Source organism: Bidens hawaiensis, unplaced genomic scaffold, assembly GCF_021521415.1.
Source record: "Bidens hawaiensis isolate Kalapana, Puna unplaced genomic scaffold, B.hawaiensis_p1.1 tig00034232_1, whole genome shotgun sequence".
In the NCBI taxonomy this organism is placed as follows: domain Eukaryota; kingdom Viridiplantae; phylum Streptophyta; class Magnoliopsida; order Asterales; family Asteraceae; genus Bidens; species Bidens hawaiensis.
In genome coordinates this window covers 82,064-154,152 of record NW_027495914.1, presented here as the reverse complement: position 1 = coordinate 154,152, position 72,089 = coordinate 82,064, and the positions used below count along the sequence as shown (strand labels likewise).

General features: G+C 35.8%; 2 protein-coding genes and 1 pseudogene across 6 annotated transcripts; 2 read left to right on the top strand and 1 right to left on the bottom strand.

The window, feature by feature from the left end:
- The first annotated feature begins 15,605 nt into the window (after positions 1–15,605).
- LOC143585939 (uncharacterized) lies at positions 15,606–22,488 on the top strand. Of its 4 annotated transcripts, XR_013144622.1 has the most exons (7): positions 15,606–15,717; positions 15,836–15,888; positions 16,499–16,581; positions 17,256–17,422; positions 18,232–18,426; positions 19,175–20,719; positions 22,333–22,488. XR_013144622.1 is itself a non-coding variant. In XM_077067606.1 (5 exons), the coding sequence occupies exons 2-5, from the start codon at positions 16,510–16,512 to the stop codon at positions 20,601–20,603; spliced, it is 1,863 nt and encodes a 620-aa protein (XP_076923721.1). In that variant the 5' UTR covers positions 15,615–15,717; positions 15,836–16,509; the 3' UTR covers positions 20,604–21,790. The 4 variants fall into 4 exon arrangements, 1 of the variants encoding a protein (XP_076923721.1); XR_013144621.1 differs by having other exon boundaries at positions 15,615–15,717; positions 15,836–16,581; XM_077067606.1 differs by lacking the exon at positions 22,333–22,488 and having other exon boundaries at positions 15,615–15,717; positions 15,836–16,581; positions 19,175–21,790.
- A 28,467-nt stretch (positions 22,489–50,955) lies between these two features.
- LOC143585941 (GRAS family protein RAM1-like) lies at positions 50,956–53,293 on the top strand (annotated as a pseudogene). The gene is made up of 2 exons (XR_013144624.1): positions 50,956–52,003; positions 52,172–53,293. The product of XR_013144624.1 is annotated as a GRAS family protein RAM1-like (transcript).
- A 151-nt stretch (positions 53,294–53,444) lies between these two features.
- On the bottom strand, positions 53,445–57,389 carry LOC143585938 (putative metal-nicotianamine transporter YSL6). The gene is made up of 7 exons (XM_077067604.1): positions 56,830–57,389; positions 55,618–55,790; positions 55,449–55,546; positions 55,136–55,273; positions 54,860–55,049; positions 54,641–54,770; positions 53,445–54,551 (listed from the first exon to the last, which is right to left on the bottom strand). Exons 1-7 carry the CDS (start codon positions 57,197–57,199, stop codon positions 53,617–53,619), a joined length of 2,034 nt encoding a protein of 677 aa, XP_076923719.1. The 5' UTR covers positions 57,200–57,389; the 3' UTR covers positions 53,445–53,616.
- Between the last annotated feature and the right edge of the window lie 14,700 nt (positions 57,390–72,089).

The window sequence follows — 72,089 nt, the reverse complement described above, 5'->3', positions numbered from 1 at the left end:
AAGCTTCCAACAAGCGTTAGGCACAAATTTAAAGCTTAGCACTGCCTATCATCCACAAACTGATGGGCAAAGCGAAAGGACAATTCAAACGTTGGAAGATATGCTCCGTGTTTGTGTAATTGACTTAGGTAGAAGTTGGGATGACCACTTACCCCTAATGGAATTCTCGTATAACAATGGCTATCTCACAAGTATTCAAGCCGCACCGTTTGAGGCGTTGTATGGTCGAAAGTGTAGAACGCCCGTGTGCCGGTCTAAAACCGGAGATAATCAATTGTCTGGACCCGAGATAGTCCAAAACCACCGAAAAAATCTTACAAATCCGAGAACGACTTAAGATGGCACGTGATTGCCAAAAGAGTTGCGCCGATATCCGTCGTAAGCCGTTGGAATTCAATGTTGGTGACAAAGTTCTTTTGAAAGTCTCGCCATGGAAAGGCGTAGTTCGCTTCGGCAAGAAAGGAAAGCTGAGTCCTCAATTCGTTGGACCCTTCGAGGTACTTGAACGAATCGGTATTGTTGCATACCGCTTGCGACTACCCGAGGAAATGCAGGGGACACACGATGTATTCCACGTCTCGAATCTGCATAAATGCTTAGCCGATGAATCTATATCTATGCCATTAAAAGATGTAGAAGTAAATGAAAACTTAAAATTCGTAGAGTGACCAATTCAAATTGAAGATACAAAGACAAATAAATTAAAAAGACGAACATTAAAAATCGTGAAAGTAAAGTGGGACTCACGAAGAGGCCTCGAATATACTTGGGAACTTGAATCCGAAATGAAGAAGAAATACCCCCACTTATTCTAAAGAAGCAATCTCGAGGACGAGATTTATTTCAAGGTGGGGAGAAGGTAACATCTTGAAAGTTTCGGATCATAAATACCAAGTTTCAAAAGTTAAAGGACCAAAAATGTCAAATTCTAAACTCCAGGGTATAAAATGAAAATTCCATCGTCTTGCCCGATCGCGATACGCGACTGCCTTAGAGTCAAAGTCATCGCGTATCGCGATGACTCAATCTGACAAGCGTGACACGCGTCTCCACGTGTCAAACGATGGCAAGGTGTCTCGCCACGTGGCAACACGCCCGCCACGTGTTAACACGTGGAACAACGCCTGCCACGTGGCAGGTCTAATGGTGATTGCACAAAGCTACGTCGCGATACACGACGGGCTAGCCAAAAGACATCGCGTATCGCGATGAGGCTGCTGATTTCATCTATAAATAGCGGCCATGGGTTCTTTCATTTCTCACACCATTTCCACAACAACTTTCTCTCTTTAGAATACATTCCCTCTCTAGAAATTCCTCGTAAAACGTGTCACGACAAACCTCGATAATCGTGCCAAAATATCGACATTTCCTCGAAGTGCGTGCCACATACCAACAAAGTTCAAACAAATAAGGTGTTTCCATCCCGACGACCCGTCTCGTAAAGCATGCCGATGTGGCAAGAAGTGTCGGTGCCTCGATATACGTGCAAAGGATAAGGTGTTGAAAAGGTGTGAGGAAAAGGAAGCGGCGACGAAGTGCTACTCAATTTTCTAGGGTTATTATAAGCCAACAAAGGTAGGCATAATAAAATAATAATAAATTATGAAAAGGCTTAAAACCCTAAGTCGAGGAAATATTCGATACCTCGATAAAATAAAAGAAAACATAACAAAGAAATAAAATAAATATGAATATAATACATTGTGATTATTATTCTTTGTTATAAGTATTATTTAAGTTTAATATAATTACTCTTAGATAATAAAGAAAAGAAAAGAATACGTTTCTTGGAAAAGAAGAAACGTAGGGTTTAAAGAAAATAAGATTTAATTAAAGGTTTATCTTAAAAGAAAGACTTTTAATTTATAAAAGAAAGAAATAATACTTTTTAACTAAGGTTTTAAAGTGAAGAAAATATAATCGAGGTAAAGATTATAAAAAGACTAAAGGTCTTAAGACGGATTGAATATCCGACTAACAAAAATTTATACTCGTAATATAGGTGCGAGATAACGAGGGAAAGACCCTCGGACAGTGTTTGAAGCATATCTAAATCGAAAAAGGTGAATATGCCCCAAACTTTACAACCTTGTTTAAACGAGTCAAATGTGTTAATGAAAAGGTTTACATCAGACTACATGTCTCTAAAACATTTATAAACAAAAGTATAAGCGCTAGACCTCATGCTGTCGCGTATGCTTGTCTGGATCCTTACATATGTGGTAAACGCGGTGGGCACATCGCACCACACCTGGTCATATTACGCTTTCCTGCGGGGAGCATGACCATGTGTATACGAACACGTACTTAACTAAGTTGAACGTTGCGGTGTTTGCTGGGTATTTAGTGTAGAGACTTGAGTTTATAATTGTATTTGTATTAAACCTTGGTTATTCCTAAGCCACGTTGGGCCGGACATAACTATGTCTCGACGGGTAATCAAGTAAAAGAAAATATTTTAGCGTCAGCGTATTCACCAGCATGTGTTGCTGATGTATTTTCTATACATTTTGCAGGTAATCAAGATTAATGGCTTGGGATGACGAAGTGCCAAGATATCCGATGGCTCGGATCTTTTTGTTTAAACTTAAATTATAAATGGTGGTCTATTATAACAATTAATCTTTTGTATAAACAAGTAATAACTTAAAACAAGTATTTTATAATCCCGTCTTTTGTAACGTAAATATTATATTTAATTTCCACATAAAGACTTCCACTTTTAATACGAAACTCTGGTTTAATTACAAATGTGCTACCAACTGTTGGTCATACGCCCAACCCTAAGATGGGGGTGTGACAAGCTATCTCCTTGACTAAACATGGGGCCATGAGGCGATATATGAAATATATGATTGATGTGGTTTAATGTTGAGAAAACATTCTATGATTAATAAAGATGTGATTTAATGAGAATATTGGATAGTTGTGTAGATTTCTTATGAGTTATTGTGTAAAACGAACCTTGGATATGTTATGCTGATTTTTATTCATAACTTAAGGATAAGTTAGGATCTAAATCAATAATCAATATGTTATGCTCATTTACACTTGTTCATGGAATTGTAGATTTTTATGTACTTATATCAAACTGTGGAAGGTCACCAACTATTCATTTAGTTGACTATTTTATATATATGCTACATGCACAACGATTAGAAGATAATACGAGAAAAAGACATTAGTACTTAGGATATTTAACATAAATGGACAAGTTGCCTAGATGTGTATTCCTTTGTATTTCTTTTACTTCCAAACTTGTGTGATTGTTGTATAGATCAACTAATGATAATATTGCCACTTAATAGTCTCACATGTGTTTTGAGCAATCTGTATATCACACTCAGGCATTTCCGCTTTAGCCGGGGTGTTACATTATAATCCTCTCATATTGCCTGAAAAATGAGCACAATGACCAGTTGGTGAGCAGATGAGGGAAGGGTAGTGTTGTGATTTAACACTTTATTTTAATTATAGTTAAAAATGATTTTATGTTAATGTGTTTCGATACATATTTATTTTAACAAAAAAAAAGTTAATTTCATCTATTTCAAAGACTAAGGTGTTATGTTTATGCAACAAATGTTCTTAAACTGAAATGTTTTAAACTTGGGGACTAAAGTTGTAACATGGTTAAACTACAAGAACCATTAATATAATTACTTTTAATGAAAAATCACAATTTTGTTTAATAAAATATCATGTCTTTTCATCTTAAGCACATAAGATGACACAGATTGGGTCTCTACCATATGACATGCATGAAGTGCTCGAACCGTTTCGAATCGCTCCACCTTAGCTTGAGTAAGGAACATTTCCTTAAGCTGGGTGGTCATGTCATACGCCCCATGATTCTCGAAATCCTTTTGGATCTCAGGAATCATTGTTCCCAACATGAGGCAAGAGACTTGCACCGAATCCTCGGTGTATTTTAGCCAATCCGCATAGGCATCCAAGTTGTTGACATCGGGTTCATCGGGAATAGCATCGTCTAAAATATAGGACTTTTCTCTTGCTTGAGAACAATTCTCAAGTTTCGATACCAGTCTATAAAGTTGTTAAAGTTTAGACGACCCTTGTCCAGAATGGATCTAAGTGATAGATTATGCACATGAGGGTTAATTGCGTTAGGTGGATTGTTGATTGCGGCCATCTATAAAAGAATTTAACAAAGTTCAATTTAGTATTTTCGAAATCAATAAATTTTAATCGTTAATACCCTTTAATGTCTCCAAGACAATTAATGATTAAAATCTAGAATCCAACGTTTCATTCAAATAGTAGTTAGGTGACCTATATCCTACTATTCAAATTAACAAGGTAGTCAACGTTTGACAATTGCAACCCTTTGCAACTTCTAGTTTTATGGGATCGGTTAAACATCATATGTTTTGTTGGCATGTTTAATCCCATCAACACCTTTGAACGCCATGTGTCGGTGACCCTATTCACATGGTTTCCAAATCAAGTCGTCCTACTTACACACACATGTGAGTTTACACATACAAGTGGTTAGGTGACCCTCATCCCAAAAGTATTGTAAAACCACCTTAAGATCACAAGTTTTTTTAAATGTGGTTAGGTGACCCTTACCCCACATTAAGTCTACAAGTGACTTAAGTGTTGTATAAAAGGATGGTGTTCAACTCGTTTTAAAAGGGATATAAGTTTTCTAAATTCTAGATTGGAAAACTATGTACCTTGCATTTGAATGCATTCAAATGTATGGTACTTTATTTGAAAACCCATTTTCAAAGTTTCTTTTAATAAAACCCATTTTATTGTAAAATCATTATCGTTTAATAAAACCAATTTTATTACCTAATGAGTTCTAAGGAATCAATTTTATGCAAGTTGTTGATATTAAGTTTGTTAATTATCCTTATCCAAATAAGATAAAACAAAATATATAAATCAACCATGCAAGCATAAATAAACAACCACAAGTTCATAACCATAGCCACCTAAGATGACAACACTTGTTGACCGAAACAAGTGTGCCAAAAGGTCTCTCTTAAGGGACGAGAATGACACAAGGCATGTGTCGGTGAACTCCCACTTGATCCCGCATCTATATGCTTCAAGTGTCCACCTTGTGTTGTGAGTCTTCCACTTTATTTGGGCTTCCAATTGGGCTCTAACTTCAGCTCCTTGCTTCCATGGGCCTCCAAGTTTGGGCTTTGGCCTTTGGGCTAAAATCCCATCTTGGACTATAAGGTCCATTAAGGTCCAAAACCAAAACCGTAACCTTGTTGCTTCTTCTTTTACAAAAAATATATCCTAATACATTTTTCTCTAGTAAAAGAAACACAACTAATCTACTTATTATTACAAACCGATATGAAAGAATAAATAGATTACAAACCCAAATAAAATAATATTACAACCAAATTGAATATTGAATAAATCACAACACAAACACACATCCAAACACAAGGTCATGGCTAGGTTATGAATATCCAAATGTACATTCAAATATGCAAGTATTACATCTCTAAATGGTTCCCCTTGAGAACCTCAAACTTTCGGCCAAGGATAAGAAAAACCGAAAGTTTCGGGTTTTGTCCAAACAAAACAACCAATCATCCAAATGAATTAATTCTTCAAGATTATCACATGCATGTAAAGTATAACCTTGAAGAACTAAGGGGTAACCAAAAGCCCCAAAAATTTCGGCCATATGGTGAACCACACCATAAAACCCAAAAAATTTTAGATCAATTGATGCATGTATCCGTATAAGCAGCTCTTGATGCCATTGTTGGGTTTTAACAAGATTATCAAAGTCATATAAACCCATTTATATGAAAAACACAGCAGATTAATTTGTTTTAAATCTTGTTATATTGATTAATATAAAACTCATTTTATATGTAAAACCCAAGCCCCGGATCAATATACGAATTTGCATGCATACAAAAACAACATCCATAGGGGTTTTATGTAATACAACCTTTCAAGATGCAAGAAAGATGAAGGAGGTGACGGTTTGAATAACAAGCCTTCAATAGAGAAGTGCCTCAAGCTTGTATACCCTCCAAGCCTTCAACAAACACCTTGTATGCTAGGATTTGTACTTAGAAAACCCTTCTTCTTGTTCTTGTTCTTACTTGGCCGAAAATGGTGGAAGAGAAGAGAGAGAGAGTTTTGCTTCTTGTTCTTGTTCTTCCTTGGCCGAAAATGGTGGAAGAGAAAAGAGAGAGAGAGAAGGTGAAAGTGAATAATAACTCATCCACCAACAATAATCCTTGCATGTCCTAGTAAATAACAAACTAATAAAGACAAGAGAGAGAGGGGGAAAGTGGTGGCCCCACTTTTGGTTTCCCTCCAACAAATTCAAAATGTCAAGTATTATTATTTGTTACTTATGTAATATTGACTAGCAAGGTTTTGTAACATGTATTATATAACATGTCTTTTATGTTTGTTGTTTAACCAACTTAAACAACAACATAAAATACTTTTTCTCATAATATAAATTATCCATATAACTTATATATCACACAAGTGTAAATATCTAGAAACCCATTTCTAAATATTCTAAGTGTTTGATATTTTTTTAGATCATATCTTGAATAAATACCATGGTGTTTATCTAGCTTGTTATTGGGTATGACCCGACTTGGATCATAACGTACTAGCCACATCAACTCTAATATGTGTCTTGGGCAGACCGATTCCTACACTAATCTCTCCAATTCATTCCCGGGATGTAAAGTTTGTATTTTATTCAGTTTTTATTGTAACCAAGAACATACCACTTGTAATTATTGTTGATTGGTCTATGAGTATTGATATTTAGTATTGTTGTGCATTCAATCGGTTTAGGTTTACGTTGATCAGAACGATTAGTTTGTCGGTTGCTATAGTAATTGCTCATAGGGTTGATTTGACTAGATTGAATACAACAAAGCACACAATTGCCCTTAGTTGAGTCACACTGGCAGGGACCGTTTGATAACCAATGTCGTGTGTTAGCGATTGTTGGTGCCTAAGATTTAACTCATTAATCAGTGTTTAGTCAGTCTATGATAATTAATCGGTTAGGTTGCATGAGAAGTTGTTAAATTACATTCTTGAACCCCGGGGATGAGTCTTCTTTGTTAATTGCTTGAAATTTTTAATTTGCTTAATCAATATTTAAACCAATCTTATTTGCTTGTGTGATCAGCACTAAAACTTACTACTTCATAATACTAAAACTTGTTTACACGATTTGCATTGACCACATACTCCTTGTGTTCGACACCCTACTTACCCTAGCTTGCTTAGGTGATTAGGAACTGATTATAAGTGTTTTTGACTAGATAGCGACAGTCTAGCATCAAAATGGCGCCGCTGCCGGGGAGTTAGTGCGCTTAGTGTTTTTCGTGTTATTTGATTTTTGTGTTTATTTTTATTTTAGTTTTAGTTTTCAGTTTTTAGTTTAAATTTTAATTTTTTCCATTTTACACGGGGTGTGTTTTTTGTGCAGATAACACGTTTATGCACACCCGCCACTTGGGCAGACAGTCACCGCTAGTTTTCGAGCCAGAAATTAAGAGATTAGCTCGCAGAACCGAGCTCAGAACAGAACCTCAGAAATGGAAGATCAAGACCATAACCAAAACCAAAACCAGAATCAAGACCAGAATCAAAACCAAAAGCAGAACCAGAACCAGAATGGAAACCAGAACCAATACCCACCCCCATAAAACAACACGTTTCACCTAGATTACATGCCCCCACCACTAAATTTCGATCACAAAAACAACCAGAATAACTCAGTTCGTGCTTCTAGAACCCGAAACTGAAACCGAAACCTTGACCAGGGCGGAACAACAGCCCCAAATAACACCCATAACCGCTGAGTTCAGATTAATCTTAATGATGATCATCCTAGCATTCCGACAGAAGATGAAGAAGAGGGGGAAGAGAATGATGTGAACCGGGGTTTTGAGGTTGAGAACGAGGTAAACCGGTGGGTTAGAAGGAATCAGGCAGTTGAGCCCGAGAACGAGGTTTTTGATCCAGAGAACGAGGGGGATAATAATTGGGATGAGAAGGTGGAAGAGCCAGTGAATCAGAGACGGGTTGAAGCGGTTAACAGAAATGAGGGTAGAAACGGTATGGGTCTAAACAGGGTTAATCGGCAGAAAGGCCCGAAAGAGTTTGAAATATTCAGGTGAACAGGGGCGGTTTGGTAAATCCCGGGGGGCAAAGGAGGAATTTTGTTGCCCGGTTCAGGGTGTTAACAGTCGGTTCAGACAGGCTATCTCAGATGTAGCATCCCCGTTGATTCCACAGGTACGAGTGCCGGGACAGCAGACTTTTAAGTCTCGACCATCTTACATAAACATCATACCACAATTTCACGGGATGGCTTCCGATGACCCGTATTCTCATTTGTCCGATTTTTCGGCTATTTATGGGTAGATTGGTGATGGTACTTATGATCAGAGCGAGGTTCGGTTGCGGTTATTCCAGTTTTCGTTAAAGGATAAAGCAAAGCACTGGTTTAACTCGCTACCGATGCACAGTATTAGGAACTTGGCCGAAATGCAACAGGTGTTTCTAAATGAGTACTATTCGCAGTCGAAGACGAGCGAGGCCCGAATGAAAATTTGCCATTTTTCACAGTTATCGGGCAAATTATTTCACGAAGCGTTTACCAGATTTAAGGAGATGATTAGAAAATGCCCACACCACCAGATTGAATTGTGGGAATTGGTGAAATGCTTTGTAGACGGTTTGACTTACGAGGACCAAAAACATCTGAAAGCCTCGTGTAACGGACAACTGCTGAATCAACCCGAAGAGGATGATTGGGATTTTTTTGGAGTTTATGTGTGAAGATTCAAAGGCAGAAGTAGCAGCTGAAAGACGAAGACATGGTACTTCTTCCAGGTCAGTAAAGTCAGTCACGAGTGAGTCTGAAAGAATTACTAAGTTAGAACGTGAGTTGGCTGGGTACATAAAGGGTAAGAAGAAAGAAGTCGGGAAAGTTGGAGTGAAATTCTCGGTTTGTGAAGATTGTGGTGAACTCGGGCATAAGGCAGAAAGTTGCCCCGAGTTTTATGATGACGAGGAGGATGAACCCGATGAAGTTAATTATGCTTACGGGGATTCCAAGGGTCAAGGGTTAAATTCAAACACCTATCACCCGGGCTTGAGGAATCACCTGAATTTTCGTTACAGGAACGCGTCGACACATTTGAACCCGAACTTTCAGGGATCGAGCCAGAACAGATCGCAGGGTAATTACCACCAGGGCAGTTATCAACAGCAGCATGGTTCGTATGATCAGAATCGGGGGTATAACAGAGACGGTAACCGGGGTGGAAATTCATCGGGTAATCAGGACCAACAGAGGGGGTCCTCGGGAAATGCGGATGAGCCGGTGCACTTAAAGTTGGATGCATTGTTGAAAGTTATGACTGATCATAAGGCTGAAACGAAGCAACAGTTCGAGTTACGAGATAAATCGTCAGAGATAATGTTAAAGCAGATTGGTTAGCTCGTTGCAGTCGTGGAAAAGTTACAAAAGAGCGCATGTCAACTCCCGAGCGATACTACAGTCAACCCAAACCATTACTGCTCAAGCTCCAAGAAGGGAAACAATGTGCACATCAATGCTGTAAGTCTTTTACCTCATTTTGAAATTTCTGGTGTTGAAGTTGATTCACCACCACAGTTTGTTGAGGGGGTGGTGGAAGATGTTAGTGGTGAGAGTGAGTGCGTCGGTCAAAATGAATCAATTTTCCAAAATAAATCAAAACCAAAAACATATGAAATGTCGTGTTGTGAAAATTGCACATGTGAAAAATGTTTAAATGGTAAATTGACCACCATGAGAGATGAGGAAATGGAGAATAATACCACCTCAAGTAAACTCCAAGACCCAGGAGTGCCGCTTTTATCAATTCAAATTAGGAAATTTAAAACTGATCGGGCACTGCTAGATCTTGGAGCATGTGTTAGTATCATGCTCGTTAGTTTATATGATCATTATGAATATAGCCCGTTAGAAAGCGTAAACACCACCGTGGTGTTGGCAGACCAAACTCATACACTTCCTCGGGGCATGGTGACTAATGTAATGGTTCAGGTGGAGGAATTTTTCTACCCAGTTGACTTTTTTGTACTTGACTATGCTAATGTGTCAATAATACACAACCACAAGTTATATTGGGTAGGTCATTCCTTGCCACATCACATGCGGTAATTGACTGTGCTAGGGGGGTTTTGGGAATTAAGTGTGGAGACCATGATAAATGGTTATTATTGTTTGAAAATTCTATTAACCCTCTTGTTGACAAGTGTGTATCCTTGGGCAAGGATCACACAAAAGAGGAATGTTTTATGATTGACAGGATAGATAAGAAGGGATTTGAGAAACAACAGAGTGAGAAGATGGAAGAGAAAGGAGCCGACCAAGGAAGAAGAAAGTGAGACATCCACCCAACCAAAATGATCAAGAGTGGAGATTGAAGATGTTCGGGCCAGATCCTGGCCTATCGGAAGACTGGCAACAAATGATTGAAGAAAAGCGTGCTTATAATGAGAAGGTTGTACAGGAGCGGGCCAGACGCCCACCTTGAATGCCATACTAGTTTCAAAATGGTGGTAATTGTACATTTTGTATAGTTTTAGTTTGCATTTTGTTTTAGTTGTAGTTTTTATTTTAATTGTATTTTAAGCATACCATCATAGCAAAAGCTAAGTGTGGGGATACCACAGGAGAAAAGTTGGGATTTTGATGCGTTCGGTAAAGTTTTTTTTTTCCCGAAAATGAGGTTTCAGTTAAGCTACCCAGAGTGCTTCATGTTCATTTTGCTGTGGTTAATCCAAGTACGTGTATATTTTGTTGTATTTGGAACTTTGTGGGTGTAGCTCACTATAAACCCTCACGAGACCTCACTCGTCCACCAGGGCTACCGGGGGGTTTAAAGGGCTTATTGCATATGCTAAATGCAATCGTGATTCCTACGAAAGAGAGTTAGGTCTTTTAACGTTTTTAACTTGTTTAACAAAATTTATTATGAAACGACTTAATTCGGCTAGGTAATTGTTTTAATAAAATTAACAAAAAATCATTTTTATAACTCTTAAAAGACTTATGTCTTACACTTGTGAGAAGCTTGCTTCTATACGTCTCGAGATTTTGCAGGTTCGGTTGTCAGTTTTTGGTATTTGGTTGAGACGCGTGTGTACGAGTGTTTACGAGAGCTCGCGAGCCGATTGTTCCATTGCTGATGATATCAGGTGATTTCAAATTCATATTCTATTTTGTTTTTATTAGTTTAAATGTTAAAAGTGTAATTGTATAATTGCTAGTAGAACCATCACATTAGAGCCCCGGGTTTTAAAATTGTTAAACAGTCAATTTCAACCCCGTCCCTCAAATTTTCATTAATTGTTTAAATATTTTAACATTGAGGATAATGTAAACCTCAAGTGTGGGGATGGGGGAAATTTGAATTTAACCTGATAGTACTTCGAAGAGTGTTCGGAAACCAAAGTTGTTAACTATTAATTATTGTCATTAATGCCAAGTTATAGGTTTCTGGTCATGGTTGGTTTTTCAGCTTCTCGATAGTCTTACCCACAAATGTTTTCAAAAAGAGAAGTTGAAAATGGGGTCGTTTAGGCGGGGATAACGAGTCAAGGGGACGTGTATACATGTTTCATATCGGCAGCCCATTATTCTAGACATATTGTGAGATGGCCCCCATACTTAATACACATATTATATAATAGATATAAAACATGTCTTACATCATTCATCGAGGGAAACCGGTGTGTTTTACAAAGTTAGAACTTGCTTGTCACATGCTTATCGAGATCTTAATACCACCACCTGTATGGAGATTAGGACTTTAGAAAACCCTTACATACTATTTTCCTCACTAAATAAATTTCCTTACCCGGCATTATCCCCCCTAGGAGCCCGTTTGGACCTCATTCATGTTTATTTGCTAAACCAGACATAACACACCATTTCAGCCTTATCCTTCATTATATTTTAACCCTGTGTGATGAAATCCAGTTCGTTATCGAGTTGTATATAGTCAGTTATTTAATATAGTACACAATGTACATATGTATCGGTTGAGTTGTAAATATGTGTTTGTCAGAGTTGTATAGTTATTTGCTTCAGTGAAGTGTCTATCAATTAAAAAAATTGAAAAATTCATCAAAAATCCAAAAGAAGTTTGTTAATATTCAGTTATGTAATTAGCAGTTTGATTAGTTTTGTTTGTATTTGTTAAACTGGGTTTCATCCACCTTAGTCACTAAATATGCCTAATCCACACCCAAACCTAAGCCCCAACAAAACCCTAGTCCGAGTCTTTTTGCAACCGGTGGGTAATGGGTGGAGATAGGACTGGCCTGCAAGCTTATTAAGTTGTAACTCATACTTGGTATTTGAGGGCAGAGACATATATTGGCACATCTTTTGTCAGTCCAGATATTAAACCGAAAGGAGTGTTGATAGTGTGAGGGGTATGAACATGTATGCTCTAACCAGAAACAAAGTACACAATCGTCCGGGCGGCTCTATTGTTTTTATTATATCATTTAACCTTACTTGTGGGATGTCAATCTAGAAGTGTCAGTCTGGAAAACTAGGTATGACCTTAAACCTTACTAGTATTAATGGTGATAATTTACATACCTATGATGGAGGTTGATGTTTGCTTTAAAGTTTGCTTGAGGGCAAGCAAAAGATAAGTGTGGGGATGTGATGGTTGGTTAATTTGTATATAATTAAGTTCATTTATTTATTAGTTTTAACTATTTATTGTGGGAACATCGATACTTCATATGTGTTTATTGTATTTCAGGTCATAGATGTTAAAGTACCTAATTTGAACCTGTATGAGCACGAGATGAAGACCCGAGATGATGTGTTATAGTGTATGATCAAAACTGGAGGATCTGGGTAAAAGTTGGTTTAGCATATCATTTGTTGAAATAAGTGTATCTTATGCTATGTAGAGAAGCAACGCACATCAGGAAGTTTTAAAGTATGGTTTGCTGAATTAGAGTATCATACTCTAAAGTTAAAGTGTCATAGATGTTAAAGTACCTAATTTGGACCTGTACGAGCATGAGATGAAGACCCGAGATGATGTGTTATAGTGTATGATCAAAACTGGAGGATCTGGGTAAAAGTTGGTTTAGCATATCATTTGTTGAAATCAGTGTATCTTATGCTATGTTGAGAAGCAACGCACATCATGAAGTTTTAAAGTATGGTTTGCTGAATTAGAGTATCATACTCTAAAGTTAGAGTACCATTTGTTGAGCCAGAGTACCATTTGCTGAAACTGGAGTATCATACGCTGGACCAAATTAAACTACGGGAGTCGCTAATTTTAAAACCTATATAAGGATAAAATTAGGGTTTGGGCCATAACCACTTCTAGGCAGTTTCCAGAGCTACAAGAGGGCGATTATATCATTCTAGATCATACCGAGGCTATATTCATGTTCCATATCATCATAATTGAAGATTGCATGATATCGAGGCTCGACTAATCTCTCCGATTCATTCCCGAGATATAAAGTTTGTATTTTATTCAGTTTTTATTGTAACCAAGAACATACAACTTGTAATTATTGTTGATTGATCTATGAGTATTGATATTTAGTATTGTTGTGCATTCAATCGGTTTAGGTTTACGTTGATCAGAACGATATTAGTTTGTCGGTTGCTATAGTAATTGCTCATAGGGTTGATTTGACTAGATTGAATACAACAATGCACACGATTGCCCTTAGTTGAGTCACACTAGCAGGGACCATTTGATAACCAGTGCCGTGTGTTAGCGATTATTGATGCCTAAGGTTTAACTCGTTAATCAGTGTTTAGTCAGTCTGTGATAATTAATCAGTTAGGTTGCATGAGAAACTGTTAAATTACATTCTTGAACCCCGGGGATGAGTCTTCTTTGTTAATTGCTTGAAATTGTTAATTTGCTTAATCAATATTTAAACCAATCTTATTTGCTTGTGTGATCAACACTAAAACTTACTACTTCATAATACTGAAACTTGTTTACACGATTTGCATTGACCACATACTCCTTGTGTTCGACACCCTACTTACCCTAGCTTGCTTAGGTGATTAGTGACTGATTATAAATGTTTTTGACTTGATAGCGACAGTTTAGCATCACCAACACCCGAACTAATTCAACCCGTACCGGTACCGGTTTGAAGATCGTCGAAGATTTGGAAATATAAAAGCAAAGTGGTACGAAAACGGGTACTTTACCGAAATACCCGTACCAATACACGTACCCGTAACTTGTACCATACCGAAAATTTTGGTACGAGTATTGATACGTGTTTTATTGATTTTTGGTACGAGTACAATCGGGTACAGGTACGGGTACAAATACAGGTACTGTCCCAAGCTCATCCCTAGCTGGAGGTGGTGACTAAAAGGACGGAGCATTTGAGGTGGTCCCTGTGAGTTGTGGAGATGAGAGTAGAGATGCAAATTGAAAGCTTGAAAGTGGTGTATGTCTAAAAAGAAACTAGGGTTACATCTAATATCAGTGGCTATATTTTAAAATTAAAAAAATATTAAATTTAATATTTAGTTACATCTAATTAGTTGGTATATATTAAAATCTTTAAAAAAATATTTAATTTAATATTTATGACTCGTATCCTGATTCTTTTGAACACCCTACTTGCAACAAGCCATTAATATTGTATGACATCATAAATAAATTTCACTTCATCAAATTTCATAATTTCTCTTTGTTTTCATTATCAACACCACGCTTTTTTTTCACCCGTATCTAGTTTCGTTTTAAATCGTTACAAGAACAAGACTCACAATATAATAATAATAATAATAATAATAATAATAATAATAATTAAAAATAAATGTGTGCTAAAAAGTAGGGCAATCAATTTATGACATGGACCTGTTAACACGACACGACACCACACACGACACCACACAGGTTTTAGAGCATGTTTGGTCTTGCTTTTGCAAAAAACCAAATAAGTTAAATGGTGTTTGGCAATCATAAAAATTTCTTTTATTTCAACTTTTTGAAAAAGTTAAAAATCAGTTTTCTAAAAGCCCAAATCCTGGTTTTTTAAAATGAATTTTTGAAAAAGCCAATAAGGCAATAAGTTGTTTTCAAACTCAACCCAAACATGCTCTTAACATGTTTGGGTTTGAGCTTAACATGTTTTGGGTCTTAAACCTGTTTAAGACATGTTTAAATTCGTGTTTTAACAGGTTAAAGACATATTAACCTGTTAGTAACGTGTGTAGATTTTTATTTAAAAAAAATAAATATATATGCACTCCTAAATTCTTAAGCCAAAAGTCATTTTTACAAAAGACATTTCATTAATGTCCGTCAAAACCCGATATTATATTTTTTTATGTATGTTATGATTTGATTATATGGTTATTTGTTTCAAGTATGATACGTATTTGTCATCTTTGTTTCTAATATATTATGAATTTATGGTTTTTTGTTTCAAACATGTTATGGATTATTTACTAATTAAAACTTTTATTGTCCTTTTGAAAATTCTTTGAAAATAATGACATGACGATTAAAAAGATAAAAAATTCCCAAATTCTTTAACTTGTTGCCAATCAGATCGTCATCCCCACCGGCGCCGCCGTACACCGCCAGAATTCTTCCGCCGGCGAACAACTCTTCTTCTATCTTCATCATCATACAAACCAATGTAATAATTGCTTTTTTAATTCGTAATTTTATTCGAAACTTAATATACCATTTGGGATTTTATTTAATATGATTAGTATTATTATATACATGAAATAAATTGAATTGGTTGCTTGCAGGTTATTCAAGTCCTCTCTCATGTCTGTGTGAAGAATTGAAGCTTTATTAGCAGGTTATTTCTCTTACTTATATATGTTGCACACCAAGTGTTTGTGAAAATGCCTCTTAAGAAGAATTTCTCAAGTTTTTATATGTAGGGGTGAGCATAAACCAGGTAAGACCCGACCCGGTTTCGGTTCCCGGTTTCTAATAATATCATTAAATGGGGGTCTTACGGGTCTGACCATTTTTTCTTTACATAAACCAGGTAAGCCCAGTGAGGCCCGCAAGAGACCTGCTTATTTACAACAGAGTCAGCTCTCAGGTCCTGCGAATACCACAAAACTGGCCCAGGTCTGGTCTTGCGAGTCCTAAGAATATCATTAAACGGGTAAGAGCCGCTCCAGATCAGACCCAGTTATATAGAATAGGGTCGGTTTCCGGGTCCTAAGAATATCATTAAACAGGTCTGGGTCGGGTCTCAGGGGTTTGACCATTTTCTCTTTACATAAACCGGGTTAGACCGTGAGACCCGATCAGACCCGGTTATTTACAATAGGGTCGGGTTCCAGTCCTGAGAGTACCACTGAACGGATCTGGGTTGGGACTCGCAGGTCTGACCCGTTTGCACACACAGTTTTAGTTTGTACACTCTTAACAGTATTGTGCTCTGGTTTTTACAGGCTCTCTGGATATGTTGAAGTTAATGGTTTTGAAAGCTAATTCTTCACACAAAATCTTCAATCTTTCACAATACAATCAACAGGTACGTGCATTACACACTGCTTTCTTTAAAAATGCAGCATTTAACTTGTCACACACTTGGTTTTGAAATGCACGCATAAGGAGTGCATAATGCGCAATGTGCACAATACGCTGATAAGATCGATTGCATCAAGTCTGTGAATTCATGATGCGCTCTAAATCGCATAATACGTGATTCAGTCTGATGTGTGCATTTCTGAGTTAAAGTGAGTTCCCGCATAGATTACTTGTATGTTATGCATAGACTGCTTGTACACAAAGAGTTGAAGACTTATTATGGTTATATAAAAACCTTCTTTGTTACTATAGATTTTTCTTGAATATATTTATTTTAATATATGTATATTTTTGCATTTAATAGTTAACAAGTTAAAATATTATTTGCAAATAAATTTTTAGTTTTTTTTATGGAAACACCTCATTTAGCACACATCAAGCATTGCACATTGGTTTTTTGGATCAAGTCACATCAGAGTGCATCACACATTTTTTTACATAAAACCAAGGTCGCACAGTGTAATGAGAATGCAATATAACGCAATTGGAGTTTAATGCATACTCTTGTATGGTTTACTTAAATTGGAGGCATTTTTTAATTTGTAATAAATTAATCACTGCTTCAATTCGCACTTTAAATGATTGATAGTAGTATATAAACTTTGTTATCTTATACAGGAAATAACTACTGGTTTATTGTTTGCTACTGAAGATATACATCTTTTATTTCATCAGCTATTTAACAACAGTTTCCAAACCCTAGACTCCATCAAGAACTGTATATTTCAAACATGTAGATGTTTTTTTCACAGCAAACTCTCCTGCACGAATCTGATGTATATGAGGTAACTGACACAGCTTTTAGTACACCTGCATTTTGACTTTAATTTCATTTGAGTTCATATGTTGCTATCGAAAGTCAATGGATTACCCATAGTTATCAAATTCGCTAGGCGCACTTAAGGCCTCACCTAGGGCCTGGGCACAAGGCGCAAAAAACCAGGGTCTCAAGAAAAAAAAGCGCACTTGAATCAAAAATCTAAAATATATTATGTATATGAAAAATAATACCATTCTTCAAATAAAATAAGCAAAAGCTATTATATAACATTTAATATCATCTAATTAGTACCAAAAGTTCTAAAGTAGTCAAGATTCAAATGTAATTCCAGAACTTGAATAACAATTTGTATAATATAATGCCTTTGACCTCTCCTAGATCTAAGTTTTAATAGCACTCCTTGCGTTTCTTTTGCTCGGCTTTTATCTTCTCACGATCTTGGCATAGACAATGCTGAAGGCCTCTCCTAGGAACTAGAAGTGCATTTATTGAGCCTCGCCTGAAAAATGGGCCTAGGCGCAAGAAGCGAGAGCTTTTAATAACTATGGGTATACCTGATGCAATCTTAATGTTAAAACTGCAACATAGTCTGTAGGCCTGTAAACGAACACGAAAGAGGCCTTGTCATGCTCGTTCGTTAGATTAAATGAACAGAAAGTTGTGTTCATGTTCGTTCGTTTGTTAAATGAAAAAACATAAACGAACTTCCCATCGAACGGTCCACGAACGGTAAACTGAACGTTCTATTTGTATTAAGCTTTCTATTATTTTTCTTGTTTGCACTCATGATAATTGCAAACCGAACACGTACAGGATTTCTAGAGACGCCAAGTTATTCCCAGTTGCTTTTCAAGATTTTATTTCAACAGTTGGAAGTAAATATCAAAATAAAATACAAGATTGGTCGCCACCCGTCAAAAGTTCTGAGGATGGAGGCAATCCTGAAGTGGCATTAAATATACTGGATGCCGTCCTTAAGTCTAGTTTGGAGCGATTGAAAGTTATGAGGTCAGACTTACAAATTTTATTCTGCTGTGTAATTGTCGCTTGTGTTAAAGATCAAAGAAAACTTAAAAAGGGTTATCACATTCTTCTAAAGCATCCTTTACGATTTTCATTTTGGCTATGTGGAACTTGGTCCTTTTTTGCATGTGAAATACTGCCTGTTTTTAAGTTATGTATCGGTTTATAATAAAAATATAGGCCGTGCTTGGTATGCATGAATTGAGTAGACCATTCCGAGTGAATGAAAAAATGTGTTTGTTAACCATGTTGAATTGAATGGGACCATTCCATAAGAAATTTGATTCTTTTAAGTTCTAAAGGTTTTCATTCATTGAGGGGAGGCATGTGATTTTCCATACAAGGAATGGAAAGTTATTGAATTTACAATTTAATCCAACCTTTTATTCAGGAAGTTATAGTAACATTGTCTTTTAACAAGATGTCAAGATTAAACTCAATGAACATATTTTTTAAATTTTTTTCTCTAAAAATATGTTTTTTCCCCATTTTCCTGTTTTTTTTTATTTTTTAATTCTTTAATTTTCAAATATAATTTCTGATAATTATATTTTATCAAATTTGTAAAAAAAATAATATTTGGATTTAGATTCACATTGAAAATTGATTTGTTAGTTAATATTTGTTTAAACAAGTCGTGTTTAATAAAAAAAGTGCAATAAAAGTGCGTATTAAACAACATACTTGAATGACTCTTTCCATTCACTCATGTTTATTATGATGTAATTTTCAGGGAAAGCATGTCACTGGCACATAACATAGGCCATTACAACTACACTATGAAGGAAGGATACAATAAACATCTAAATACAATCAGGAATCTGAGTTTAGGAGGCAGGTTAGGTGCAGCGTGGTGGCTGCATAACAAAATGATACACAACAACTTTATTCCAGATGTAGTTACACATAATCACCTTATTAATGGATTTTGTAAAGTTGGGGCTTTTGAGAAAGCAGAGTGGCTTATAACACAAATGTCTTACCGGGGCCCGTCTCCAAATTGCGCTACCTACAACACTTTAATGAAGGGTTATTGTGCTTTCAATGATATTGAGAAAGCTTTGGATCTTTTGTCAACCATGAGTGATGATGACGCTGGTAACAAGGTGAAACCAAACATTGTCACTTTTAATATTCTAGTACATGCTTTATGTAAAAAGGGCTTGTCAGATGAAGCTAGAGTACTTTTTTCAAAATTAACAGATGAAAATCGTGAAAAGAACCTAATAGCATCAACAATATTAATGGATAATTATTTCAAGAACGGGAATACATCTCTTGCTCTCACATTTTGGGGAGAGATTTGCAAAAAGAGTAAAGAGTTGGATGTTGTTGCGTATAATGTTCTTGTCCATGGATATTATTTGAGCCTGGATTTGATTCTTGTGTATAAATATGTTAATGAAATGTTGAAAATCGGTTTGGATCCCGATAGTTTCACATTCAACACTCTGATTAGTGGGCTTTGTAAGGCGAAGAGGATAGATGATGCTTGTTATCTGTTCTACAATGTCATGCCGAGAATGGGTGTTTCTCGAGATATGGTTTCGTACAACACACTTATTCAAGGATTATGTAATGTTGGTAATGTGGTCAAAGCTCATGAGTTACTTAATTGTATGTTGGGAAAATCAATGGTTCCTAAACCTCAAATCTGGAACATTATTATTCATTGGTATGGTAAAAATGGAGACAAACGACACGCATTTCATGTAAGGGATCAGATGATAACACATGGCGTTTCACCTAATGTGTTTACTTTTAATGCTTTGATACACATGTTTATAAAAGCTGGAGAAATATTTGAGGCTCATTTATTAATGAAAGAGATGTTAACGGTTGGCCCGTTGCCTGATACTGTCTCTTATAATCTGCTGGTAGGTGCAGAGTCTGAATATGGACACCTGTACTCTGCTGAACAAGTGTATGATGACATGTTAAAACGAGGGTATTGTCCGGATGTCGTGACGTACACAAAACTTATAAAAGGTTATTGTTTGAGAGGGAAGGTAAATGAGGCCGAGAGATTGTTTTTCAGTTTATGTGAGTCTAATTTGGTTACTGATCATGTGCCATTTCAAATACTTATTAAAAAGTATTTTAAGATAAGGGATTTTGATCGTGCGTATGGTGTTTATCAAAAGTGGGTACGAATGGAATAATGGGAATGGGATGCATTGTTACTGAGAGCATCAAAATGAGGTTGTACAATGTTGTTTCTGCACTGTTAAGGTGATGGTTTTAACCGCATGCAGCTATCGTCTTATTTCTTCTTCAGGTATGTATATCCTTTAATCTGGATTTCCTATGTTCTTTTATTCACATTGGTGCCATGTGACATTTTTTAAGTAACGGGAGGTTTAGGAATTTTCTCCTTCTTTTGACCTTGCATGCTTAGCTATTTTACCTTCTTAAACAAGACACGGGCCACTTATGTTTGAGGATGGTTATGCACAGATCAGGGGTGTTCAGCGACTCGAATTTCGAATTATTCGAATTTTGTAAATTTGAAGCTGGATTTGAATTCGATTCGACAGTTTGAAATTCGAAACAATTTTATTCGAATTTGCTCAAGAAAAATACGATATTTTATTCTAGTTTCAAAGTGGTCACGTCCAATTACATGCTCGTAGCAGCTAACAAAAGTATTGGGCTGAGGGACTTTTTCGTGAAAAATGAGAAAGTATACTGGTTTTTATGATGCAAACTCTTTCCTTTTGTTCACACATTTTTTTCTTTATTTAATTTCAATTTCCAGACTTTCAGTACTTAAAACAATGATATTTCTGCAACACACAACATTGTGTACATGTGGTTGTAGTTTTCTCTCCATGGATATTTAAAGCCAGATTAGATTAAAATTCACCTGAGGCTACTTTAATTGATTGAAAATCACACGTATATGTAATTTTTGTCTACTGCTGTCTAGATTTTAATCAATTAACCATTTCTGCCCTACTGTTAGTGTATCACGTGTAATATATATTTTTAGATTTGATCATACGGTGTTTTTGTGCGATATGAAACTAGTACAGAAAAGTGGGGTTCGGGTAGTCGATAGGACTAGTTCGATATGATATTCCTCCAGTTCATTTCATTAAACTTGCAAGTATGCTGATTGTAGTATTAACTCCAAATTGTAAGTTGGTAATTCAATACACAATCATATTTATTATATAATTCTGTTCATTCTTTCATGTGTGTATCATCTCTCTGACACATGTTATGACTTCAAGATCAATACATTTTACTTGTTAACATTTCATAATTGATGTGAATTTTATCAAATATTTAGATTGAAGGGTGTTCACGGTCTGTTCTAGCTGATTTTAGTGAAAATTTGGGTCAAAGTGTCAAACTGCTAACTAGGGTTTAAAAACAACAAACCAAACTAGCCGTGTCAGGTGGGTTGGCTTGGCTGTTTGAACCATTTTTTTTCCAAAATTGTTCGGTTGCATTAAAATGTCGTTTTGACCGCCACCTTTTGTGTTAATAAATAATTTCTATTTATTGTGCTAATACATTAAATCTATTTTTTGTGTTAATAGATATAACTGTTAGGTTGCATTAAAATGTCTTTTTGACCGTCACCTTTTGTGTTAATAAATTATTTCTATTTGTTGTGTTAATACATTATATCTATTTTTGCTCTTTAGATTACATGTATTGCAACAAAGGATGCACCAAATTTTTGTCATAGACCGGCTGACCACCCACAGGATGGGATCGATACCTTTTGTGATGTCGATGATATACTGTCGGGTTTGAGTTGATACTTGTATAGGACTAAACTGATATGCCCTGTTTACTATTCATCACAAAATTTCAGATTTTGAGCTGTTCCTTAACTGTCAACTGAAATTACTGACCGAATCCGTGCATGAATTCTAGGGTCAATAATCGTTGTTTTCCAAGATCTTGTTGCAGCAACTGGAAGTAAAACCACAGAAAGCACAAGAAAGATTTATTGCAATTGAGACCAGACTTACAAGTTTTAACTTACCATGTATGTAATAGGAAACCATCCTCAATCCTATGATGTTGATGATGATAATGATGATTCAAGTTGATTAAAAATAGACCAATTGGGCTGGCGGTGCGGCTTGATAGTTGATACATAAAATAAAATTATTAGAAAATCTATATTTGATTATGAATATGCACAATTTAATTATCGGAAAATGCAAGCATTTGTGTTTGAGGGAGGTTATGCTTCAGTGCGAGGTGATCCTTGACTCCTATAAGTGGTGAAATTCGGATATTGAAAAATTCATATATGAGCTTGGATATTAAAATCTGAATATTTGAAACTCTATCTTAGGTTGCTATAAATAGGGCAATAAACGAACCGAACGTACATGAACAAGGCCTTGTTCGTGTTCGTTCGTTAAGAAAATAATGTGTTCATGAACGGTTCACGAACACTTACCGAACGAGATTTTATGTTTGTGTTCGTTCGTTAAGGAAATTAATGTAAGGCCTTGTTCGTGTTCGTTCGTTAAGAAAATAATGTGTTCATGAACGGTTCACGAACACTTACCGAACGAGATTTTATGTTTGTGTTCGTTCGTTAAGGAAATTAATGTGTTCACGAACACAAATAAAATCGGCAGGGCCCAGAGATTAAGACCGATGTATTCATCAATGTGAATAATGAAAGCATGTAAACGAATTGAACGAACATGAACAAGGGCATGTTCGTGTTCGTTCATTTAACTTTAAACAAACACGAACACTTAATCGAACACATATTTATGTTCATGTTCGTTTATTTAAAAAATGAACATTGTGTTCATTTAGGTTCGTTTGTTTAAAATCTAAACGAATATAACTGAACAACGATAAAGAAAATATATGAATACAAACAAACATAAACGAACACAAATTAACAAATATAAAACTTCAAGTAAATGACTCATCCAAATAATATTTAATTATTTTTTATTAATACATAAATAAACAGACACAAACGAACATAAATAAACGAACTGTAAGGTCCAAGACGGATCTTTTAATATGATATCAATTGATCTTGATGTTGGTGTGGAAATTCAACACAAGATGATTCAAGAACAAGACTAAAAATACGTAGAACACACGGTGGGATGCTTCAAAACATACGTTTATTACGTTAGATGCTTAAGCAAATACAAAACTCGTGTAACACACATACAATGGAACGGCCAAAACAACCAACTGAACAACCAACCTAAAACCCTATACAATGAGATCTATATATAGAGTAGCCAACAAACTAGCCCAACAAGATCCCAAAGCCCACCGAGATCCATAAGGATCTCGGTTTACATACAAAACCAATATCAAGCCTAACTAAGTACAAACCATCAAGTATAGACCCAACAATCTCCCCCTTGGTTTGTAGCTTCGTTCTTTAATCGTGCTCCATGTAGTCAATGTCAGCATCCTTCAAACCACCTGCCCAAAATATAGTTCTGATGATAGAAGCTATCATACTTGTGAATTCCTTTGCAGTAGCTTCAAAAATTGGGTCAGCTATTATTTGAAAAGTGCTAAGGGTCTTGATGTCTCTTTCCCCAAACTTAAGCAAGTCTCTTGGATCAACAAATCTGAACTGCCCCACCTTTCTGCAAACGTATAACAACGGTGGCAGTCTTACTGTCATATATCCAGAACCTCATATTATCCAAGGTACCATCTGGAATGGCGTCAGACACAGGAATATGAGTGGCTTTAGTTGTGGAAGGCCACATAACGTTTACCATAGTTTTTCCTGTCTGAGGATCCCTAACCCCCTTGGCCTTCTTCAAAAATGACTCAGTGGTCTTCATATTTGGAAATTCAATATCGACTTGACGACGTAGAAAATTCCAGAAGTTAGTCCCCCGCTTGTCATGAGTTGGATTGTGAAATGGAGCATTGATCAGGTCATTGAGATCTACTTTTGTCCAGGACCCGAAGTCCTTCATCTTCTTGTAGTATTTGGTATTCCCAGACCTTCGTTTAACCCACCACATATTCTTTCGACGTCAAAACCCCATGACATAACTCCTGAACGATCACCATATTTATCTAAGAATCCCTTAGGAAAGGTGACAATGAACCTGTCTGGATGATCGAACGATTGAACGTTTTGATTTGAATTCTTCATTACGAGGAGCTTTTTCTGAATGCGATCTGATTTCTCTTTTGTCATTGGAGGAGCAAATATATATCGTTCCAGCGTCTCTGATTCATCTACGTTGGCAGTTGGACGACCACTAGAGCTGCCACTTTGATTCACATCGGGTGTCTTTGAAGTTACATCATCACTGCTTTGAATTCATCTTCAAATTTCTGTACAAGTTTTTGTTGGAGGTCTAGATATATAGCAGTTAATTCTCCCATACCAGACTGAAGCTCCTTAATCTTGGAATCTTTATCAGTGTTGCTTACTTCAAGTTCTTGAATACGTATATCTTTGACAACTGAGTCTTGTTCGAGTTCAAAGACTCGACGTTGTAGACCTTGTACATAAACGGGAGCATCCTCAAGTACAAACCCTTTACCTTTGTTCTGCAAATATTTTTCTTGCATAGCAAGAATCTGAGCGATCTTCTCGGAAGCACCAGAGCTTGACTGACCCGGATTGATTGGGTCAGATGAACCAGATGGGGCGTCAGCATGTTGAAATTCAGCCTCAAAGTCAAACTCACGAGCAATATCATCAAAAATTTGATATTGAGTTTAAAGCTCAGCAGTGGATGGACTGGGATCAACATGAGTCTCAGGAACATTGGACTCAAGCTGATGTGGTTGTTGCTGTAGGCTTGTTGTTGTATCTTCGTTGACCAGCACGCCAGGTCTCGGATCTTTCTTCCTTCGTTTATGTGGAATGAGATCGGCGGCTAGTTCCTCGGGAATGTCTTCATCTAGATTTTCAGCAACTGTTTGAGGAGGCTTCAAAGTAGTTGACTGAAGTAATTCTTTGAATTTCTCAAAATCTTACTGTTTAGTAGTCGGAGCAGTCTCCGTATCAGGGTGTTCAGTTTCTGAATTTTGCACGTTTGTTTCCGCATCTTCTTCATCAGAGCTGATCTCAAATGTAGCAGCACGCCTTTTTGCCGGTGCCACATGCTCTTCAGCAACTTAAGCAATAACCGGTACAGTTTCTGTTTCAGCAAACCCGCCAAATTTAACCAGCTCGTGAAGACCCTGGTAGAAAACTTTAGCCCCTTTTCTTGACTATTTCATCAACCCAATGATGTTGGGTCCCATCGACTTCATACCCAATGTCTCAACAGATCTAACGAGATCAGTGTAATGTGAATCCAAAATCATCTGTAGAAACCGTGGATACATAAGAAACATCTCTTTCTTCTTTCCCTTCAGATTGCTCATCATCTCATCGAGAACGAACTTGGAATAGTTGTAATTCCAATCCATGATCAGAGCAACCACAGCCAACATCTGCGTGTTGCTAATCTCATCGGAACCTCCTTTTCGTCCCGACACACACGTAAAGAATGTATGTATCAGAAATCTCCAATACGGGTTGAACAACTTCTTGATCGCTGGAGGATAGGAACCCTCATAGCCCATTCTTGTAGGAACCTCGGAAACAACATCAGTCATGTATTCCGTTGGGTAATCAGGTTGATCCCCAAATAAAAGAACCTCCCGTATAATGGCCTCTATGATGACGACCAGCTTCTTTTGCACTTTGGAGTCTATAGACATAACTCCACCTGGTCCTTGCTGGTTGATCGAAGCATTTTTCCAGAAGTCCGTGATCATGTTCTTGCAAATGACAGGATTTTCTCTTAAGGCGTGAGAAATCCTGCAAGTATTGAGGCCAACGATCATTGTGTGCTGGAGGAGGATCAAATAAATATCCAGCTATATTGTGAGTGTCAACAAACTTTAACGGAGCCTGATCAGCCATTTCTGCAACAAACGAGTCAAGTTAGTAAGTATTCACATGACTTGAGTAATAGTTATAAGCATGAGGGCACAATTGTCAAATTATAAAACATGGAGGACCAATTATGATAAAACCACATGAGATGGACCATAAATGAAATTTAATAATGTGTTTTAGCGGTTTCGGTCCAAGACAGGTGTTTTCTGTCCACATATGGTCAAAAAGGAGAGTTCTCGGTTAATGGGGCATGTTCTCTGTCCAGGTACACCAAGAACAGGAGTTCTCGGTCAGAGACAGGAGATCTCGGTCAACAAAGTCAACCGAGAACCCTTGATTGACCATGGGTTTTCGGTCAAACAAGCTGAGAACAGAAAACCCTTGGATTCTCCCTTGAGATTCGTGTCGTCATCTCCAAGAGGTCCGAAATCGCCATTTGACCTGCAACAAACTCTTGATCCCCTAATATTCAACCCTAACATGTTCCCAATCGGTGTTTCAATCAAAGATCTAACACAATCCCACAATCATCTACGAGATCCATCTGTCCATCTATCCATGAGAACACAGATAAATAGGTCTCATAAAGGTTAATTAATCTGAGCTTGTGTTCATTACCTGTGAATCAATCAAAACGAACACCAACTGAAACTTAGTGAGATTAGTATAGCAACGAGAGGGGTTTTAGGCCAGATAGGTTTTTCTTTAGAGAGAGGGAGAGAGAGAGAGAGAGAGCAGATTTTGAAAGTAATAACAATAATTGAGTTAGAAAGACCTTTTATATCTCAATTTTATGGGCCGAGAACCCTCATGGCCAAGAGAGAACCAACCAGACTAGGCCCAAACATAAACCCTCTTATGTTCCCAACAGTTGGGCCGAGAACCCATAATGACTAGCCAGATGTGCCCAGATTTCCATTTTGGCCCAAAACCCAAGTAGTTTACCCATATCAGAAAAAAAAATTTAACATTTATTTCGAGGAGAGTATTTTCGAGATGAAAACAACAAGGGACAAACTAGTAAAAGTAAAAAATAAAATAAAAATAAACAAAATAAACACAAACACCAGCCCTCTTGAAATATAACATAATTTTGGGATCAAATTTCAGTTTCTGATAAAAACGTCGTCTTTCAAGAAAAAATCCGAACATGAAATCATGTCGTTTAAGATGTTGTCACAAGGATTCATATTTAACGTTATTATGACATAAAGAGACATGTTGATAGCAGGTATAAAAACATAGCATGATTTTCATTGCGTCAGTGATATTGATTACGTTCAGTTAGGCATAAAGCTTAGATGGACATCACTTATGGACCTGTGATGCCTCCTATCTCTTCTCAAAGCGTATTTGGCTTTCCCCAGATCACCCCAATTTGACTCCAACCCCCTAGTGCTTGATCAAAAATTTTTGGGAAGCGATAACACTTTGAACTTCAAGCTTATTGAAAGATAACCGCACATAATATATACGTACTTAACTACTCAACGCATGTTTTTGTTTTTTAATAACAATAACAAGCACCTATAAGTCCTGAATCTGGATCACTACAGTAAGATAGCACAATATTTTTGGTGATCAAGACGCTAACGGGTCCGTGTATGACTGGGTAATTGCTTTCCTGCCTATCATTCGGAGAGATGTATATGGAGACATGCACATTTCTTTAAAATGACTCTCCACAGTAAGTTCAGCATATTTAGTTTATATCACTTCTACTTTTACGCATCATGAAAAGCTACCATACAAATCAATGACTGTTCTAGAGCCTTTTAAGCTTAATAATTTCACCCGTTAGGCATACAAAAACAGTTTTTCTATCATTTTCCAAAGGTTTGATCAATTTTCATTTAGAAATATTTTGAAGCTTCAGAAAGTTGTTAACTGAATAGTCATATCATTTCCCAGAGAGTTACAGAAGACACACATGTTAAGAACTCAGTCACCCCGGCCACTCTTTAGCTTTCAGGTAAATGGCTATCCCGTATGACCACAAGTAGTTAATAGGACCAAACACATATGATAATACATGTCCCTCCAACTTAGAATTACCGACATAACTTTAAGTGAGAATTCAAAACACAAAACACATCACAATCGCCCCAGATGCTTTCAGTCTTTAGGTAAATGGCTATCCTGTGAACATACGAGTAGATTACCGGACCAAGCATATACAAGTATATGTCCTTCAAACTTGAGTAATCGACATAATTTTAAGAGAAAGTGAATCTTGAAAAACACAATCAAATATAATTTTTTTAATAATAAACACACACACAATCTTTTGGATTTTTTTTAATTTTAATAAGCGCGCGCACACACACACACACTTTTTGAATTTTTTTAATTTTCTCCCCCTAAATTTGTGCAAATTTAAAAATATGTACAAATTTATTCTCAAAAAGACTCAATCCTCGAAACGAAACATTTTAAGAAAACTTACAAGCACCTTAAATTTGGATGTTCCGACCGGTTTTGTTAATAAGTCCGCCCTATTATTATCAGTGTGAACTTGTTCAAGATGAATCAATTTTCGGTCGTAACAGTCGCGAATAAAATGAATTTTAATATCGATGTGCTTGGTTTTAGAGTGTTGAACCGGATTCTTAACAATTGCAATGACAACATCATTATCACAAAAAAATAAGAGTGTCAAGAAATTCCAAACCGTAATCCAGCAGTTGGTTTTGCATCAAGATAACCTGTGAGCAGCAAGCTGATGCAGCAACATATTCAGCCTCGGCAGTTGATGTGGATACTGTTTGTTGTTTCTTGCATTGCCATGAGATAAGACGATCGCCCAAAAACTAGCAACCAGCAGATGTGGATTTCCTGTCAATGTCATCTCCACCATAATCTGATTTTTTGGGATACCAAAGACCTAACTTTGGTTGTCCCTTCATATATCTAAAAATACGTTTAAAAGCAGTTAAATGAGAAAGTTTAGGGTTAGCCTAGAAGCGAGCACACTGGCAGACAACAAACATGATGTCAGGACGACTGGCGGTGAAATACATCAGGGACCCGATCATCGATCGATAGTACATTTGATCTACAGGACTCCCTTCCGGATCAGACGTTAGGAGTGGCCTTTCCGCCATAGGAGTGGTAGCACTCTTGGAATCATGAAACTCAAATTTTTCAAGCATATCTTCAACATATTTCCCTTGATGCAGCAAAATTCCCGTCGAGCTTTGACGAACTTGCAACCACATAAAATGTCATTTCTCCCAACGAGTTCATCTCATATCTTTTCTTCATTACTTCTTCAAATTATGTACACAACTTAGCACTAGTGGATCCAAATATAATGTCATCCACATAAATCTGAACTATGATCAAATCCTTCCCGAGAATTTTAAGGAACAGAGTTTGATCAATGGTTCCCCGTTTATAACCATGACCCAGAAAATGAGCTGTCAGCGTAGCATACCACGCTCGAGGAGCCTGATGAAGCCCATACAATGCTTTATCTAACTTGTAGACATGATTGGGATTCTTGGAGTCCACAAAACCCGGTGGCTGATCCACGTAAATCTCTTCTTTAACCTCCCCGTAAAGAAACGCGGTCTTAACATCCATCTGACATAATGTGAAACCCATGTATGACGCATAAGCCCGAAAAATCCTGATGGCTTCAAGTCTAGCTACGGGAGCATAGACTTCAGTGTAATCTAACCCTTCAACCTGACGAAAACCACGAACTACCATCCGTGCATTGTTTCTAACGATATCCCCTGTGTCATCTTGCTTGTTTCGGAAAACCCATCTCATATCAAGCGCTTTCTTTCCTTCTGGTAACTCAACCAGTCTCCAAACTTTTAACTTGTCAAATTGATTCAATTCTTCATGCGTAGCGTCTACCCATCTCGGTTCCTAAAGAGCCATTTCTACCGTTTTTGGCTCAATATGAGAAATGAAACAGGAGAACAAACAACTGTTTATGTGTCCTGTCTGACTTCTGGTGGACACACCTGTTTCAAGGGGACCTATGACATTCTCATTTGGATGATTTTTCTGAGTTCTTGATGGAACCAAATGTTCCGAGACATCACCAGTAGAATGCAAGTTTGACAAATTTTCATCAACTTCAGTGAGAGGATTCTTCCATCCAGAAGTCGTTGTACTATGTGAGTATGAGGTACTGGCGACGTATTCATTTGGAATGACATCGGGGAATAGAGTGCTCCCAAAAATGTGACGAATAGGACTCTCCCCCTTAACTGTTGAAGTATTTTGTGATGGAGTTGGTGAAGACACTGTTGTAGTAACCTTTTCTGGTTGATTGACTGGCATGACGGAGTAACATCGAGTGGTTCTGTCAGATCATCATCCAGAACTGGAGATATATAAGACACCGCATGTTGATCTTCTTTCTCAGTGTCTACGGTAGAATCACCCGAGATGTCTGAGTTGGTGACAGGAAGCACGTGGAACGGTTTGAAAAGTTCATTGTAATCGAATAACCAGTTAGTACCGACACGAGCATCGGTCTCGTTTTCTTCCAACCAACGAACATCATATGACTCCAGAATCCGCTTGGTTGATTTATTGTATACTCTATAGGCAGTACGACCAACATAACCGACGAATTAAAAGTCATCAGCTTTGGCCTCAAATTTTGGAGTTGACTCAAGAGTCAGTAGAGTACATGGGCAACCGAATGCTCTGAAATGTGCAACAGTGGGCTTATGACCATAGACAATCTCATATGGAGTTTTCATTTGAGACTTGTTGATATGGTCTAAAAAATACATATTGTTATATAAATATTTCATACACTTTTGAGTAGCTTTTGAGCTAGTTTTTATTTAATAATACTCCTAAGTGATCATATTTGAATTTTATGGGTTTAAAAGATTCCGAGCTAAAACGTAGTATTTTATTATATTTGAGATGCATGACTAAATTGACTCAACAATATAGTGACCAGTTTGTTTACGTTTGTTTTTAGAGTTCTTAATCATTAAATATTAAATGTGTATTAATGGTCATCAATCAATTAATGACCATGTTGTGGGGAACACTAGCTATTAATTAATTGTAACTTAATCGTATCTAATGACTGCTTGGTAGACTTTGATGCTTAAACTTAGGTGGATAAACACTACCCTTGATCGTCTTAACTGTTCATGAAAAAAAAAGAGAGCAATAAAAGTTTTAAATCCGCTAATTTTGAGGTTTAAGTCAAGTTGGGGTGGTCTGGTCCGGTAAAAGATGAAAATAAGCGGGTCTTAATTGTGTAAACCACTGAGTATTATAATTGTTGGATCTTATTTGTCCCGGTAAAGATTAAGGCATGGGTTTAAGTGGACAACAATACTGGTGATCGCAGTTTTTGCGTTTATCTGAACTTTAAAATAATTTATATGTTTTTAAGACTATATTTTCCGATTATGATTCCATCGCATAAATGTCATTTAGGGACGAAAAAAGAGTAAGTGAGGGGATATTTGATATGGTCTAAAAAATACATATTGTTATATAAATATTTCATACACTTTTGAGTAGCTTTTGAGCTAGTTTTTATTTAATAATACTCCTAAGTGATCATATTTGGATTTTATGGGTTTAAAAGATTCCGAGCTAAAACGTAGTATTTTATTATATTTGAGATGAATGACTAAATTGACTCAACAATATAGTTACCAGTTTGTTTACGTTTGTTTTTAGAGTTCATAATCATTAAATATTAAATGTGTATTAATGGTCATTAATCAATTAATTCTATTATTTGGGAGTGTCGTAGGAATTCAAGGAATGAATGTGTTATAAATGTCATTAATTAGTTTATTTAGCTTCATGATAATTAAACTTATTTATTTATTTATTTATTTATTATTCTTCATGGTAGTTCACGGAATGGAATAAAAAGAATAAATTGGGTCATGAAGATAGAATGGGCTAAAGATGGGTCACACATAATGAAGTCAGTGGACAGCAGGGAATAAAAAGAAACACACAACAATAATGAGGGAGAGACATATTTCCTATTCAGCTGCTAGTGGAGGTAGGGTCACGTGAAAAGAAAAAAACCCCACGTAAGAGAAAGAAAAAAAAACATTGGTTATTATTATTTTCTTTGAGTTGGTAGCGTGAACAGAAGAAAACAAAAGCAATATAATTGGGGTTTACTAATTCGAGAACCCTACACACGCAGAAGAGTTCAAACAGAAGGAGATCGCAAGAAGTTTCAAGAAAGAAGAGAAGAAAGGTTTTGTTTTGAGTGGAGATCGTTAGGGTTCAACACCTACTCAACCAAGCATCAACATAGTTCGGTTTGAATTTATTATTTTAATTATGAGCTTGGTTGTTGAACTTAATTATTTTAGTTTCTTTGATTTTAAGATGTTAGACTAAACTTATTAGACTGCCTAGGCTTGTGATGAACCTTTGTTTGGTTTGATTTTATTTGGGATTTCTTTTCGTTATAAATTTTATGTTCTAAGTAAACTGTTAAGTTTGAATTGATTGATACGTATGATTGCTTGGTTTTATTTACTTGGACTTATTGTTTCAAATTGCCCTTGTTGATTGTTTCATAGGATAGGGTTTTGTTAGGTCATTTACTGTGTGTTCTTGACTAGTTTATGATTGATATCGATTAAGATCATAGAAACAATAAAACTAAATAAAACTGGTGAGGAAGTTTAATTCATAAAACTGGTGAGTCTTAAAACTTGTTAGAAATCCATAGGCGTCTTCTTGAAGGTCAAGAGTCCTGTTCGAGTTTTCTGTCAAGGGTCTATTTTACAATCCCAATTCCATAACTTAAGTTTGTCAGTTATTTGATTACCGCAACATTGGGGATTTTATCCTAGGTAGTTATCTTCATCATCTGTTTTAATCTAAGTATTTTAATAGTTTATTATGTAAGGCCCCGTTACCGGTAGCCCTACTTTCGTGTTGGATTTACTCATAAACGTAGTTCTAATATCAGAGTTAATTAAAACATTCGCGGAACATTAAAAACCTTCATAAAACATTTCGTAACAATTCAAAACTTGTCTTAAACAACAACTTGTCTTTCAAAAACAAAGTAATTAAAACATATCACGTCTTGAGCCTTCTGATGCCAGTCTCTTATTCAACGCCACGTGTCCCCTCAAGCGAGCTGCCTCATCCTACTCACCTGCGTGCATACTAAAAGTCAGCTATGCTGAGTGAGTTCTAGTTAATCATACATTATACAATACACACAAACTCATATTCTTTCAATCATACTTTCATACTTTCATACTTTCTTACGTTCTTACTTTCTTTTATACTAACTTGCTTTTATATCTTACGTTATAAAGAGCATTACGCCCTACATTCCTCGAGTATTATTAGGGCTCGGTACCCTCCTTCCTCGAGTATTATTAGGGCTCGGTACCCTCCTTCCTCGAGTATTATTAGGGTTCGGTACCCTCTTTCCTCGAGTATTATTAGGGCTCGGTACCCTCTTTCCTCAAATATTAGTAGGGTTCGATTCCCTCTTCGTTACCATACAACCATACATCATACCTCGAGTATTATTAGGGCTCGGTACCCTTTTCGTAACCATACAACCATCCTTTCCTTCTTTTATTAACTTTATCACTTTCATACACATAAGCGTACATATCATACTTACCTTATACATAGCGTTACAACCTGACAGTACGTGCAATATCCGAAGATCGTTCACGTACCATCAAGCAATCATTCATACATTTCACATTATTCACATAAGGCATACACTTATCTCTTAGGATAAGCGTATTAACAAACATATTGAGTATGCAGATAGCCCCGAAAACATAACACATAAATGGGGCTAGAAACTCACCTGGATCCTGTTACGCTCTCCGTTAATCGTTATTCCCTTCTTGAGCTGTGCACGGCTAACTGTGTAATATTTACATGTATCAATTAACTACTACTACTCATGTAGTATTTCTACCTTTATATAACCCACAACGAACGGGGTCCGGGGCCAGCGCCCCTGGTAGCGGAGTCTAGGGGTGGCAGCCCCTAGCAGGGTCCAAGGGGCAGAGCCCCTGGCTGGGGTCGAGCTGCCAGGTCAGCTTGGAAAAATTTTATTTACATTAACTGCCTTAACACATTTTTCATTAGGTTTTTAATTTATTTTCTTATTTGCTAACTCCAGCGAACTTATCATTAAGCGAACTTAACAATAAGCGAACTTAATATTAAGCAAACTTATCATTAGCGAACTTAAGCATAGGCGAAGTTAGTGTTCGGCGAAGTTAACCCTAGGCGAACATATGCCAGGCGAAGTTGAGCATTAGCGAACTTAGCCTTAGGCGAAGTTATCATGGGCGAACTTATCACCATGCGAAGTTACAGTTTGGCGAACTTGGCCTTAGGCGAAGTTAACCTTGACAGCGAACTTATTGTGGCGAAATTGTCAGGGGCGAACTTGGCTGGCGAACTTGCTTGCAAGCGAACTTGCATGAAGGCGAAGTTGGCTTGCAGGCGAAGTTATTCAGCATTCGCCTCTGTTCAATCTTAATCATCAAAATCACCCTTATTTCATCGAGAATTTCTTGGATATTACGTTAACTAACTCCGCGATCATTCCCATGGCCTAGTTCGGGTAAAACTTAGCCCGGAAAGACATAAAGTTTGGACCTTTCGGCTTAAAACGTTTAATAACATAACTACGGTTTAGCGAGCCATTTATGTTTACGGGTCCATTAGCTGGTTTTATCATCAAGTTTAGATCTTTACGTTTCACTCATACCTGATCCATTCTCGTTCTAATGTTTCAAGGCTAAACGTTTATAAAAACGTAAACTTTAAGATCAAAACGTAGCTTTTCGTGTTTGTTTGGCTTAGTCACGGGCCATAGATCTTGTATTTATCTTGCGTATTGAAGGATCTATCAAGATTCTCGTTTACTTGGTCTTGGATCCCACTCTGGCTCTCGGCCGTATATAGGTGTAAGTGTATGTGTGTGTTTTGAGTGTGTAGAGATTAAGATGGAAATGAATGAGGGTTTAGGGTTTTAGGTTGGTTTAGGGGATATTTATATCCCTTAAAGCCCATGGACCTAAGGCCCATTCCCATTTAACCCACCTTAATTAATCTAAGTCCATGATCCGTTCTTTACTCGATATTAATTAATTAATAACGCGAAATCACTAAACGTAACTTTCTTTATTTAACATTATAATATTTAGGATGTTACATATTATCTTTTAAATTAATTAGGGTTAAGTTTATTAATATTATAATTAATTAGGTTAAGCAATCATTATACTTTATTATTATTTAATTAATTAGGTTTTAATTATAGTTTAATAATAATTAGTTTAAAAACCCCCTTAAAACATTATTAATAAATAGCCGTGTCTGTAGTTGAGTCTAGTCTAGTTAATTTACGTAATTTAAAGAGTCTCATGGGTTCGATATCCGGACTTACTTAGTTGTACTAGAGTCGACCGGTTCACTTGCCGGTTAGTAGTTTAAGTTAAGTTTAAGAGTCTAGAGTATTACTTAGTGTCTAGATTAGCATAATTTTAGTTAATAATTATTTGACTACTTTTAGCATATCACTTGTTGATTATCAATCGATTCTGAACATATCATGTCATACTGATAGCTTCAACTCAGAATCATGATGGCAATTTAGAGTCACACAACATGGTCCTTGCCGCCTCGATATGAGTTCTGTTTATCCTTTCAGCCACACCATTCTGTTGCGGTGTGCGAGCTGAGCTGTACTGACGAAGCACTCTTTCTGAGCAAAAATGATTCAATGAGGCATTCTTGAATTCCGTACCGTTGTCGCAGCGAATGCCCTTCAGCTTCAGGTTAAGCTAATTTTCCATAAGTACTACGAATCTCTTGATCAGTTTTGCAGTTTCACTCTTATTTGACAAGAAAAATACCCAAGTAAAACGTGAGTAATCATCAGTAATAACGAGACAATTGGAGATGAGAGAAACACTCAAAACATGAACCGGACCGAAAAGATCCATATGAAGCAATTGAAAAACTGATGAAATGGTATAAATCAATTTTGGCTTATGAGATTTTCGATGATGTTTTCCCAAAGCACAAGCCACACATTTTTCAATAGTAACAAAATCTTTAACGGGTAAACCACGCACCAAATCGTTTTTAGCAAGACGACTCAAGTTTTTCATATTAGCATGACCAAGACGCCGATGCCAAAGCATGGCATTATGTTCAAACACATTTGAAAACAAGCAGGTTATTTCATCAGGAACATTTTTGTTCATGTGGATCACATAAGCATTATCTTTTCTGTGTGATCGAACAAGAATCCTGTTTTCTGGTATGATGATACCAGGTTTCAAAATCAAACACTCTTTCTTAGTAAAATGAGTTGAAAACCCTTTATCACAGATTTGTGACACGCTCAACAAACTGTGCTTCAATTCTGGAACAAAATTAACGTTTTCGAATTTCAGAACACCGTTACTTACAGTACCCTTTTGTGTAATCTTCCCTTTTTCTCCTCCTGCAAAGGACACATACCCACCATTAAAGATTTGAATGTCATATAGCTGGGAAATGTCTCCTGTCATGTGCCTGGAACAACCATTATCAACATACCAAGGTCTGATGATATTTCTCCATAGCTGTTCCTGCATGATGTGCGAGATCAATTAGACTTTGGTACCCAGTCCATAGTTACACTGGGTGACTCTGACTCATCCAAAGTTGTCACAGGTTGCCATGACATGTCCTTTTGATAGTCTATTATTGAATTCAAACTCTTTTACCGGAGATTTAGGCAACCATTCATGTCTACCATTGTAAGATTTGGCATTATATGTACGAATGGATGACTTGATCTCCGGTTTTTAGGGTTAGAAACAAACGATTTTGTCTTTTTCACTTGCTTCGGTTTCGAATTCATGTTCGTTCTAGGAACCGAAGCTCCTTTTCTACCCTTTTTACGAAACATGTTGGGTTTGGTCTGATGAGGACTAAACCTGCCAGATTTGTTTTTGTTCCAATCACCGTCAGAGGGATTAGCCTGATTTTGCCTGTAAGCATTATGAGGCATATAGGCATATTCCTCTGATAAAATCCATAATAAGGAACATATGGACGATGTGGACAATTTCTGGCAATGTGACCAGGAGTGCCGCAGTTAAAACAAGTTTGACGTTTGACATAGAAATTATTTTGGGTAACTCCTTGTCTGGACCAATTGTGTGGACCAACTTGTTAAGCATAATGTTCACCATTTGTCACACTATTTAACTTACCACCTTGTTTGTCATTAGAGCATCCCTCTTTGACAAACTTAGATGGTGAATATGTCTTGGAATTTTTTGATTTTTTAAGTTTATTGGTAACCACATTATTAGAATTCAATGTCTTAACATAATCAACCACACAAGAATCCTTTCTCTTAAAATCAGAGCCCACACAAACAGTCGGAATAACAGAATTCAAAACAGGTAAATTTGAAGAAACATTAGAACTAATGTCTTTATTATTTGAAACACCCGGGTCATCATCCTCATCAGTCCAATCCTTAATGATTAGTTTATCTGCACATGAGGAAAACACATTAGAATCATTCATCCTTGAAGTGGGCGCAACGGTTTTTACTGAGTCAATCTTCTCAGTATTGTCAGGTTTACCATATTTCATATCTTTATCCTTTTCTTCCTGCTCTTTGGTAAGAGGAAGACCAGTGTAATTGTGATTGTATGGTGGGGGTACCTGACTATATCCTATACCCTCTCCCTCATTCTCCTTCCACCATAACTGATTTTCAATCATGGAGTTAACTACTTTACTGGAACCATCGAATTTTCTGAAATCGAGTTCAGCCCTTTTAAAATTTTCAGTTATATTTAGGATTTCTAACTTCGAGGCTTCCAGTTCAGCAGTTAATTCAACGATTTTCTCTTTAGCATCTAGATGGTGACAACAGTTTAGACTAAATTCAGATTTCAGTTTTGAAAAATCTTTCTTTTGAGCCTCAATTTTATCCAAATAAGCCTTTTCAGTTTTATTAAGCTTATGATTTACAGATTTTACCGTTTCCATTTCTCTAAGCAAATTACTGTTATGAGATTTGTAAAGTTCTATTTTATCAATACAAGCTTGAGAACATGGGGAAGAACTTACCTCAGACGAGCTAGGAGAAGTGAATGCCATAAATGCAAATTAGAGTTCCTTGACTTGTTCCTCAGCAGCATTTTCCTCTTCAATCTCTTCCACACGAGCGAAGTTGGTAGTTTGATTGTTTATGTTGAGAGCAGCCATCTGATCAGACCATGAGAGCTATTGAGCAACCATACCCCTTTCACTATCACTTGAGCTACCTCTAGTTTCTCCTCTAGCATTACCCACGGGAACTAGTGCCCTTTCCATGTTTCCTTCTTTGGTGGATTGGTGCACTCACGAGCAAAGTGACCCGACTCGTGACAGTTGTAGCACTTCAAAGTGTCTTTGTTAAAACCTACCTTTTGATTATTTGGCATGTTCCAATTATTTCTTCCTGTTATCTTAGTAAATTTTTTGGCCCGAAACACTGCCATGGCAATTTTCCAAGAGATATCCATTTCCTCTACATCATCAGGATGAATTTTATTGAGTTCGGAGGCCACAACGGATTGAACCAGATCTCCAGCAAGGAAAGCATTGTAACAGTTCATGAATCCCGCCATTAAAGCAATGTTCTCTTGAGTTTATTTTGAAATAACGGGAGTCTGATTGGGATTCTGACTGGGAGAAACACCAGACGATTGAGGCTGGCATTAGCAGTGGATGATTGACCAAGTTTAGCAAAGAACACTAGTGAAGGTTGTGGTGAGACATGAGAAAATTGACCCTGACCCTGAGTGGACTTAAACATCGAGAAGTTAGGTTGAGGTTGAAATTTCTGTTGCCCCTGAGTAGTCTTGAACATGGAGAAATTATCTTGGGAGATGAGTGCATTGTTTGAAGCAACATTGTAACCAGCTGCACTGTAGGAGTTTGCATGGTTTATTGCACGCTTCTTTTCATCCATGTCACATGCTTTGATGATAGCCATAACCTCAGACAATGTTAACTTGTTGAGGTCTTTAGTCTTCTTAATGACAGCAACATTCATGTCCCAGCTTTGAGGTAGTGAGTTCACCAACTTATTGTTTGTTTCAGCAGCTATTAAGTTGATGCTAGCATATCTCATTTTGGTCACAAGAGTTATGCACCTCTGAAGCTGAGTTTCTAACGACTCTACCAAAACATGATTGAACATATTGAATTTTTGTAGTAGTAGATCTTGACGACTTCTTTTCATGTCTTCGTTTCCTTCATAAACCTCAATCACGACTTCCCACAGTTCCTTAGCAGATTGTAGCTCTCTAAGCCCAAGGCAATATCAGGTGAGAGTGCCATAGTTAAGGGGTGGAGAGCCTTTTCATCTTCTTCTATCTTGGCAAGATCATCATCATCATACATGGCAACGGGCTTTACAGCAATCTCAGTAGAGTTTTCCTTTTGATAAGTGATGACTTGGGGACCCCTGACTATACTTCTCCATAATTTTGCATCTTTCATTTTAACATATTTCTCGAATTGAAACTTCCACTCACTAAACCCCTCATGAAACAGTAGACGGGGTACACGAGTAGTGGTCCCCATTATGGAGTCCAGTTCTTGATGGAGTGAAGCATTTGATGACACATTGCTATTGATTAGTTGATTCATTTTGATTAAATTAGTCCAACAGTAAACAAAGTCCAAGGGCCTAAAGGTCCAACACACAAGGCCTAAAACATATGGAACATGCCCAAATAAGTTTACTAATTGCGTTGACCGAGAACCAAAATTGACCGAGAACCAGTATGGTTGACCGAGAACCACAGAATGTTGACCGAGAACTAGTATGGTTGACCGAGAACCACAGAATGTTGACCGAGAACTCAAACTTTTGACCGAGAACACTAATCTTTGGCCGAAAACGAGTAAACTTGGCCGAGAACACTGATTGTGAGCCGAGAATGATTAAAGTTGGCCGAGATCACTTGTTTTTGGCCGAAATCTTCGTGAAAACTAGGGAACACAGCCAAGATCTTCCAAAAACGTGTTTTAAGGTCTTATTTAGGTAACAACTAAAGCCCTGATTTTATGGGATTCAAAATGTTTCCAAGTAAAAGAGATTTTTGACCAACCCAACTGTTTCCTCCTTCTTCTCCGATTTGTTTCACACCAGAAAAAAAATAATAACCAAACCACCAAGGTACTGAAATCTTGAATCCATCGATATCACAATAACGAGCCTGAATAGGTCTAAGGCTCTTATACCAATTGTAAGGTCCAAAGAAGATCTTAAAATTGGTATTGATGTTGGTGCGGAAATTCAACACAAGATGATTCAAGAACAAGACTAAAAACACGTAGAACACAACGGTGGGATGCTTCAAAACATACGTTTATTACGTTAGATGCTTACGCAAATACAAAATTCGTGTAACACACATACAATGGAATGGCCAAAACAACCAAATGAACAACCAACCTAAAACCCTATATAATGAGATCTATATATAGAGTAGCCAACAAACCAGCCCAACAAGAGCCCAAAGCTCACCGAGATCCATAAGGATCTCGGTTTACATACAAAACCAATATCAAGCCTAACTAAGTACAAACTATCAAGTATATTCCCAACACGAACGTAAACGAACATTCATGAACATAAATGAATGAACAGAACATGTGTTCATGTTCGTTCGTTTAATTAAACGAACACAAACTTTTTGTTGTTGGAACCCAGATAGTATCAATCTAATAACAATAACAGATCTCAGATCTGTGAATAATCGATCAATACCTTAACTATAGATCTAGCTCATACTTACCTTAGATTCAGTGTTATATATGTTTATGTATTATCAGTATAATGTTATAATGTTAGGATGAAGAATTGAGAGAGAATCTGGACAGGGGTTCGTTAATTAACTCAAAACTTAAATTAAGCGTGAACAGTGTTCACGTATAAATAGAAGACGGACCTAGTTCGTTAACATCCCCTAACGAACAAGGGCCCGCTTCGTTACATACATACCAATGTAAATATCTTAACGAATCACCCCCTGATTCGTTAACATCCCCTAACGAATCAGGAGGGAATAAACTTAAGTCTTAGTTCGCTAACATCCCCTAGCGAACTAGACCTTACATATAACGAACTAGTCAATAATTAAACTAATTATTACATTAAATATAAAACAAATACGTTAACAATAATTACAAAGACTCACGACGCAAAACCGTGCACTAACATTTGTTCATGTTCGTTCGTTTATTAAATAAACGAACATATACAAACTTGCCGCCGAACATTTCACGAACAGTTCACCAAACGTTCGGTTCGTTTACAGGCCTAGCTATAAAGATCCTTTTCTTTGTGATTGCTACCATTTTCTAGGATGCCACATCCTCGATCAACAATAAAAACGTAGGTACATGATTAAAATTGTGAATTTGAAATGACTCATATTTATCATACCTCCAATCCTATATCCCATCACTAACATATAAGAAAATTACAAAGCATTGGTAAACCCAGGCGGGTAAAATCCGAGTGTTTGGACGGCAAGTCGATGCTAATTTGGTTAGTGCCAATTATGTTTGTTAAGTACCGTGTAAATAATGTTGGTCCTAAGCGTTAAAACTTAAAAATAAGTTTGTCAAATTTTACATATAAAAAGACAACATATATAAACAAATAAAATATTTAAAACGATCTATATTTGATCGTAATTTGCAATAAACATGTTTTAAATACGTTTTCAAGAAAAAAAAGGACAAGCATCACAAGCTACATTTTGTTTTTCTTTCTTTCTTCATCATGCGTATATTTTTTTATAATTCTGTTTGGATATAATCGAAATAATTCTATGTATATAATACTTTCGAATGATGTTTATATTTGAGTTTGGTTATTTATTGTTGTTAATCTATTTTCGTTGTGTTTACTCTCAAGCACAAAACACACAAATACATACATCTTTTAAAGTACATAGTTATATTGTTGAATCAGTTTACTTTTGTTATCTCAATCTCGAAGTCTAGGATCGATTATACACAAACTTAGTTGTTAGTGGAATCGGGACTATGAACATGGTTATGTAGATGGTTATCTAATAGAAACTGTAATTCTACATTTGACTATCTATGACCACCTATCTCTGAACGGATTTGTTTACGTAAAATCGTTGTTATGTTTATAGCTATCTAATAGAAGTCACGTGTACATGTTGAGTTTTTTACTTTACACGAATTGTTTTGGTTATTTGTTTGGTTCTCTTTCCGCCCAATGTTCATCAACTCATCTTGTTATTCTCTATCTAAAGGTTTCATCGCTTTGAGTTCAATGTTTTACTTTGTTAATCTCAATCTCGAAATTTCAATTATGTACTTTGTTATTCTTAATCTCAATGTTGCTTTTATTCATGATGATATTTTATTTTAGAGAAAATTACTGTTTTCGTCCTTGTTGTTGCAGAGCGGAGTCACATTGAGTTCCCGAAAAAAACTTTGAACTGGTTGAATCCTCGTGGTACCAAAAGTGACCCAAATGAGTCCTTTCCATTATCTTTCTATTAATAACACTTTTAAAATGAAGGGAAATGTAGTATTTTCAACATGTAACACAAAAATAATATATATTTAAATTACAATAATAATTAGAATAATAAAGTTACCAACTATCTCCCATCTCTATAAAATTAACCATCACACATGTTGCCAGTACCACCACCACCCACAAGCCACTACTAAGCACCAACTCATCTTCCATCTCCATCAATTAAAGATAAGATAGAAAAATTGATAAGAAGTTAGGGTTCCATCACCTCCTCCCCCGTCATCTGAGCATGGAGCCTCACCATACACCACCTATGAATCGAGGTTACTCGCCGGAACCTGGTTATGGGCGGAACCCTAGTTCAGTCATCGTAGTTGCTGCTTCTTTCTCTAAAAACCGTCTTCTGAACCAGAGAGCAAGGCGGAACCCTAGCAGCCGCTGTTACTTATATTGCCACCATACTACGTTCGCTGTCACAGAAGGTCACCACACTCTGTTTGTTGTCGCCACCATACAACGGTTGGATTTCCGGTCTAGATCTGGAACCGACAACCACCACCAAGGTCGGTTTTGTTTTGGTTTGAAAGGGAGCACCGGTTGAAGGAGCGAGGATACTGGTTCTAAACTTTCATGATAGTTATGCCTTTGCTAGATGTGTCGCCGGAAATCCAAGGGTCGCCGGAATTCCGTTTAGGTTCTGCTAGATGTAAAATAGATCTATTTTTGCATTTTAAATATATATTTTTTTTTGTGTTATATGTTGAAAAGACTACATTGCTCCTCATTTTAAAAGTGTTGTTAACAGAAAGATAACGGAAAGGACTCGTTTTGGTCACTTTTGGTACCACATGGATTCAACCAGTTCAAATTTTTTTTCGGGGACTCAATGTGACTCCGCCCTGCAACCACAGGGACGAAAACAGTAATTTTCTCATTATTTTATATGGAAATTTCATTTGTTTAACATGCCATTAGCGACTCCAAGAACTAATCTATTTTGAAATTTTGACATCAAAGTTTTTGTTTATCTATTTCAATATTCTTGAACCCAACGCTTATTCCTCTTCCTTGGTTATATTTTGTTAGCTCGATGTTTCATCTAATCACACTGTTATTCTCGACCCTAATATTTCATTTAGTTATTACGATGTTCACGACCTTGATATTTCCATTTATTATTCTTATTATTTTGTGTTACTCAATAGTTTTGTTTATATCGTTTTAACTTCAATAACATCTTTTATTTCGTTTTAACTTCGATAGTTTCGTTAATTTATTTTGACCTACTATTTTCGCGTTATCTTTGACCTCAAGGGTTCATTTATATATTTTGAAGTTTTGACTCTGATCGTTCATTGTTCTTGATTTTCAAGTGTACACACACACACACACACACATATATATATATATCTTAAATATATATAAACGAAAGCTCTCTAAATTCTCTCAAGCCACCAGATTGTTTTATTCTTAAATGAAGGCTTCTCATTAATGCGACCCAAATTCATGTGTATGGATGTCACCCAACCCAGATAGCCTGTAAACGGGTTATAACATCTCATTATATTAAAAATTAATCTAATCAAAGATTTGATATGAAAATCCTATAAAATAGAGATATATTAAATATTAATAACCATTTATATAAAAAATATTATTTATAATTAATAAACAATTTTATAGTAAAAAAAATTAAGCGGGTCATGGGTCTCCCTAAACTCAGATAGCGCTTAAACCGGGTATACATCTAATTTATTTATGAAACCCTTTTATCATCAAATTCTAAGTATATTATTAACTCACTTACAATAAATAAAATTAAAATCCAAAATAAAATATAAATATTATAAATGAATAATGTAAAACATATGAGAACGCAAATAAATTACAATAAATTTTGCGAAAAAAAGGAAAAAGAAAGAAAAAAGAAAAGAAAAGAAAAACTATAGAACTAAGAATCTTAATCTTAATCTTAAACATATAAACGAAACCTTTAAAAGCTCTCTGGATGCTTCTTACATTCTCTCGAGCCACTAGATTGTTTTATTTGTAAATAAAGATTTCTCATGTATTTGACCCGGATACACGGGTATGGGTCTCACCAAACCCAGATAACCTTAAACAAGTTATAACATCTCATTATATTAAAAATTAATCTCACCAAATATTTGATATGAAAATCCTATAAAATAGAGATATATACTAAAAATTAATATCTATTTTTTTTAAAAAAAATATATATTATTTATATTAAGAAACAATTTTATAGTAAAAAAAAAAAAGCGGGTCATGTGTCTCCCCATACCAATAACTTTTAAACAGGTTATAACATCACATTGTGAAACTCTTTCACCATTAAACCCTAAGTATATTATTATTATTCTTATAATAAATAAAATTAATATCCAAAAAAATATAAATATTAGACACGAAAAAAAAACACAACCCCCGTAATCATCAAATACTAAGCATATTATTTTTAGCTTTTAATATTATTAATAATATTAACATCTCATTTATTTGTGAAACCCTTTTATCATCAAAAACTAAGTATATTATTAACTTACGTATAATAAACAAAATTAAAATCTAATATATATATATATATATATATATATATATATATTATAAACGAATAATGTAAACCCCCGTAATACGTCGTTGTTTTACAATATTCGTTTATAATATTTATAAATTTATTAGGATTTTAATTTTATTTAATGTAAGAAAGTTAATAATATACTTGGGATTTGATAATGAAAGGTTTCATAAATAAATGAAATATTATAACCCGATTTAAAAAAAAGATATTATTGAAAATTAAGAAACAATTTTAACAGTAAAAAAATAAGCGGGTTATGGGTCTCATCCCAAATAGATTTTAAATCGAGTTATAACATCTTATTTATTTGTGAAACCCTTTCATTATCAAACCCTAAGTATATTATAAACTTCCTTTCAATAATAAAATTAAAATCCAAAAAAATATACGAATATTATAAACGAATAATGTAAGACAACCCCCGTTATACGGGGGATAAAAACTAGTATACATATATAGGGAAAAATTAACGTACAAATGAAATTAACGTGCTAGTTGTGAGAATCAAATAGAGTAATTATATATACAAGCTGAATAATTATGAAATTACATCATAGAGTAATTACTCTATGATGTAATTTTATAATTATTCAGCTTGTATATATAATTACTCTACTTGATTCTCACAACTGCAACGCGAGTCGGCTGTTTGTTTCGATTTTGTTTTAAAACAAGTCATTAATCCGATCCAAGACCAATTCAACCCCTTTTATGTTTTTTTGAACTCTTTGATCCGAAAATAAATACTCTTAACTACATTCCAAATCTTTATCATCATTCAAATGGGTAATTAATAATTGACTTTTATGACTTGTTTATGCTATATTTGACCAATTAATTTTATTGAAACACCTTTTGGCTTGGTTCATTTATAAATAGACTTGCATTCTTCTTTCATCTTTGCCATAACGAAATTTTAGAAAATTATATGTTATTCTTTTAAATTGGTGCACTTTGTCAGCTTTGACTTCTCAAACTCAACCCGTTTAAGTCAAAACTTTTCTTTATCTTTCATTTATAAATAGAATTGTATTCTTCTTTCATCTTTGCCGTAACTAAATTTAGAAAATTATATGTTATTCTCTTAAATTGGTGCACTTTGTTAGCTTTGACTTCTTAAACTCAACCCGTTCAAGTCAAGACTTTTCTTTATCTTTCATTCATTTCCTCAGGTAATTGTATTTATTTTTTCTTCTGTTTTTATAATCGTTTAGAACATGATGCTATGTTAAAAAAAATAATTTAACAATAGCATCAGTTCATCAAAACAAACTTGGCTCGCTTATGCGACTCGTTCGGTTAAAGTTTGGAAATTTTCATCTCTAAATATCCAAAACTAACATTTTCTTATTCAAACTTTAAAAATAATGTTTTTGTGATATCGCCAGCAAACCCGACCTAAAGTCGATTTTGTGTCCGACAAAACACGAACTACTCGTTTAAACTCATTTTGGGACTGTTTAAGATTCTTCTCGAAACTACCCCAACATAATAACGTGACTAACCATTATTATAACCCAAATTTTATAATTAATTTAAAATGGACCCACTTATATATTTTCGATAAAATTCTAAAAATGGACAATTATAAAGGTAATATATATTTTTCTTTCAAAGGTTTAAACACTAAACCAATAACCAAATTTGTCTAAGTCTTATGTTTCATTTCATTTTCTTGAATCCTATTTTGAACCTAGAAATATTTTGTATTGGTTCGGTTTTGGTGTTAGTTTTGTATGTAATAACAAACGAACCATAGTGAATTTCTAGATTTTTTTAATTTTAAATAATTTATACTAGTTTAATAAATATGTAACCTAAATAGTTTGGCAAAATGTATAACAGTCTATTAGTTAATAATTAACAAAATTATTTATACTTAAATTCATTATTTTCGGCCAACTTTCCTTTCACCACAAAATTTTCAAGCTCAAATAGCAAAAACCAAAACCAAAACCGAAAGCGAAAACCAAAAAATCAAAACTGAAAAACCGAAACCGAACGTTTTCAAAAATTTTCGATGATCACAATTTGGACAATTAGCGAAGGATATATTGTGGTTGGTGAAACATACAACATAATTCTATTGCAAGATCCGTCGATAAACGCACCTCGGTTGAGTGATTGGTAAGGTGTACTCTTAATATGTCTGTTTAGGCATGTAAACGAATCGAACGTTCGGTGAACTGTTCGTGAATTATTCGACGGAAAATTCGTTTATGTTCGTTTATTTAATAAACGAACGAACATGAACAAAAAGTGCGTGTTCGTTTAATTAAACGAACGAACATGAACACATGTTCCGTTCGTTCATTTATGTTCATGAACGTTCGTTTATGTCTATTTATTTATGTTTGTTCATGTATTAATAAAAAAATAATTAAATATTATTTGAATGAGTCATCTAATTAAAGTTTTATATTTGTTAATTTGTGTTCATTTAAGTGTTTTCATTTATGTTTGTTTGTGTTCATATATATTCTTTTATCTTTGTTCAGTTATATTCGTTTAGAATTTAAACAAACGAACAGAAACGAACACAAATGTTCATTTTTTAAATAAACGAACATGCACATAAATATTTGTTCGATTAAGTGTTCGTGTTCGTTAAAAGTTAAATGAATGAACACGAACATGCCCTTGTTCGTGTTCGTTCAATTCATTTACATGTTTCATTATTCATATTGATGAATACATCGGTCTTAATCTCTAGGCTATGCCGATTTTATTTGTGTTCGCTTGTGTTCGTGAACCGTTCGTGAACACATTAATTTTCTTAATGAACGAACACGAACATAAAACCTCGTTCGGTAAGTGTTCATGAAACGTTCGTGAACACATTATTTCCTTAACGAACAAGGCCTTGTTCGTGTTCGATCGGTTCGTTTACAGCCCTATGCCTGTTATAATGCCTCTATTGTTGGTCCTTCTATAAAGACACATGGGCGGATCTACCTAGGCGAGACCGAGTTCACGGGAACCCACTGAGTTTCGAATTTTATATAGAATGCCTATATATAACATGAGAGTGAACCCACATATATTTAGTGAGTGAACCGATACACAAAGTGGAACTCTCATCTAGTGGTAAACATACATGCTTCCTAATTTGAGAACCTGGGTTCGATTCATGCTTTCAACGCATTCTTTTCTTTTTTATTCTTTTCTCCAGCCCTCTCCACACCTCAAATACATATTACAGGAACAACCCTTTTACAATTTATGTAAGTTATTATGTGAAAATGAACCAATGTAAAGGTATAAAAAAATGTAATATACATATTTCAATTATTAGTAATAAAATATTTGTTAAACATTACTAACAAAGTAACAATTCATATTAATCAATAATACGTAGTTAGAACAAAATATTTGTTAATCCGTTAGAACCCGTTAAACTTAACCCATTAGAATTGGATAGTTATTATGTTTTCGTTAAATAAGTTATTAGGTTCCGGTTCTATCCCGTTGGCTGATTCGTGAGAACCAATAGTAGGCTTCTTAAAAAACACACAAATGGCGTATGATTCGATTTGTAATGTTTTGATTTTTGGATGGGTGCAGCGGATATGAATCTGTAATTTATATTTCTTTGTCATTTACTGCATTCTTGAGAACAATCTTACCAACACAGATTAAACATTTAGTAATAATATCACAGGATTAATTATACAGTATTTTGTAATATTAGTTTAACATCACTAACAATTGAAAAGACTTAAAATGCTACACTATTTGAATATATAAAAAGGTAGCACATTATATTGACTAGATTTATAAAAATAGATGATGAATGTTGGCCATATATGATACAGGAATAATGTTATCATGAACTAACTAATATTGATTGTAGATTTTTGTTTCACGTTTCAATGTGAATTTTACTCACGATGTTATTATTGATAATGTAAATGTATCCATGTTATTACCACACGGTGAAGCGCGGTTTATATTTTACTAGTAATGTTTAAATTTTAATGACGAAGTTTATATTTTCATATTGTATCGTATTTTTATTACGGGATAAACCTTAACCGACCAGAACCGTGGAAATAGTCCGAACCGAACAGTGAACCCACTAAATCAAATTCATGGATCCATTACTGAACAGTTGGTGACTTGTCAATCTTTACACAAACACTTTTTCCTATGGGTCTTCATTGATAGATTACTCACTGACCTTATATTCATCAAAGGTACGTTGATCTATATTAATATGTCCTGTGTCCACCAATGAAAATGAATAACATTCACCCATTAAGCAATTGGTGTCTTGGTGACATATAGTTAAATCTAACTTTCGTAGAACTCTTTAAATAGAACGTTAGAAACTTCATTTTATTAATTTATTAAGTTGGATCTAGCTATGAATGAGCTAATAAGATGAGTTGATAATTACGCTGTTTCAGAAAAGTTAGTATCACGTTAATCTCTACCAATAAGTCAAATGAAGTGAAGATGATGTCAATGAAGTCAAACAAGGTAACACTTTCTGTTAATAAAACTACTTTTTAGTAACCAAACGTATATTCTAATATACTTGCCAAAAAAAAAATCGCTATAACAATAAAGACGCATTTCACTTTCATTGTGGAGCCAGACGCATTTCACTTTCAATGTGGAGCCCACGGTCTTGTTGGCAACATATATTTAGTTTTTTAAGTACCGATCGAAAATATTCCTCTCACTATTATTCTTGATGATATTTTACAATTTATAGCTAGGTAGAAACAAATTAAACCTACATTTTCAGAGTTAATAAATATATTTCATAATAAATTTTCTAGTACTACAGTTTAGATAATGTTGCTGCATGGATCTGTCGAGTTGAAATCAGGATCGTTATATGGAGATTAATCAACTAAATCTTAAACGGTAAAATACAACACAGAAGCCTGTTAGAAGAATTCAAAGGTCGAGCCCAAAATTACTCTTCAATGCTTAAGCCAATACTGGATACACCAAAATTCATATGTATAAGCATCAATATAAGAGTAGCACAGAATGTGAACATATTGTGTATTTGCAACGAACGATGACAATGTTTCGGCTTTGAGACGAGTTTAGGTAATCCAACTTTATACCTGATTATAAAAGTTTGTCCAATATGTAATTAAAACCCATCTGGTATTTATCGGGTAACTAGTGTTAGGTAATTCCCATTGAATACGCGGTCCTATACCCCATTACCGACCCTATATGTTTCGGTATTCCCATTGAATACGGTTTTGCCATCCCTATGTATTAGGGTAGAAAAAGATGATGTTTACCATGAAGATTAAGTGTGCCTTATATAGAGAGAGGTAACAACCGTAGTCCCCATGTCAGGCATGTACGTACAATTGTCTTTAATTCCTATGGAAATGTTATTAGATGTTTCACAAGCACACCTCTTTAATATTAATAGTTAATAATTAATGGTTTTATAAACATCTTTAGAATTTAATAAGAAAAAACTAATCAATTCGCCGGCATATACAAGATCCAAAAATTTTAACCTGTAATTGGAGTTGTTGGATTTTGCTATACAAACAAACTTCAACCGATAACTAACCTCCAACTTCAATATTGTCTTCTACCTTCTCAAATTTCACTATTAAAACACCGTTTCACCATAACCACTTTCATCTAGCTTCAATCTACAATGTTACATACCACCAATGCTACTTCCTTACAGAATGACATCAATACTCTCATTACTGAAAGTTCATGCTTAAAACTCCAACCTACGGCCTCCCATGAATCTGATAATATCGAAAAAGTTGCACCTGTACCACAGCCCCCTTCGCAATCTCCACTCAAATATGAATCTATTGATCATGGAGATATGGAAATACAATCTCCAGATACTAAGACCTTGTGGGAATCAATTTTCTCTGATCAACTCGAGGCGGATTTCATGATCTCGTCTCCTGTTAGAACATCTTCAAATTTGAACTATTACCCAAATAATGGACAACATCCGTTTGGGTGTTCGCCCCCTCGCAGAGCGTCTCCTTTGGCGCCATTTAACAACACTAGCAAACCAAAAGGAATGAGTCCCCTCCAAAGGGTTGTCAGTAACTGCAACTCCCCTAATAATCAGTTCATGGAAATCGAGACGATTTCATTACCAGCTATTGAGAATATCTTGGACGATTTCGATGGGGATGATGAGTTCTTGGCTTACTCCACCACTGGTGTTGCAGGTGTTACTTCTTCGGATCAATCATATGATATCACAGATTTGTTGGACTGCCTGACGTTGCCCAACAGTACTTCTACATTTTATGATGATAGTAATACGATGGTGCATGGTGGTGGTGGCGGTACGTCCATTGATGACAATCAGGTGTATCATCAAATCCGATCTTCACCTTCAAACGCACCACTCATGGAATAACTTGAGCAAGAAAGACAAGAAGAAAAACAACATAGGCGACAACAACAACCTGAACCACGACAACATTTGCCGTCACGACCGCAACCGTAACCAATAACCCAAAACCACCTCATGGTTCGATCCCCGGTTGCTGACGAGGTTCACTTCTCTTTCTAATAATATTTATATAAACCAAATATTGATATATCGACTATTGAGTGTTGTCCTCCATTCTAATTTGCTATAAAAAAGTATAGCAAACAATAGACTCGTAACAAAAACAATTTAATTTTTATCTTAACTAGGTTTAATTAAACTGTGTAACAGGAGCATGATACTGGACTTCAACTGGTGCACCTTCTTCTAGCATGTGCCGAAGCAGTAGCTAAAGACGATTTCATGTCAGCCAGAAAGTACCTTCATCACCTAAACCGAGTAGTCTCCCCACTTGGCGATTCCATGCAACGCGTCGCCTCGTGCTTCACCGAGGCCCTCACTGCTCGTCTCGCTGCAACGCTAGCCACAAAACCACCCTCATCCACCCCAAAGTTCACCCCCTTCCCTCCAAATGCAATGGAAATCCTAAAAATATATCAAATTCTTTACCAAGCATGCCCATACATCAAATTTGCTCATTTCACCGCTAACCAAGCCATCTTTGAGGCATTTGAAGTCGAAGAGCGTGTGCATATAATCGATCTCGACATCCTTCAAGGCTACCAATGGCCTGCATTCATGCAAGCACTGGCAGCCCGGCCCAGTGGCCCACCTTTTCTCCGGATCACAGGGATCGGCTCATCTCTAGAGTGTATTAAGGAAACCGGACGGTGCTTGTCCGAGCTAGCTTACTCCCTCAATGTCCCATTTGAGTTCCACGCGGTGAGTGAGCAACTAGAAGACCTAGAACCACATATGTTCAACCGACGAGTTGGTGAAGCCCTGGCGGTTAACTCAGTGAACCGCCTTCAGCGAGTCCCGGCTCAATGCTTTGGAAACTTACTAGCAATGATCCGAGACCAAGCCCCAAAGATCGTCACGATCGTGGAGCAAGAAGCGAGCCATAATGGTCCTTACTTCTTGGGTAGATTCTTGGAAGCTTTACATTATTATTCAGCCATCTTTGACTCACTTGACGCGACATTCCCAGCTGACTCAGCGCAGCGGGCTAAGGTGGAACAGTATATATTTGCACCGGAGATAAGGAACATAGTGGCGTGTGAAGGGGCCGAGAGAGTGATGAGACATGAGAGGTTGGAGAAATGGAGGAAGATCATGGAGGGAAAAGGGTTTCAAGGGCTGCCACTGAGTGAGAACGCGGTGACTCAGTCGAAGATACTGCTGAGTTTGTACTCATGTGATGGGTATAGATTGACGGAAGACAACGGTTGTTTGTTGTTAGGATGGCAAGATAGGCCAATTCTTGCGGCATCTGCATGGAGGTGTTGATACATTTTAACTATTTATGAGATTATGTTTCCCGTTTTATTAATAAAGGTAGCCATTGGCTTTATAAAAGATCGTTGTATATAACACTTGATAGAATTATGTCAAATTTTGGTTAACAAATACTGTAACAAAGCAGTGACCTCGTAGCCCACGTCTTCGGTCCGTCCCTTCTTATATAGATATGGTTTTACTAAACTAACACCAGCATGTTGAAATCTAAATTAAAATACAAGACATAACCAGTGCATGGGATAGAAGAAAACCATATCAAACATATTTACATGTCTAACTGAAATAATGGTTTGATCTGTGCATATTCTATATGCTCAGCTGTCGCCCGAAGGGGTAAAGGACATGCAGATGGGAGGGTCGATCCCCAAAATAGAAAGCGCTGCTGATGGAATCGTCCAAATACCATCCCCACATATTAACCCTGAAGCAACTGCTCCTACATAATTCTCCGATTCCTTTTTATTCATTCGTTCCCAAATGAATAATATGATTGTCCCAACAGCCATGTCAATTGCAAAGTAAGCTCCAATATAAAATGGCACAGCCATTGCCATGGGAATGGGAATGAATCTAGACACACTTGGAGGAACCTGATCGCGTAACACGTTCATAACCAAGGCGGCTGCGAAGGACCCGTAACATAAGACTAAACAATGCTTTGGAAGCTCAGAGAATCCCTCAACTGCAAGAATTGCCATTTCGCGATATATGACAGCAAATGATGCCTTATAAGGACTATCCGGGGACCCAACTTCAAAGGCAGTCCAATACATCCAAAATGTGAGTGGCGTAATGACGCAACCCATGGCGGTTCCCACTACTTGACTCACAAACATTGACTTTGCAGATGACAAAGTCAGGTATCCAGTTTTGAAATCTTGCATTAAATCAGCTGCGGTGGAGACAATTGACATCATAACACCACATGCTGCTAAACCAGCTAATACACCTCCATTATTTCCAACTAATGACGAGATTATGAAGAGGCCGATTTTGCCATATGTTGAAGATAAACTCCAGTCTGTGAGACCACATCCGTAAGAGTTGCAGAAAGCAAAGGCTGGCGCGATTACATAAGAACACAGAACCAGGTACCACTTGAGGGGTGGAAATATACGTGGCATTGCTGCCGTTGATATTGCAGCCAAGCCCACATAGCCAGACGCTGCAAACCACGTTGGAATTGCGTCTTTTAGAAAAACTTCATCTCTTTTCTGCTGTTCCATTTGTAATTTTGAATCCTCAGAGTCTGTATAAGTTGCATAGTTTAGTCTCAATTGTCAAAACAATATACAATTTTACGTAACATATAAGTTAAAGGTATATCTAATATCTGACCAGCTAAGTCCTTTATTACAGGAAGATCTTGTTGTCGGGCGGTTCCTAATAAAGCCTTAATGGTGATCACTACTATCTTTACCAAATTATAGAACCCGTCTCCAAGAATAAGGGAGATAGCTATGAAAACCTTCATAGAAATTCAGGTGAAAAACAAAGTTAACCTTTCATGTGTTGCTAAGCACTTAATGTAGTAACAGTAAAATAAAATGCCTATACCTTGTATCCATAAAGACCTTTGAAGTCATTTTTTCCTAAACCAGAGGGATACCAATCGCCTGCTTGTGTGGCGATCAAAGGCCAAAGAAAGCCCCACGACAGAATTGCTCCAAAAAGGACTGAGCAGTTGACTATGTGTGGGCAAATAAGACCAATTCCAACATAAGTAGGACTGAAATCAAAGTAAAACCTGCAGAATAGAATGCGCCTCGTGTTATGTTCAGTTTAAGGTAATTAAACCACGCGTTACTTGACAAATATAACAAACGTATATACGTGTTCTCGAATAGAGTCAAGCCAAGACTTGGAAAATGATCAAATCCACATGAATTCCCAATACCACCAAAGAACCATTTAAAGCAACTCCATATAAAGCTTAAGCTCATGTACTTTCCGAGACAGATTACTTGTTTCCTGTGGAACAAGATGTTAGAAATAAATTATATATCCAAGCCTTGGGTACAAGCTAGCCAACAGTTTTAATTATATAACTAAATCACATAAAAAATACTTTAATTACATAAGTTATAATCTAATGAACTTCAAGAAGCAGTTGATAAATAAATTATCCCATGCTTAGCATATATACCTTGCAAGCTCAGCACCGTCAGTAGTGTGGAAACTATTTATTAACATCGCGGTGGCAGTTCCACTAGGGTATGTAAGCTTATAATCCATCAACATAACCTGAAATCAAACACGCATACAATCTTTCACTAATTGCTAAAATGATATATTAATAAATACAAGGTTATTACCTTACGAAGTGGAAGAACACTAAAAAGGCCAAGAAAACTGACAACAAAAAGAAAACCAATCATCCATGATAATCCTGGATTCTTTACATCTTCAGCGCGATTACCAGGGTAATCTGGGCCGATTTGATTGTACGTTCTTTCATCCATTGACAACAAATAGGACCCGAATCCACCTATAGTGTAACAATTTCAAATTTTCATGTCCCATTTTTTAATTTATATGTAAGCATTCATGAATACTAATATTTATATTATTTAATCGACTCCTCGCATTAAGGCATGTGTTACAAGTTACATGTCATGGCTTCTAGGTCCGTTATACAATTAGGTTGATTAGGCATAGTTCGCCCAACGGATTCAGCCCCAACATCATTTCAAGCTAGATTATTTAGCCATATAAACCTAAAAGTGTCTTAAGGTAAATACAAGTAAATTACCAAACAAAATTAACTATAATACCAAAATTTCCATATTATGCTATCATCTAAATCTTCCATAACCCTTTACGTAAACTAAACTAAACTAAACTAAACTAAACTAAACTAAATCATGTATATCTTAATTAAAACTTAAGTATCCTAACTTGTACCATTACAAAACCAACCTACGTTTTAAACCTAACTAGAGCATTAACACTTGACTAAACCATCACCGACCCACCTCTTTCCCCCTTGCCTATGGCCCATGCCCAGTTCCATACCCTTGAGTAGGGCTGTATATGAATCGAACCTAACAAGTGAACGGTTCACAAACAACAAATTATCAAATGAAATTCTTGTATGTATCCGTTAATTAAGGAAATGAACTTGTTTGTGAAAGGTTCACGAACACAAATGATCGAAACGAACGGATGAACAAACAATGTTTATCTGGTTTGACTAATAGAAAATGGTTAGTGTCAACATTTCGGTATTGCTGCCAAGTTTATATTGGTAGTAATACTTTGGGAGTTGAGTTTGTGACTTTCACCTGAATGAATTCACATTGTTAACTTTTATATTGTTTTAGGGTTGTCGTTCTATACTCAGCGTTCGATCAAAGGATGTATCTATCTACACTATGAAGATAATATTAATCTGAATTGCTTATATTTATGTTCAAATGATATGAACCAAATGATTGGAGACTGAGATTGAAATAATTAGTCATTCCTTTATAACTCTTTTAATAATCAACAATAACTAAATATGAGGATATGATATGAAAAATTACCGCTACTTGCGAGGCCATAACAAGCAACAATGCACGTCTGGATAACAGTGTTCTCTTGCCTAGTAAACGCGTAAGTAGATAAGCCGAGCCCTTCGACGAAAGTGGTCCATGTTTTGACAAAGAAAAAGCCAAGCAAACCAGCAGCCACGTTTAACGAAGGGATGATTCCGACGTTAAGATTGAGCTTGTGTGCTATGATACAAAAAATTGTCCCCAACAAACAACTAACAATTAAACCCCTTAATGTGATTTGATCTTTCCATTCTGGTATGATTTCCGGAGGGGAATCATCGACAGTCTTTTTCTTGGATGGTTCGTCCACCAATTTCGGTGAGAATTCAACGGTTGGTTCTTTGGTTTCCGCGCCCATTTCAGCGAATCAAGATTGTATAATTACAGGAAGCAAGGATGCATGCAGATACTTTGAAAGATGAATGCTTAGGATATTACAAAGATGCCAAGAAATTGTTTGACAAAGATCAAAACCAAAAATCATTGAATCATCCAGAATTTTGAGGTGATTGACATTGTCATAGATTTCATCAAGACAAAAAGGACCTTTTTTTCTTACCAAAATAGATATCAGGGTGCACCGGTCCCAACCAATATATTTAGTTAGTTTTCATTTTCACGTTTCACGTTTGTTTTGTTGTGAGTTTGCAAGCAAAAAAGAAAAGTATAATTATTCAAAGTTGTTTTTCATAAGAACCATTGAATATATTAAAATCATTATCAAATATTTTACACACTGAAATATTTTAACGGTTCTACAAATAAATATTTTGAAACTACTTGTAATTATGCAGAACAATTTTTTTAAAAGCCAATGTTGCTAGTGAGTGTTGGAGTATGATTTTATAATGTCACACACAACAAAATTACAAAAATGATTTTAACAAAAACAAATGGTCAATAGAATGCATATTATAATACCAGTGTTGTAAAAGTAGGTTTACAAGGTCAAGTGCTCGGTACAAGGTATGTCGTCGAAGCGAGTTTCTTTAACTTCACCTAGTTACTAAGAATCGATAAAATGTGGTCAACCTCAGCCAGAGTCACATATAGTTGATGAACTTGTGCCGATTTTCACTTAAAAAAAATAAAACATAATTTGTATTTCAATACTATTAAAGAATAAATATCATTTTTTAATTAATGGTTAGCAATTATTAGAATAATTTATTATTTAAAATGTATTTCTCTTATTTATATTAATATTCACCTATTTTGTGATAAATATTAGTAAACTTTTAATATTTGGCACATATATAATATCAAAAAGTTAGTTTTCCATATATTTATCATGTTCGAATACTCTTCGAGCACTCCGAGTATACCCAACTTCCAGTCGGCCACCTAGGGTGTGTAAAACGGTTGTTGCAACCTTGGATGAAACAATAACAATATATGACTAACATAAATCCCATAGTAGTCAAAAGCGCACAAAGTGCATGCTTAGGCTATAGCGACTATAGAGACCACAAGGTCAATTCGCTATATAGACGTCACAAGGCCAAAGAGATGATATAAAAAGTAATACTTTGGGAGTTAAATTTGTGACTTTCAAATGATCGAATGAATTCACATTGTTAACTTTCGTTTTATTTTAGGTGTGTGGTTCTACACTCAGCTCTAGATCAAAGGATGTCTCTATCTACACTAGGGGTGTTCACGGTCTGGTTTTCACGGTTTTAGATCAAACCGTGAACAAACCGTTAGTAACGGTTTTTAGATTCTGCAAACCAAAACCAAACCGTTGAATTCTTAAACCGAACCTAACCAAAACAAACCAAACCAAACCAAACCAAACCAAACCGTAAGTAACGGTTTGGTTCAGATTTGGTTTCACGGTTTGTGCTCGAAGGGCCTTAATTTATGCAAGGCGTCCAAAACAAGGTATAATAGCTTGTCAATTACAAACTGTCCCAACAAACTGTTAAAAAGGTTACAGAGTTGTGTATAAACAATGAAGATCAAGTAGCCCAAATTTGTAGAAAAACAAGTTGATGTCGTGAGTCGTGACACGTGAAAATGGTTTTAGATTTCAATTCAAAGAAATGAAGAAGGCAGGATTGAAATTTTGTGTTATTGGGCTTAAGCCATATTTTTCTACGTGTAGGAATACATTTTATTTACACTTTATACAATTTTCAAATTAATTATGCCTAATAATCATACAGATATGAATAATTCACAAAAATTAAATATAATAAATTATACGGTCTGGTCTGGTTTTATAAGGTTGACTTTTAAGTATAAACTGTAAACCAAATCGTTTGATACGGTTTAAAAATTTTGAAACCGACTGAATGAAAGTTAAGACAAAAACCAACCGTGAAACCAAACCAATAACCGGTTTGAGTGGTTTCATGGTTTCAAACCTAACCGTGAACACCCCTAATCTACACTATGAAGATAATATTATTCCGAATATTTGCTTATATTTATCATTGGGAAAGTGAATACGGTGCTGTTAGGCGTGTAACCTTACACGTAAAACCAATTAAAACTACGTAGTTTTGATTAAAAATCACTAATCAAGTAATTAAACCCCTTCTATATATAGGTAATTCCATCCAAGTCTGATGGAAAAGTTTTGCAGGTTTCATAAAATAGAGAAGATGCCCTTAGATAAAATTGATTTTAATTTATTTGTTATTAAAGTATTAAATTATATATAGCATCATTAAGTTTAATACATAACTAGAATTCCAAAAGAAAAAAAGTAAAATAATCAATAAATCGACAGCTTTTCAAAATTGGATTTATTTTGTGTTTTTATTAGAAAATTTTGCTTTTCTAGTATTATATATATAACTTCACTGACGTCTGAATGTAATACAGAACAAGTTTAAAGAAAAAGTTAAGTAGACCAACAAATTGTAGCTAATTTGTACGAGCATGATAAAGGCTAACTAAGTTGTGTATTGTCGTGAAAGTTGCAGTTTAAGTAAATTCAGTTTGAGGGAAAGAAAGTTCCACATTCAAGATTACTAAACTGAGATTTTTATAAAAATGGAAGGTATTTAATTAAATAAGTGGGTCTTTTAATCAAAACTACGTAGTTTTAACTGGTTTTACGTGTAAGGTTACACGCCTAACAGCACCGTATTCACTTTTCCCATTTATCATTTATGTTGCAATGATACAAACCAAATGAGTGAGATTGACATTATAATCATTCTTTAATAACTCTTTTAATAATCCAACAGCAAAATATAAATGGGTGGGTGGGAGATTATACATATGCTGATAAATGGTTTGACGAAGAACACAACTGACAAATTGAATGTCCAGAATTTCGAGGTGATTGAGAGTAAGATTTAATCAAGGCAAAAAGAACCAAATGTATTTGTATTTTTTTGGAAAACAGATATCACGGTTCATAGGTCCTAACGGATATAGTTAGTTAACATTATCACGTTTGATGTTTTCGCCCTGTTTGCGGGGCGCGCACATAATGTATATATGTGTGAATTCTCGAGTGGACAAAAGTGAAATTGCACTAATTTTGACGTTATTTTTCTATTCTCGTGAAAATAACGTTAAAAGTGGCGGAAGGTTAATCAGGCATCGTGTGGTGGCGTTGATAGCCGAAAGACAATGGTACATGCACCGATCTGCCGGTGTCCCGATGATTGAGTGCTATGTGTCTTATATCCAAGGCTTGATGCAAAACTATTATCGAGCCGGGGGTCTCACCGGAAGCAGCCTCTCTATCCCTGGGGGATAGAGGTAAGGTTGTCTACATCTTACCCTCCTCAGACCCTACCATAGCTTTGCTTTTGATGGACATACTGAGTACGATGATGATGATGATGACGTTTGATGTTTGTTTTGGTGTGAGTTTGCAAGCCAAAAATTTACTTTTGTGATTTGTTTAGCTAGATACTAGTTTGTTTTATTTAACTAGATTGGTGATTTTGTTAATAGAACCAACAAAGTTCAGTATCTTAAGTATTACTTGAAGTTAAATTACACCTAGAGTTCCTGTTGAACGAGATTGAGTCATAATTTTGAAGAATCTGAAACCCGAAATGGTCACTCCCTGTTATAATTGTTTTCACAACTCAAGTTTAACAAGTTACAAAGTGTTTTCATGTAACATCCTACTTTTGATCATAATAATAAAATAAAGTTCGTCTATTTTATTGTGGGTCGTTATCGGTTTAGATAAATAGAATATGAGTTGGGCTAGTGCTGGGTTAAATGGATATGGGTTATGGACTTGGGTTATAAAAGAAAGAAGGAAAGACCATGGGCTTAAGCCCATGATCCATAATTATATAAACCTTAAATCACCCATTTAATTCATTTCACACATACATACACCACCAAAACACACACTTAAGCTCTCTCTCTAATCCTATCCTTATCTTAGCCGAAATCAAGAATGAAACCAAGCACCGACCCGAGGTAATGATAGTAGGATATTGTATGAACTTAAACTCATTAGATTTAGTCACGAAACGACGAGCCGATACCGTTAAACCGTTAGAGTCACGAGATCCGGGTGGAAACGGGTATAAACCGAACCTAAGATGAGCTTAGGGGTCACCCTAGCTCAGATCTGGATCGAACGGGACGAAAAAAAACGGTGAAAAACGGTGTAAAATGGGGTAAACCGCGTTTTTCCAGCCACCGCCCGGTTTTCCGGCACGGCGGCGCCGGAAAGACGGCGCTGGAAAGGCGGCGCGGGTATTTAAGGATGTCAGAGAATGTTTCTGACATTCCCTGACAAAACCTAACCCTAATTCGTTACGGGAGAATAACGAATGAGCTTCAATTCGTTATGTGGTTCGTTACGGAAGAACCTTCGTTCGTTAGACTAGTTCGTTAAGGAAGAACTAGTTGAGCAATTCGCTATGATTGCCAATTCGCTACGAAAGACCACTTCACTATAAAGTTCAATTCGTTATGATGGTCCATAAGTGGTGATTCGTTATGATATAACGAATCAGAACTCAATTCGTTATAAGATTCTAATTTGTTAAAGAACTGAATAACGAATCAGATAACTGGTTAACGAACTAAGTTTACAAGAATGGCAGAACAGTCCCTGGACTTAGAAAAGAATGAATTAATTGCAAAGAAGCCCACGAACTTTTAAGTTAGCAAATTAATTAATGAGTTAAAATTCTAATGGAAAATATGTTAAGACAATTAATGGAAATAAAATTTTTCCAAGCTGACCTGGAAGCTCGACCCCAGCCAGGGGCTCTGTCCCTTGGACCCCGCTAGGGGCTGCCGCCCCTAGAACCCCGCTGCCAGGGGCGCTGCCCCCGGACCCCCGTTCGTTGTGGGTTATATAAAGATAGAAATACGATATGAGTAGTAATAGTTAATTAATACATGTAATCATTATACAGTTAGCCGTGCGCAACTCAAGATAGGCATAACTATTAACGGTGAATGTAACCGCATTCAGGTGAGTTTCTAGCCCCATTCCTTGTTATGTTTCGGGGCTGTGTGCATACTCGATGTGATTAGTTAATATCCTTATCCTAAGAGATAAGTGTATGCCATATATGTGTTATGTGAAAGATGTGAATGATTGCTTGTCGGTGCGTGAACGATCTTCGGATATTGCACGTATTGGCAAGTTATGATTATGAATATAATGTTGTGTATAATGTATGAATGATATGTACGTATGTTATGAATGAATATAAGAGATAGTCAGGTACAGAAGAAAGGGACCGAGCCCTAATAATACTCAAGGCAGAAAGGGACTGAGCCCTAATAATACTTAAGGCAGAAAGGGACTGAGCCCTAATAATACTCAAGGCAGAAAAAAGGACCGGGCCCTAATAATACTCTAGGAAGTAGGGCGTAATGCTCTTTAAAAAGTATAAGTATGTAAATATTGACAGATGCAAAGTATGTAAAGAAAGAATAAAAGGAAGAATGAAAGAAAGAATGTATATATTTATATATGTACAAAAGAAAGATGTACAGGTTAAGAATATAATATAAATCTTCGGATGCGTATGTATAAGTAGGTGAATACAATTGCCTGATTAACTAGAACTCACTCAACGTAGCTGACTTTTAGTATGCACGCAGGTGAGTAGAATGAGACAGCTGGCTTGAGCCAGGGCACATGGCGGAAGAATAAGAGTCTGGCATCTGAAGACTTAAGACGTTTATGTTTAATGTTATGATATTTTGAAAGACAAGAATGTTTATTTTAAGACAATTCATGGATTTATATGTAATGTTTTATGAATGTTTTAATGTTCCGCGAATGTTTTAATTAACTCTGATGTTCAGAACTGTGTTTATGAGTAAATCCAACACCAAATGTAGGGCACCGGTAACGGGGCCTTACATTTCACAATTCAATTCTAAAACATCTTTTGGATAAGTTTGTTTGTCCACCTTGATAGGTTTTGTTTAATTAATTCATACATCTAATCTCGGTTACCTGAAAAACAGTTATAAAATACGACAGCAATGCATGCTGGTGAATATGTTTAAACAAAATATTTTAATACTTAATTAACCCCACGAGACATCGTAGGCCTCAGCCCAACGTGGCTTAGGAAACAATCAAGTTCTAAAAGTCTGAATAACTATTACAAACTCCAACGCAACTCGAAACCGCTCAGCGAACACCGCAACGTTCGAGATCGTAGCCACTACCTATATACACAAGATTATCCTCACTCGAACATCGTAGGTCCGATCCAACGTGGCGGAGGCATAATCAAGCGTGGTGCGGTGTGCCCACCGTCTAACCACATATGAAAGGATCCAGACAAACGTATACAATAGCCTGAGGTCCAACGATTACCTTTGTTTATAACGTTTTAAGGATACGCAATCCCATGTAACCATTTTAATGACTCGATTTAATAAGTTGTAAAGAGTTGGACATATTCGCCTTTTTATGATCAGTGCATTTCACTGATATATTCTTCTTGTTACCTCTTGTTACCTCGATCCTATAGTATGAGAATAACCTTTTATAAATATTAGATCAATGATCTAACTTTAGACCTTTAGTCTATTTGCATAATCATTACCTTGATAATTATTTCTTTATACTTGGACCTTTAGTCCAAAACATTCATTAATAAAACACTACGTTTCTTCTTCATGAAGAAACGTATATGCTAAGTTTCTTCTTTGTTAAAAAACATTATAAAATCTTTATAACTATAAAGAAATAATATTTTATCTATGCACTTGTCTTATAAAAACTATATTTCCCTTTATTATCTCAACAAGGTATAGACTATACCCCTGACTAGGGTCTAAGCCATATATAATACATTAATCGGGCAGTACCCCTACCTTGTATGGCTAGGTTATATGAAATGCCTAAGCTAACACAGGCAGCACTTCTACTTGGTCGGCGGTTAATTGAGAATACAAACAAACACAGCTTCAACACCTGAACATACTTCGAGAAACGAATCATTGGGACGTCAGGATCGAGGCACGAATATCGAGACAAGTGAATGTGAATGTTGATTTGGGATGCGTAAGGCAGAGCCCGACACCCCTATTTATAGAGTTGAAATTGTGACCCATTGCGATACGCGGTGGGCTAAAAAGGGGATCCATCGTGTTTCGCGATGGAACTTTGGTTTGGCGATCGTGTATCGCGATGCCGCCCACTAGGTTTGATTGGTCACCTAGTAGACCTGCCATGTGGCTGGACACGTGTCCATGACGACTTCGCCTGGTATCGCGATGACCCGAAAGGTTAGGCGATCACGTATCGCGACACCGCCCATTCTGGGGCAATGTGATGTACCCATTCACGTATCGCGATGGGCTATCTTCTAATCCATCGCATATCGCGATGGGTCTTGAAATTCAGAAATTTTCTTTTTAGTCTCTTTACTTTTGATGACTTGTCACATCTTGATCTTACTTTCATTTTCCATAAACAATAAGGCGGCCGCAAAGTTCGCCATTAAAGCGCCACATTGCACCATCGCCTTCGCCATCGTCCTCGTCCTCGCCCAAGCCCGAGTCCGTGTGCGTCGGGTGATCCGCACCCTCCGCTAGGGCCACTAGGTGCATGCTAAGCATAAAAGAATATTACTATGGAAAATCCATCTTTTATAAAGAGCAACGCACGTACTTTTTAATATCTAGTACTTTGTCTTTATGGTGTGGGTGTGTCGGATGTGGAGGTAAAATACATGGCAAATATCATCAATTGTAAAGCGGGTGCGATTCCGTTTTTCTATTTAGGTCTTAAGGTGGGGACAAACATGAATCGTATTAATAATTGGCAACTGGTGATTGACGTATTTAACTCTAAACTTGTGAGTTGGAAAGCAAACTCTCTTTCTATGGGAGGGTCGACTCACTCTCTTCAAATCGGTCCTTGAGAGTCTCCCAAACTACTATTTTTCATTGTATAGAGCTCCTGTCAAAGTTATCAACACCTTGGAGTAAAAAAGAAAACAGTTTTTATGGGGGGTAATGAACGTAATCGAAGACTGAATTGGGTGGCTTGGGGCCGGGTCACCACAAGTAAGAAGGAGGGGGGGGGGGGGGGGGGTTTAGGCCTGTGCCCTTTAAAAGTTCTCGCTATGTTATCTTGTTGGTGGTGGAGATTTAGAACGGAAGAAAGAAGTCTTGGGAGAACTTTCATCATGGCGATACATCATACTTCTAGAACTTGGCCCACTTTGCCCCATAATAAAGTGTTAAATGAGACTTGAAGTTCGATTGAAAAACTAGAAAACAATTTGGAGTCTAGTACTTTATCTCTTTCCAAGGCTATGAAATGTGAAGTGGGGGATGGCAATAATACCCGGTTCTGGCTCGATCCTTGGTTGTTAGATATTCCGCTCAGATTGGTATTTCCCAACCTGTTTCGCGCGGATTCAGACAAGAGATGCTGGGATCGTTGTCTGATTTCCAGTGGAATTTTAACCTCTTGCAATTGGAATTGGAAGGTTCGAACCTTAAGCGGGGTGGTAGATGAAGAGCCGAAAACTATGCTGGTTTCTTTACAAGATTATTCCTTCAAGGTAGGATTGGACAAATGGTGTTGGGTAGGAGACTCGGAGGGTACGTTTTCGATAGCCTCAGTTAAAAAATTGATCCACGTGGTTGACCCGTACCGGCATTTAAAATTCTGGATTGGAATTCTTGGTTGCCTTTGAAACTGAATAAGTTTGGTTGCCTTATCCCGATTACCGACTGTTGATTCCTTGATTAGCCGGAAGATTTTAAACGGGCCTAACGTTTGTTGCCTTTGCTGGTCAGCAGCGGAAAACTGATCACCTTTTCACGGGGTGTTTTGTGGCTTCGATTGTGTGGCAAGAAATTAGCAGGTGGTGTAACATTCCCCCTATCTTCGCGCTTTCGATTGCCGACCTCCTTAAAATCCACAATCATGTTACGGCCTATGACATTAAAACAAGGTTGGTGCACTCAATTGTGTTGGTGGCTTGTTGGAGCTTATGGTGTGCCCGCAATAATTTCATCTTCTCCAATCACCTGTCTCGATTGAAAAGATTATAGGCGAGATCAAATACATGTCGTATTTTTGGATCACTAATAGAGCTAAGAGTTTGAACTTAAACTGGACAAAGTGGAGAAAATTTGATTTGTAATTCCTGTTTTGTTGCTGCTGTAGTGCCGCTTTTCGAAAAAAAAACTAATAGTTTCTTTCGGTTTTTAAAATTATGGGTTGATCATTTTATATTAAACAAATAAAGCTAGCTATCGCGTTATGAGTTTCTAATACCTACTAGTAAACTGTTACTCGTTTCCTATTATTATAAACTAGTTATCGGCGCGTTGCGCCGGGTCAGCTCTGTGTTTTGCAAGAGCTAAAACTTGACCATCGAAAGTTTAATGAAACAGTAGCAGTTTATAGATTATTTGGGTAGCATGTTCATTAATATCTTATGCCTCATCCTACAAGAACTATTTTTCAGGACAATGTTCTTGTAGGCTTCGCCACTTCGCTAGATGACATGGTTAGCAAAAGATTGGTATTTGGAAAGTGCAGCGGCCCTTCTGTCGGGTTAGCCGTAGTAACTCGATTGTGCTCTCTAGTAACTCATGCACTTCAGGTATCCTGCAATATGCAAACTGTAAGGATAAGGATGTCATTGCGTGTATGGTGTTTGTGTGTGTTTACCTTGAGTTACACAAAAGGTGCGGGCGACAATAATTTTTTGGCCCCCTTTCGAGGATACGATTTCTGTCTACAAGTTGTGGTAGTTGTATATGGTTGTTTGGTTCGAATATACATCAAACACTTATAATTAGTGCTGCAATGATTAAATAGACATTCATTATAAGAAAGCTTTGTTAACAGTAAGAATAATTAATCTTTTCATCAATGTAAAAGCAAAAAAAATACACATGCTGCCTAACTTAAACAATGCATCCTTTTGTCAGACGTACTCTACCAAACATAATGTTTAAATATATAATACTTCTTGTGAGTAATTATTCAAAATGCACACAAGAGTATTCATTTGTAGATAGTTACCTGAGGTGTCTCATGTTTGGCTGGATCCATTTTTTGATTAATTCTTTGGCGGGCCGCGGGAGTTGGTGGTGGTAAACGCCTTCTTCTTCGTAACAACTCAAGTTTGTTAACATTGTTCGACGATGACGACATCTCTAGCTTAAAAAGTTATTACCAGTTAGCCCAGCATTATATCCATAAGCTCAGACGACTATTACATATAAAAAATTAAAAAACTTTGAAATAAAAAACTTTAAATGAAGGCAATTATCTTTGAATGCAAACGCCGAAATTCTTAGCTAACGCAGATTGCATTCAAACCTACAAAAAGTAACACAAAAAATGCCAACATGAGAACTGATGAACCTGACACGACTGTTGGCTTTACAGTCTCAGTTACATATCTTAATTCCAACAAAGAGTAAGGACTACATAGTATAAAAAAATTAGAATAGTATATCATATGAAAATATTTTTGCTTGTTTGTTTGGGAGCAGTGTATATACATGCTTCTTGAGATTTTTTGTTTTTTTTCATCTATATAAAATTTCAGTTTCAAATCTATGATCAAGTCATTTTGCAAAGAAGTGTATGGATAACAGGTAAAGGACTCGGGTTATGGGTTAGCTGTAAGATTAAATATATAATTATATATATATATTTATATATGGCCATTACAATCATTTAATCACTTATATTATAATATATCAAAATATTAACTATACCTTATTATATATTAGTTTGGTAATTGTTGATGGGACATATTACCTAAAATTAACTAATAAAGGGTTTCTCCTTGGGTGTATATATAGAGAGAATAATAACATCATAATATAATCTCATACACATACAATTTTGGGTGCCTCATCTCTCCTAAAACTGGGTTCCTCTCAAGAACTCTAACACCATCCTTAATTATACATCCTAAAGGGGAACTCGATCAAGATGTCAAACATGTCGACTATATCATGCTCTGCTGCGGTTACTACTCTCCATGTTGTAACAGGTTCATAGGTTTATTTTTATTCATGTTTTCTATTACTTACATGAAGAACTGATCAACATGTGGTATCCGAGCGATGTTGATTAATCAGTTCTTCATGTTTTCCCTTAATCTGGAATTGAATCAAAAGACATGAACTAAAACTTGATAAACCCTAATTTTTTCGGAATCTTGTTCTATTACGAAAACAATATATGAAACTATTTAAAATCACTAAAATTCATATTTAATAAACCATAATATTTTCGAAATCTATTAAAATCATGATTAAAGATTTCGATTCCAGTATTTTTTGTACGTTTAATTGTTTCAATTTTTGATGAAGTTCTTCGTGTTCATCATAATTATCGAAAATTATACATATGTTGGTTCAAAGTATAGATTAAAATCTATTAATGATTATTTAGAGAAATTTTTTTTCAAATCTTGGATAACTTAGTAGTTTTAATATTTTCTTAAAAGATTTGAATCCCCTTAAAATAGGAAACAGATATAATTGTGAATCACTAAAAATATTTGAACCAAATCTTATCATTATTTATTTAGTTAATAAAGATCATGGGTTAAGGGTTAAACCAATTTACGGGTTACTTAAAAAATAAAAAATCAGGTATTATGTGCTTAAAACAAATTATGGGTTCTAAGAGTTTATGGGCTTGGGTCATAACCCATAAACCCGAAAACTCACTAATACCGGAATCAACATTTTCCGAAAACTCCATAAAATCATGTAAACACCCAAATACCGAAAACCTGCTAAAAGCCGGAAACTCACGATTCACGGGAACCTAAAATTCCCGAGAACTAAGGTTTTACCGGAAACTTAAAAATCCTTACCCCTAAACATTCTTTTGCTATTAACTAATTAAATGTTTTGTAAACACTTAAATGTTATAAATTTTTACAAAACATAAAAGGCTTAACTTGAATGAATTTTTGATGTATCGCTTCTGTCCAAAGGTGATGTGTTACATCAACCCTATCATTCAAGTCTAACTGAAAAGCTTTTGTTAGTTTTTGCCTAAGATGATACAAATCTCTCACTTATACCCAAAGGTGATGTGTTATATTTTTATCTAGCAAAACTAGCCCGTGCATAATTAAAATAATTGTCTCACTTCTGCCCAAAGGTGATGTGTTACAATTGTTTTGCACACATACTTAAATAAATTTTAATTCTGCCCAAAGGTGATTTATTTTTTGCTTAAGTAGAACCTTTAATTATAGTCTATTAGCTTGATGTTAATAATAGACATATCACATCTTCAATAAAATATAATAATCCTTCATTAATCTAATGATCATAAACTTTAATATATCCTACTTTAATATTCCATAGCACTACTCACTATAATTTTCTTCTATAAATAACTATCTCATCCAAATCATCCACTCTAATATTAAAACATAATATAAGTTTTAAATCATAAAGAGTTTCAAAAATATTTACCTCTTCTCAGTTTTAATTATCCCTTAATGTCACACCCCAACCTACAGCGGAAATGCCGGGGCGAATTCATTGCTCACAGCTTTTCAAGGGTTACTATCATGCAACATTATTTAAGTGACAATATCTATTTAATTCGATTTAATAATTCAAGTACAAAATACAACTTATTAAACAAACAACAATTACAAATTAAATTCTTGATTGTATCATTCCTAATTTAAATCTTCACTAAGTCTTCACCAATCTGCATTAAATTTCTACGATAACCTGTATATGCGTATAAAATAGAATTTTGTCAACAACACATGTTGAGTGAGCAACACACCAGTTTAGTTGTACATATAGTATATATAACAAAATACGTAGCTGCAACAAGTCATATGAGAATAACAAAATAACCAAATGAGCAAGTATAACTAAGATGTCATGAAGCACAAAGGCTAACGACTAGCGTATGATCATACTAGACTGAGATTATGTTGGACCTCTCCGAATGCGGAAGCATACAAAGCAAATAAGCACATAAACAAGTAAGGTATAAGTTGTTAACACATAAGACAAAGTTGCAGTTTTGTGTATGAGTATATATGAGAAATATATTTACGCATATGTCCCCAAAGCGTGAGCAAACAAGTAAAAAGAGAGGAATGTGGTACTCACCTCGATAATTAGGCAAGAGACAATGATTCAACAAGAATGATAAAGGTAGATCAAGCTTTTCGGGAAATACCGACGAGATATCCTAATAAAGAATAATTGTGGGAGTAAATATAATTTCAACGATGAATCTAAAACTAGATAGGGAATTCAGTGATGATCGGGTGTGTTCTAGACGAGGATTAAATATTGCATTAATTTACTTTTACTTTTAATTTACAAAGGTTATCATAAATAATACTATTTTAATTATATAAAATTTACAGAAAAATACTTAAGTAAGTATTTATAAGACTTTAAATAAATCTTAATATGAGATTTGTTATTTTACACTAAAATGCGTTTAATGTTTATATATATATTTTTATTATTAGTAAAGATTTCTGTTAAGTAAATATTGTAAATAATAAAGGATAAATAATAAATAATTTTTATATAAAATAAAATCTTTTATAAAATGCTTGACATATATTTAATACGTGAATTAACAAAGTTACAATGTGTATTTTCAATTAGCCTTAAAAAATATCCTTATTATGAAACCTTAACAAAACATTATCAATTTCTAATATATATATATATATGGTGTTTAACCAAAGTTTAGAAAAAGACTAGTGAAAGTGTCGGTTTTAACAAATTATGAATGAGTTATGATTTTATGACTTTTATAATATCAGATATTGGTTGAATATGATTAAAAACAATTTATTAATCAAAAACCAAAAAGGGCTGAATAATAATAAAACAAAAAAACAATCAAAATAGGTCTGGAGGGGATTCGAACCCGCGCCCTCCAGCCCAGTGAACCCATAAACACACACGCATAACCAACTGTGCTACCAAGACATCTGTGTATAGTTTGTGAATAAACATATATAACAAAAACTAGCATAATCCAGTTGAACTATGAACCCTAACAAATCAAATTGTTAAATCCGATACATCTTTGTTTAATTAGAGTTAGGGCTTTTGATTTACTGGTGAAAATGATTATAATGCAATCTTTAATTACCTGAAACGAATAAAAGACGAAGCTTAAAAGGATATGGCAGTTGACGGCAGCCGCGTGTTCAAGAAAACCAACAGAAAATCGATGATAATGAAATTGAATATAGGGGTTGTGTCGTCGATCGTATAAGGGTTGTGCAGAAGCAAGCAATTGAAATATAATACACTGATATGCATATACTCGATCTAGGTTAAGATGGTGTAGTATTTTAGTCAATACGGATCAAACGGGATCTAAGTTTCCTAATTCACAAAGTCAGCTGAGTCGATTAAGGCATTACAACGACTTTCCTAGATTAATTTTTGTATTAGAACGAGATTTGTGGTCCAAGAAACTTAAACGGGTACGGTATAAGAGATGGATCGGGTAAATGGGTTGGGATCAAGGGTAATGGGTTAATTGAATATTATAATATAATAGATATTAGCAGATTTGCATATAAGTCCCTGCAGTTTAAGTGTGGAAACAATTTGGGGTTAAAGTTTAAGTTTAGGGCTAAAACTGTATATCTTTGAAAATATATCAAATAATTATAATAAAAATATTAATAAAATATTATTAACTCGATAAATGCGATATTTTATCAAAAATAACCCGAACATGGAAACGGGCTGGGTAATGATTAATAAATATTAATTTGGAAAAACGAGTTGTTACAGTCTCCCATAATTTAGGAAATTTCGTC

What these genes read in the sequence shown, in the direction of transcription:
- LOC143585939 (XM_077067606.1), top strand. Translation starts at nt 16,510, where the DNA reads ATGTTGAAGTTAATGGTTTTGAAAGCTAATTCTTCACACAAAATCTTC. An exon ending in TTTCACAATACAATCAACAG is followed by an intron (nt 16,582 to 17,255) that starts GTACGTGCATTA and finishes TATCTTATACAG; the next exon opens with GAAATAACTACTGGTTTATT. An exon ending in ACGAATCTGATGTATATGAG is followed by an intron (nt 17,423 to 18,231) that starts GTAACTGACACA and finishes GAACACGTACAG; the next exon opens with GATTTCTAGAGACGCCAAGT.
- LOC143585938 (XM_077067604.1), bottom strand. Translation starts at nt 57,199, where the DNA reads ATGGGCGCGGAAACCAAAGAACCAACCGTTGAATTCTCACCGAAATTG. An exon ending in GTGTTCTTCCACTTCGTAAG is followed by an intron (nt 55,547 to 55,617) that starts GTAATAACCTTG and finishes GTTTGATTTCAG; the next exon opens with GTTATGTTGATGGATTATAA. An exon ending in TTGACTCTATTCGAGAACAC is followed by an intron (nt 55,050 to 55,135) that starts GTATATACGTTT and finishes TCTATTCTGCAG; the next exon opens with GTTTTACTTTGATTTCAGTC.